Source organism: Amblyomma americanum, chromosome 1 (genome assembly GCF_052857255.1).
Source record: "Amblyomma americanum isolate KBUSLIRL-KWMA chromosome 1, ASM5285725v1, whole genome shotgun sequence".
NCBI lineage: Eukaryota > Metazoa > Arthropoda > Arachnida > Ixodida > Ixodidae > Amblyomma > Amblyomma americanum.
Window position 1 is genome coordinate 174,881,656 of NC_135497.1, and position 72,089 is coordinate 174,953,744.

Below are 72,089 nucleotides of genomic sequence, written 5' to 3' on the forward strand. Positions count from 1 at the left end.
AGGGCCTTGAGCTTGGCAGATTGGTTCCTCACGGCTCCGTTAAAATCAGCAAGGCCACAAACTGGAGTGTTCGCAGTAACAAAAGTCTACAGACAGTGGAGTGTTATAGAATAGTATACATGCTTATAAACAGCATCTACTGCGTATACGTAGAAGGCCCTGATAGGCGAAATGCGGGCGCTATGCAGAAATGATATGACTACTTTGCCTGTTAGCGACATGCTCCTGCCCGTCATATGCGCCTGTAATTCAACAGTGATGAGACAGACGCCCACTGGAATGAAAGAACAGGTGGCCTCTTTAATGAATGGCGAAATGATGCAAATCAGTACTGGAAGCTCCGCTGCGTCTGTATGTCGTCGAGTATCTGCCTCAGCTGGTCGTCTTCGAACCGGCCCTCGAGGCTGGGTACCAGGGCGCGGGACTCCTCCGGGTTGTCGGGGCAAAGGTTGGCCAGCTGAGCCAGCTCGAAGCGGTGCAGTTTCTTCTGAGCCAGCAGCTGTCGCACCGCGCTGATGGTCTCGCGGTTCTTGAAGCGGCTGAATCGCTGGCAGTAGCCCAGCGTCTTCATGAATACCTGGGACAAAAAAAAAAATGTACGCAAGCTTCAGTGAGTATTACGTCTCTCACACGGGGGTTCGGTTAGATAACATGCTCTGCTTCTTTTAAATAGATACCTTGCAGCCGCAAGCGTACGGCACACCATGCTTGGGCCATTTCAGTTTCGAATGATGGCCGCAGTTTTTTGTGGGGCTAAGATAAAGACCTCGAGGCCAAACAGAGGCAAGGTAGTGTCAACATGTTTGATCTGCACAGGTGTACTAAATGCTGGCTTGTTTTAAAGTCATCTAAGAAGCATCGCAGCTGGTCCCTTCAGAGAAAAGCCTCCGCCTTTTCGCCCTCCACAGGAAGAAATGGAACCGATATAAGCCTCTGCCCAACACTAAAGCCCCTCCACAGCGTTTTCTGTCGACCAGGTTCAACAGCAATAGAGGAGCTTTCCCAACAATGATCGAGTGTATTCACACCGAAGCCGACCCAGGCCACGTGACCAATGATGTCGCATTCTTAACAGTGTCTGCTTTATGCACCCCTCATATGGCCCAGCTGCACTGAGACAATGCTCTTTGGAAAGCAGATGAACGTGGGAGAATTAATGTGATGCCGTTTACTCTGAGCAGTCATTCACAAAGCCATCGCCATGAAAGAAAACACAAAGAAACAGTGCTGATCTGCGTCTCACTAGCAGCATCATACGCGTCGTGGCGGGGCTACAAGGTCAGTTGAAATAAAAGACTTTTAGCACAGCGTGCAAACCACCACCTCTACTGCTTACCGCTGCGGCACGCCATCAGTATGCATGATGTGCAGGTTGACTTGAGGTCGACAGATGGCACCATGTGCTGGCCAACAAAGCTCGTTTAGCCAGCAGCGGACACAAATTTCGTGTCAGGATCAGTCAACGCATTCTCACTGGCGGCGCGTGGCATACGGTAATGGCGGCGGTATGCATTATTGCTGATTGGTTCCTGTTAGCGGCGGACCTTCCAATGCGCGGCAAGCGCGCGTAGCGGAAAAAGCGCAGTTGTCCGGCAACCCTGGGCGAGCAGGAGGCTAGCAACCTTGGGTAGGAAGACGGTAGACGCAAGATGGACGCTGGACCGTATGCACCCATGTAATCGCTCTAAACTTAACCTTGTTAATAAACAGTTTGAAAAAGTAATAAGGCATCCTGCCATTAATTCGTGCCCCAAAATAAAGATAGCCTACATTCCTGATGCGGCAGCCATGCGCAGCTTCCCAACACTTATCTCGCGCCCCCAGGACAATGTGTGCATGCGCAGTAAGCGGTAGCAATGCGGTACAGTTGCGAGTAAAAAAACATTAGCACACATGACGGAACACCGGAGCGCCCGAATGACAACGCGTGCCGCTGAGGGTGACGAAGAGGCTGATAACGAGAGTGCCGGGCCGTTCCCATTCTACAGTATTAAGGGGGGTTCAGCGGACTGTCATGGCCCAGCAAAATTTATTTTTCTCTCTAACCCCCTCTCTCTTTTTTTTTAGCGCAGCCTTGCTCCCGCAGGCAACTGGTGAAGGATAGGATAGTTGTTTTTTTTTTTCTTGTTTGGCGGTTATTTTTGCGAGCAGCCTCAGCCCCACTGCGCTTGGTAACTGCTTGAACAGCTCTGCATCCAGGAGCTGCCGTGGCCTCCCAAGGGAGCAGATTTTAATATCTTTGAAAATATATGGGGATTAATGAAAAAGCGGCTACCTAAAAGGCAGCTGCACGAGTCATCGCCAGATATCATTTGGGTGGTGGTTCAAGAGGAATGGAGAAGGCTCCAGGCTCTTCCTGACCTTGCAAGCAGCTGTTTGACTCCTTCCCTGAGCACCTTCAAAGCGTTGTGAGGGTCGGTATGGCCTGTGTACGCCATTAGTGCAACAACGTGTTTGCCCTCGCATCACGGCAGCGAGCTGGCTATCCTCCTTACTTCTTTTCCTGAATTGATGGATAGTGCTCCTGTTAATATTGTTACTACTCTTTCCCAACAAAGTGACTTGTATGAACTAGTTGCATCGGGAAAATAAACTATCTGTTTTTCGAGCTTGTGTAATACTGGCTAAAAGCAGAGCTATCATATATTGTTCCCGCGAGTTCCTTTTGACAAACCATCACGGACATAAAAAAACAGTAATAAAAAAGAAGCCACCTTTGCTCATGATAACCGAGCCAAAAAAAAAAAATGCCGCATGTACAGCCACGTAGGGTCGGCACTTCGACGCTCGGACGGTGGCACGCTTCATAAAGTTTACTTCCTACCGTCCCTCCTATGCTGCAAATATGGAAACGGCCTGATAGGCAGGTCTGCAAACCGCAGCGCCGCGTGGTGAGATATACAAATTCTGATCACCAGTGATTTGTGCTAATATCTTTTACTTGCGACTGTACATGCAATGCTGAATAATAGGTACCATTAAGTACCAAAAGTTTGCAGATGAAAGTTGCTATACCGACAGGCAAAAATATAAAAATACATGGCCTATTACGCAGTGCGCCACCACACACAGGCACAGTGGTTGACACTGTCGACAGACTTGTGCACAGGCCCCTCTGAACACACAAAAAAAATGACCAGAAAAAATGAAATGAGTGCTCTGGACAACAGTGATGTAGCTTGCAATTTCTTCACAGGCGTAGTATATAGAGGTGAAAAAAGTGCAGGCCTCGGCGAGCACTGATGAAAACAGTGGAAGAAAATGAAAGTGTCATTTTGCAACTCCACCAACTGGAGTTCCTGAAAGGTCCATGACACCCAATTTCTGAATATAAGCTACTTATTGCACTTTATTCCCCATACGTCAAATTACAATTCTTTGAAATCTGAGTTCATTTGACGTGGTATAAGTTTTAAAACTAATTTTTTCGTTCCTTTTGCGAAAAGCTTCCTGCCCTGGCAGCTTTTGATTGCTGACGTCAGGGGGGCACACTCGCCCTGTAACACTTGGCTGCAACTTTTCGCTATGTTGAGGTGCTTGCCGGCATGGACGGCAGCCGCTCGAGAAGATTTTTTTTTAGTTTAGCGAAATAAAAGCAATTTTCCTTTCTTTCTGGAAGCTTTTAGTGTAATATGCGAGCTTACAGTGATCCTTCAAAAAAGTGGAGATGTCCGTGGTGGCCTTGAGATTGTTGAAGAAGCACAAATCGCTGGGCACATGCTGTATTATGAAATCATACACCGAGAACTACTACACTGATGTGTACAAATACAGGCTGTTGTTTAGCAACCAAGTGCTCCCGAAAATGCCTCTGCTAATGTGCGGCTCGAACAGCGTCGCGGTGGTTTTGCTTTGTTGCTTTTTCAAGTCATAATGCAGTGCCATATTTTGCAGCGCTGCATAGGGCATATTTCTGTTGGTGGCATGTGGATGACCAAGTTGGCTTGTGTTTGTAATCACCATAAAAATAAAAGTTCCCCAAATGGCACAATGAATTAGATCTGATTTACAGGGCCAATTTTAACATTATTAATTCATAGCAGACCACATAGGTCTGAATGCGTGACCAAAATTAAAAGATGCTCTGCTGTGTGCCCCCATTCTGTTCTGCAAGATCTTTGTGGACTTCTGTACACAGCTTACGACTTGACACAACCTACTGATCCTCAAGTGTAACCTCTGTGCTCAAAGAACATGCTAATGCGCTTGTGTCGTGTATGTGTGTGTTGTCTTCTTGTGCCGCTTTTAGCGCATTCCTTCGCATAATGCTAGCCCTGCAGATGCCATCGGGCTTCACATACTAACTGAAGCATGTCAACAGGATTCGTCTCCCACAGCGACGTTTGTGTCTCACACCAGATAATAGGTCCCTAAGACAACGTGTCTCTGACTGAGAAACTCATGAAAAGAGGCCTATCACTCAAGTGAAGTGGCAGGCTGGCACTCGCAAGGATCTAAATTAAAAGAACACTGAAGACAACTTGGGCCAATTTTCGCTCTTGGTTAAAACCAACAGCGACTGCTTTTAGCTATTTTGAGCTTTGTTTGACAGCAGACACATAGGTCGTTCAGAAAATTGGATTTAAAAATGAAACATTTCCCCCCTCACCATTTAGTTCAAACACGTGACATCAAGGCCAAAAAGAACTCTGTGACCACCATTTTGAACTGAATAATGATGTAGCCACCTTGCCTCTGGGATCCGCACCCAAGAAACTGTGGGCCTATGCAGGCAAGCGTAGGAGCGGCATCCTGCTACAGGATGTGAGACAATCCCGTTGTCCAGCAAATCTGATCATGACCCCTGCGCCAAGTAAAGTGTGGCAGAGGGGATTTTTTCCAGCACCCTTCTTCACACCTTTTAGGGAAGCAGGGCGCACTGCCACCTCCCCACCTCCCTATGTGCAGCATCTTTTGGGCCACCAGCAGCCCTCATTTTCAGCAATAAGTTTTGAACCACAGCTGGGGAGTACAGGGTTGCCACACAGGAGCCTCCTGCCCGCTGTTTGAGAGCAAACAGTGTCCACAGTTCTTGCACCCAAGCCACAAATATAAATTTAATGCCATTAAGCGCTTATTGCCTCAAGTTTAAACCCCATGTATGTGGTGCCACACACCCAATTTTAATGGCATTAGGCTTACTGCCATTCGCTACCTACCGAGTTCGCCAAAACTCAAGTTGCTTGAGCAATGCTAGACTCATCCCCAACCCACACGGAGAAAAGCATGCAACTTTCTATCCAGCGACAAATGGTGCATTCATATCTTTCAGTGAGCTCAGGCCCTTCTACTGCATTATCGATGTGAAAGACGCCATTTTTTCCAGCACTTCTGACGGATACTCTCGGCTTGTGTGCTTGCACGCAAGTTTGTGGCTACCTTTTCGACTTGTCAAGAAAGAAGAGCGGCATTTTCAACAAAACAATGTTTATACTACATTTGAACAGTGTCCTAGATATTGTGCTCATCAGCACTGCCTTGTTGGCATTATTGTCATCAAGATGTATGCATAATGACATTAAATCTGGATATGTAGCACCAACTCTGAAAATAATGGCATTAACACACTTAAGGACTTTTGCACTTACTGTCATTTTTTCTGTGTGTGTGGCACGGGTATTAGGCTTCAGCGTAGATCTTAGGCGTTAGCAAAAGACAGGCAGCACCAGGTTGACAGCTTTTGCCGAGTTTAGTGCGTCAGTCACACAGCACAGCATAATCACTTGGCAATTTTTTTTTTTCCCCAAGAAGAAGGGCTCAATTCCTTCGTGTTTTTGTTCACAGAACTGACCATGATACAATGCACAGCTTGCAGCGTGTCGACAATGGTTTAAAAGCTGATCTCTTTAGACTGAAAATACTCAAAACTAAAGGGGTTGCTGCTCATTTCTCTAAAATTCAGGCAGTAGGAATGCAGCCGTGGTAACCACAGGAACACAGACTGAGTTGGCGTGTTCTGGACCACAACACCTTTTGTGGTCTGGTGCAGATGATCTTTTTTGTAGGCACAATTGGCTTTAATTCAAGTGCTCCCATGAGGGTTTACACAGCACCCCAAGACAAAGCACTGCAATTCACAATACATGCTTCATGAACACACAATAAGTGCCACTATCTGATATAGGTATTTAGTGACTGAAAATTATCTTACGTCAACAAATACGGCTGGAACCCAGTTTTATGAAGTGGGAATTCCAAAGCATTCATAATACCAGGAAACATGAAAGTGTTTCAAGCAAACCTCAAATTTATTTTGCAGCAAATTAGTCAGTTATTTCATTTTGCACATGATTTACAAGCAAAGGCATTTCACAGTCATTTTAGTACTTTGCTAGAGTAATGACAGACCCCTCTGCTTCCTTCCGAGACCTGGCATACTGCCTCAGGTTGCAACCAGGGCACATGACTGTTAGCCTCAGTAAGACCAAGGTCTGCATGCGTGAGCATTACGTATGTGGCCCCGTAAGTCGCGTAGGTGTCTGTCGTGCAAACTAAACTATATTTGCAGCACTTGCTCTCCCCTATTCTTAGAGTTTCCTTTGGGAGGGCTTTGCAAAGTTGAGTTTGGTGGTTAACCTCAATTTGTAAAATGATATTGCAGGCACAAAGACCACAATGACTCACTGACTGGGAATGAGAATTTGCTGGTAAGATCACTAAATTCATAACTGCGCCTGAAATGTGCACAAAATAGTTGGGTTACATTCGTATCTACAGCACAGATGAGGGCAACAGAAAGGTGAGGAACACTGGCGCTACTCGAAAGCATTTAATAGGGGAAGAAACATACACCTTATGTACACACATAACTAACTGCACAGGTGCACCTGTACTAGGCATCCAGGAATGTGCTAGAAATAAAAGAATGGAAATGTTGCTCAGGCAGTCTGCTCCTGCTTTTTTTGTATACAATAATTCTATGGCCTTGCAAGCTGTTTATAGTTTGCTTCTGCCCAAAATCGACACGCCATAGAAATATAATTCACATTTAGTGCAAGTCCTGCAGTGCTCAGCAACATGTTCACTATCACTCTTAGCTATGTTCGTGCGTACTCCCAAGTTGTTCCCATCCTTTTGTGCCAGAGATATGAATGTATCTGCCCAACTGTTCATGTTTTTGACGATAAGTAAGGTAATGCGCTTCTACATAATTTTCTTCAGGTCACGTTTTGCTACCTACCTTTGAAACCACCTGGGTGATCACTACAGACTTCGTTAGAATGATCAACCCTACTACATAAGCATACGAAGTGTGCCTGAATGTTTTTCAGCCTGAGCATTTCGTTTTGTGTTGAGCCGATTCCTTGATTTTCAATTTTCAACGGTTCACCCTAACACAGCTGTGGATACATTTTCAGTTGTGAAAACATAGTGGTTTGCTCCCTGACTGCAAACATTTCTATTCGTTGTGTACGAGCTTCGTATTTGTGTCCATACATTTCTTTTTACAACACGTTGCTCCTTAACAATGCTTCTCCGATTCGCATGACACAACATTCTAATCGTTTCTTGGCTTCTGAAACTGCGGCATTCATGTCGCTTCTACTTCCACCACCACCAGTTGCTCATTCCATTGCAGTTCACCCCAGCGGCACGGCCTTCCTCTGCACTGTGGTGTCTGCGGAAGCCATGTGTGCACCTTACAATTCTGGAGATATCAAAGAAATTGGCCCTACTGGCTCCGGCCCTTAGAGAGTTGACAGTCTTCCTGCTCCACGCTGAGTATAGTGACCACACTCATGTATATACAGATGGCTCAATCTCAACCCTTAGTTCAGCTTGTGCCGTGGTCATTCCTGCGCAGCAGGCCAGTATTAACCAACTAATTTTGCATCAGACAATCTGCACCGGGTCAGAATTGACTGCGCAGCTGTGCAGTATATCAGTGCACAAACATCCTATAAACGGGACGTGTTCAGCGATTTGAAAGCTGCCCTACAATGTCTCAATTCCGCTTTATGCCATGGTGACCACGAGCAACTCGTAACGGAGATGCGACATCTACAGCAAGGCACTGAAAGAAGGTCATGACATTATCTTCTAGTGGCTACCAGGACACAGTGGCATTTTCGGAAAGAACGCAGCTGATGCTGCAGCTCCACAGCAGTGCCAACATTGTCCAGATACCACTGACAAGAGCCGATGCAGCCGAGTGCTTGGTCAAAATGAGACATTAGTGTTACGGTCTACACCTCGAAACTTGGCATGGAGTTTGCACTGCGTCGACCCATTACTTCAATTCAGCCCACCACCCGGCCTCTCCTGCTGCGATGCTAAGCTGTCGTATCACCTGTGGCTGGGAGTGGCGTTTACAAATGCTTACTCCCATGTAATTGCAATGGCAGAAGCTCCTGCGTGTGAGAACTGCGGGTGTGATGAGACAATTGAGCACCTACTTTGTGACTGGCCTCAGTTTGAGCATGAACGTGCCCTCCTGGCTGCAATGCTCCGCCGCTTGCGTTCTCGTCCTCTCACAGAAGCCAAGTTTCTGGGTCCTTGGACTAAATATTCACAGCAGAGAACAGCTGTAGAGGCACTTTTGAAGTTCTTGAAAGACTCTGGATTGAGCTTAATATTTGTGTACCCTGTTAGTAATGGCCAACAGACATGTGCAAATGTAATCTCCCTTTCCTCTCTCCCCTTTTCATGTCTCCCTCCATTCCCCTTCTCACGTGTAGGCTAGCATACTGAGCATCCCCTAGTTGGATGGTTGGCTGGCCTCAAATAAAGCTGGCATATACCCACTACAGGGGAGTGGCCAAGACACTAGCGGTTAATTGCTGGAAACAGGAACGTTTTGTTTGATGGGCAAAGGAGTAGTAATAGTATTTAGGCTGACAGACTGGAAGACACAAAGATAGGGGTCCTGTTCACATTCAGATCGAAGACGGGACAATGGTTTAATGTACATAATCGTATACAACGCCTGTAATGTTTCAATTTCGTACTGACAGAAAGCGGGATGACAAAAAAAAAATTTAGAATGGGATTTGCTGCGTTTCTTGAAGGAAATTTTGCACAGCAGAGTGCACACTCCTGTTGCTTCGTCCAAGCAAAGAAGCGCCAATGGAAGGAACGCCCGCAGAGGACACAGGCAAACCCAACTGGTGAAACGGAATTTGCAAAAGGCGCCTCCTCAAAGAAGAGAAGTGGCGGCAGAACAGCAGGAAGTGACCTATTGTCTCAAATTCGGCACAAAAAGGGCACAGTGGGGAAACCGCCAGGCCAAATCTGTGAAGGCAGAAATTTAGCACAGGAACCCGGCAACGCAAACGCGTGAAAAAGACGTCTAGCCTGCGCGAATGCCAGTCTTTGCTACTCCAAGGATGCAGAAGATGCTGATACTCGGGGTTGCAAGAGCCGAGGCAGCAAATTCCTGAAATGATGTGTAGCTGCGAAACCTCACCGCAGCTGTATATGCACAGGTTGGCAGGACAGCAATAACTTGGCTGCAGAGAGAGGCCCTAGCTAAAGAATCTGCAACCTCACTTGATTGAAACCCATGTGCCCCGGTAGCCAAAGCAACCTTACCGAATTTAGATGGAGCGGGATCAGGAACTTAAAGAGGCGTAATGCCCGAGACCCAGTGGGTGAGGACAATGAAGAGCAAATGGATAGAGAGTCTGTAATAACCACGACCTGGGAAACGGTACTTTCTAATTTTCGTAAGGCTAAGATTACTGCTAATAATTCAGCCAGATAAACTGGAGTGAAGTCAGGAAGACGGAGAGAAAAAGACCAACCCAGTGAAGGTGAGAAAATTCCCACACGTGCCTTTTCGCGATCTTGCGAGGCAACGGTAGCAATAAGAATACGAAAGGGAAAGGACCTTAGGTGGTCCTGCAACAAACCCTGAAGGAGAGGAAAGGGTTGCAGCTTTGCAACAAGCACTGAGCTTCGAAACACACGCCAATGCTACATGCTTCCAAATGACCCGGCACGTCACCTTTGGCTTAATTTAGTTGTCTGGTCCCCTTCCTACAAGAGTCGCATCCGTTCAACAGAGTGCGCAAGTGAAAAGGCCACAACGAACGGTCATCGGCGCTCGCAAGCTGTCGCATTAGGGCCAACTCCGCTTACTGTGCCCCGCCGCGGTGGCTCAGTGGTTAGGGCGCTCGACTACTGATCCGGAGTTCCCGGGTTCGAACCCGACCGCGGCGGCTGCGTTTTTATGGAGGAAAAATGCTAAGGCGCCCGTGTGCTGTGCGATGTCAGTGCACGTTAAAGATCCCCAGGTGGTCGAAATTATTCCGGAGCCCTCCACTACGGACCTATTTGTTCCTCTCTTCTTTCACTCCCTCCTTTATCCCTTCCCTTACGGTGCGGTTCAGGTGTCCAACAATATATGAGACAGATACTGCGCCATTTTCCTTTCCACCAAAAACCAATTAATATTATTATTAACTCCGCTTACTGTGGCGAAGTTGCTTTATGGAGCACGTTCGGTTACACTGAAGCCAGAGCAGCCCGTTATCAACACAAAAAACCTGGCAGACACCACTGAAAACGTCACAGGGCGACAAAGTGTGTTGCGGCCGGACACTACGCACCGTGGGCGAGGCACAGTGCGGGGCGAGGCCTGCCTGGCGTTGCATATGTCTCCTCGCCCAACGTCGCCTCTCCTCCTCCTTTACATCGTTTCACTTGCCCCTTCGGCAGACGAGTGAAACGATGTAACGGAGCAAGTGAAACGATGTAAAGGAGGAGGAGAAGTGATGTTGGGCGAGGAGACATATGCAACGCTAGGCAGGCCTCGACAATACCAGTTGTTGGGCGAGTTGGTGCTGACGATGATCAATAACAGCGCGACAGATGGGACAAAGAAGAGGAGACACAACACACAGCACTGACTCACAACTAAAACGTTTATTGGCTGCCAGCCAGTATAAATACTGGCCTGGTGGCCGGGAAAAGAATACAAGCACGCTTGACTTGCGTGATATCAAACATCGCCAGTTCATCAGGCACGTGTCAACATACAAGAGTCATCAGTGCAAAATATCGCCCCTACAGCAGGCACGAGTTTTCATTCACAATCAAGGTAGTGGGTTTCCTTATCCGACAAGGCTACAGAGGGAGTGCTGATACGCTGATCTGAAGTCCTAACTATCAGGTGGGCTTCCATTATTTCCCTAGTTAGCGAGTCGCGGTTCTTACCTAATACAGAGCATTCCTTGTAAAGGGGAAAACAAGTTTTTGAGTCGTCGTTGTCTTCCTCGTCATCGTCATCTTCGTTGTCTTTGCAGTTTCTGCAATGTTTTGCTACGTGGCCTGTGATAGCGACACGAGAGACATTATATTGGTGCTCCTTTAATCTTTCGTTAACACATCGGCCAGTTTGGCCGATGTAACATTTGCCACATGACAGAGGTAGAGAGTAGATGACCCCTTCCCGGCAAGGCACGAATTGTTTCGCGTGCCTTATCAAGCAGCTGCGTGGTTCCCTTCCTACTGAATTTACTTTTGTGACCAGGCTAGACAGTCGCTTAGGCGCCGAGAAGACAACTTCGACACCAGCATGTTTCCCAATTCTTTTCAAGTTATGCGAGACTTGGTGCAGATACAGTACTACGGCAATTTTTCTTTTCTTTTCCTCCTGTCTCGCTTCACCTATCTTATCCAGTCCGACCTTTTTCTTCAGTTTTTCCGCAACAGAACCCAAAACGTCTGCATGGTAGCCAGCCTTTGACAGGCGGTTAAGTTGGTTGCAGAAGCTGCGCTCCAACCTGTGCGCACAAGATTTCATTACAGCGTTGTAAACCACAGAAAAAGCGATCGCTCTCTTCACCAGCTTTGAATGAGCTGATGAAAAAGGCAAGATTGGCTTTGCACCACGGGGCTCAAAAGCCCAACAAACATGAGATGGAGTGAAATGAAGCGAAAGATCTAAAAACCTAATAAAATCATTCGATGGTACTTCGTGTGTTAAAATCAATGGATTAAGGCATTCTGAGAATACCGATAACACGTCACGCACTTGCTGCTCGAAATCGAGGTTGTCACAGTCTAAAAACACGAAGTAGTCGTCCACAAATCTAAAAATACGACAAACACTGGACCTGTCAAAACGCTCTTTCAACATTCTGTCGCGTGCAGCTAGAAACACATCGCTGAGAAAGGGTGCTAAACACGAACCAATACAAATTCCCTCTTTTTGAATAAAAACCTCGCCTTCCCATTCGGCAAACGTCGAGACAAGATAGAGTGAAAGCAATTCGAGGAAGCCGCCAGTGGAAATTCCGCACTCATTTTGAAACGCTATAGCACCATGTTGGTCAATGAGGTCACTTACAGATGACAGAATTTCTGCTTGAGGCAAGGTGTAATAAAGATCCTTTACATCGACTGAAAAACCACGGAGCTTCTTATTGTAGTTGCATTTCAAGAATTCAATCATATCGTCCGAGCGATTTATTCTAAAAGGATCATCAATCGACAAAACATTCAGTTTCTGCTGCAGGAATTTCGCTACATGCTGCTGCCATGTTCCAATTTCGGAGACTATTACGCGGAACGGCCATTCAGGCTTATGGGTTTTCGCTGTGAAGAACACTTCCAACAAGGATTTAGAACTGCTGTTGATCTTACTTGACAGCGCATTTAATTTCAAATTATTGACGAGTTTTTTTGCCCTGCTCTTGACTTTGGCAATTGACACATCATTGCGCTTTTCAAACACAGCAAGAACAGCTTCTGATGCTTTGTTGGGCTTTTGAGCCCCGTGGTGCAAAGTCAATCTTGCCTTTTTCATCAGCTCATTCAAAGCTGGTGAAGAGAGCGATCGCTTTTTCTGTGCTTTACAACGCTGTAATGAAATCTTGTGCGCACAGGTTGGAGCGCAGCTTCTGCAACCAACTTAACCGCCTGTCAAAGGCTGGCTACCATGCAGACGTTTTGGGTTCTGTTGTGGAAAAACTGAAGAAAAAGGTCGGACTGGATAAGATAGGTGAAGCGAGACAGGAGGAAAAGAAAAGAAAGATTGCCGTAGCACTGTATCTGCACCAAGTCTCGAAAAGAATTGGGAAACATGCTGGTGTCGAAGTTGTCTTCTCGGCGCCTAAGCGACTGTCTAGCCTGGTCACAAAAGTAAATTCAGTAGGAAGGGAACCACGCAGCTGCTTGATAAGGCACGCGAAACAATTCGTGCCTTGCCGGGAAGGGGTCATCTACTCTCTACCTCTGTCATGTGGCAAATGTTACATCGGCCAAACTGGCCGATGTGTTAACGAAAGATTAAAGGAGCACCAATATAATGTCTCTCGTGTCGCTATCACAGGCCACGTAGCAAAACATTGCAGAAACTGCAAAGACAACGAAGATGACGATGACGAGGAAGACAACGACGACTCAAAAACTTGTTTTCCCCTTTACAAGGAATGCTCTGTATTAGGTAAGAACCGCGACTCGCTAACTAGGGAAATAATGGAAGCCCACCTGATAGCTAGGACTTCAGATCAGTGTATCAGCACTCCCTCTGTAGCCTTGTCGGATAAGGAAACCCGCTACCTTGATTGTGAATGAAAACTCGTGCCTGCTGTAGGGGTGATATTTTGCACTGATGACTCTTGTATGTTGACACGTGCCTGATGAACTGGCGATGTTTGATATCACGCAAGTCAAGCGTGCTTGTATTCTTTTCCCGGCCACCAGGCCAGTATTTATACTGGCTGGCAGCCAATAAACGTTTTAGTTGTGAGTCAGCGCTGTGTGTTGTGTCTCCTCTTCTTTGTCCCGTATGTCGCGCTGTTATGGATCATCATAGGCAGGCCTCGCCCCGCACTGTCACCGGCAACTGCGTCGACGACAGAAAACGAAAAGCAGCACCCGCGCACGGCCTGACCTCGGAGAGTTCCTGCTCTTCTTCGGCGCTCTCGTTCTGCTGCTTGCGGTGCTCCAGTAGCATGTGCACCTCACTGATGAGCAGTGTCTCGGCGTTCTCGAACTCCTTGGGGAACTGCAGCTCCGACGCGTCCTCCTCTACCTGGTCGAGCACGGGAGCCGCTGCCGCGGGGACGTTAGCCATCGCTGCACGCACGGCCCGCACTAAACAACTAATCACGCACAGATACACGCAGCAGGAGACGCCGACAGACGATGGTAAACACTTGACGAAGGCGGTAAACGATCGCACGTCAGCAACTCCGCCAATTCCGTAGTTTGACTAGTGTCGTGAACGCGCCAGCGGAGTGGAAATAATTTGCAATGGCGGCTCACAGATGGCGATGCAGCTAGCAGGTGTGGCTTGAGACATCGCCCGATTTAAAGGGTTCAGCCGTATTCATCTATCCGTGTTGTGCGCGCGCTCGGCAGCAATGCCGGGAAACTCATTTCGCTGCGCGCATCTCGCTGTAACGGCTGCGATATTCGTCTGGCCAAAGCACAAAATATAATACGAGTGTCCATATGTTCTGCGGTGCATGCGGCGTAGGTCAGCAGCGATATTCTCAGCAAACCACTTTCGAAGCTACTGCTTCAGGTGGGCACAGACTGATTGAAGCCGCGAGCACTTATATTTTTGCTTGTTTATGCTTTGGTTGACCCATTTTCGCGGGAAAAGGAACAAGGAAAAGCTGCGCAACAAGACACTGACGAAGGGAAATGAACGAGCACAACACGACATACGTATAGAAACAAGAAAGGCCCGTCATCCAAGAGATTGAGCGCGTCTTGTATGTACATATAACGACCGAGCGAAATTACGGCCTCACGTGTGGAAGGCACCATTCACGGATGGTCGTTACAGCCCCGAATACATTAATGTAATCGCATAAATAAGGGAACAGAACACATTAACGCAATGTTTATTTACAGGAACATTTCACTGATGCAGTTAATTCACTGGCATCGCCTCAGTTTGAGCAGTTTTAATTTTGTTTCTCGCGATTGGACGCCTTATCTTTGCTCATTGCCTTAGTAAAAAAATGCAACCTCGTCAATACATAACACTTAATCACATCCCTTGTAAGAGCGCGGGAGTGCTCGTTGCAGCCGACTTCTTGGAGTTCATGCCCTTGTAGAAAATGTAAAAACGACATCATGCTCCCAGCATGCAGCGCGTTTCTGCTGAAAAAGGCAGTGAATGCATTTTCTAGCTCAGTTACTAGCACTTCAATGCGCTTTGAAGCGTACACCAAACCTCCATGGTCAGCCTATAGCTGCCCCGTCAGTGGGGCATTCTCATTTTTATCAACCTGTAGGGGCAAAATAGCCAAGGCAGATGCACATGCGGGGCATGGGAATATTTTCAGTGATTTCCTGACAACGTAGCCTCGACATTAAAAAAATGAGTCGGCTGTTGCTTTTCTTTTCTACACAGCCTTTATGGTCAAACATGCTGTCCTGCTCTTGCAGCACTGCTGAAGCATGTGCGAGGTTTCCCTCGTCCAGAGATCATCAATTAGGCTTGCTATCTGTGCCGCCTTTTCTCTCCTTGCATCACAGGGCTGCAGAAGAGAACTCACAACCTCAGCTGGTGAATTTCTGTTCCTTAATTGGCGGCTTTGCCAAATTGTAGAAGGCAAGGTTATTTACTATAAGCAAAAACTGCTCTGGAGAGGGGTGGTCATTGCAGCCGAATTATTGTCTTACAATTCCAAATAAATTCTCCAATTTGTCTTGGCTCAAATTGGCTGTCAGGAGATAATTGTATTTTAGTGATGACGTCACATAATTCACAAGTGACAGTGTGCTTTTCAGCGTCACACGATCGAAGTCCGAGGGCAGTACGTCCCTGCAATGAGAAATCCACCACCGTGCTGAGCGGCATACCGTTCCCATTCATTCAAGGTTAGAAATTCTTCTAGAAAGCTTGCACTTGCTGACTCTGGGCGAAGCCCTTTGGAGAGCACCCTTGATGTCATGACAGATATCAAGCGTTCCATGAGCTTCACAAATCGTTCTGTTGGCTCAGTTGTACGGAAAATTTTGTCTAGCTTATCCTTGTAAAAAAAAAAAAAAGTCCTTTCATAACCTCATCACTGAACAGCTGGAAGGCAAGGCAGACACGCATTTTGTCAAATGCATTCGGCTGCAAATGGGATATCAATGTAAGCGCGTCTTTGTCAAACTTCCACGCTTCTTTGATAACGTCGACGTATGCATTACCACCTAGGATCTGCATTCCTTATACATTTTACGATGTTAGGAAAATCAGAAATGAAATTAAGGTTCCTTGTTTTGTCCACGGGATATGTTGAACCTTGCACTTGATTTCCTGGGCTGATGCTGGAAACATGGAAATGCGCTTCGATTAACACAATAAACAATATCGTGGGCACAATGCAGGCACAGATTAGCGAAGCGGAAGCGCACCAGAAAGACGCGCTTTCACTCGACGAGCGACACGAGGAGCTGCGGCGGCGGCATCGGCTTCTCTGCTCGCCTGCCGCGAACAGCGCCATCTACGCTAGCATCGAAACAGGCTTCGGTGCGGCAGCTGGCGAGGGCGCCTGCTCACGACACTAGCACTAGTGAAAACTTCAGGCAGCGGCCATTTTCCTCAACTGTTTGCTACACAAGTGGAGATATGAAGCCTAAACTTTGAAGAAAGTAGGGTGTTGGGCAGTGTTGAGGTAATTGCGGCACAGTAGTGTAAACGGTGTAAACCACTGACCTAGTGGAGATAAGTGGTGTAAAGGTTTAAACGTCAGGTTTAGAAGATTATGTAAGTTTACTGGTTTACTTCGTTTACTGATGTCACTGTTTTGTTCAGCCGTGCGCACGAAATGCAAGCATCTGTCTCATGTGCTTAAATTGAAATTTTTAAGAGCAAGTAAACTGTGCCGGCTTTTCCCCAAGACGAAAGCAAACAAAAAATGCACAAAGAAGTATTAATTTACTGCTTTTATTTTTTGCTAACACAAAACACAACTATAAAAGAAAGTCAGGACCGGCGAACAGAATTCCTCCACGAGAAAAAGTAGTCCGTTGTTAAAACTTTTCTTGTCACCTAAAAAATAAGCTAACCACAAGAAAAAAGTTATAAGTTCTAGAATTTTGATGCCTGGTTTGTTTAATAAATTCAAATATTAAAAAGCTGATTTTGTTCACTTTTGTGACTGGCTAGTGGAGTAATACAGTACGCCGCGGACCATGGCCCAGTGTTAACAACTGTTGTTTTTTTTAGTTGTGTCCTACTATACTACTATAAATATAACGAGGGTAGAGATGTAGCCTCAGTCAGCTAGCCAATAATAATAATTGGTTTTTGGGGAAAGGAAATGGCGCAGTATCTGTCTCATAACGTTGGACACCTGAACCGCGCCGTAAGGGAAGGGATAAGGAGGGAGTGAAAGAAGAAAGGAAGAATGAGGTGCCGTAGTGGAGGGCTCCGGAATAATTTCGACCACCTGGGGATCTTTAACGTGCACTGACATCGCACAGTACACGGGCGCCTTAGCATTTTTCCTCCATAAAAACGCAGCCGCCGCGGTCGGGTTCGAACCCGGGAACTCCGGATCAGTAGTCGAGCGCCCTAACCACTGAGCCACCGCGGCGGGGAACGTTTCGGTATTTGGAACAGTAGCACCGTAAACTCGCTGCAGCAACAATTCGTCTCCGTCTATCCGGAACTGCAATTTCAATTCAAGAAAGTTCGACCGTAATAATCTTGGGCTTGACAATACACGAGTCAGGAACAGGAACTGCTTGGCTTTCTCGGGCTAAAAGCAAGCAATTCAGGCGTTGGGTTTCGATTAGACGCATTGCTCCTAAAACAGCTAGGCGGAGTCCGCTCTCATGTTGCACGAGAGTTGGTGCAGCCGGTTGTGCAAACCGCGCCTCGTTTACCAAGCCCAATTCCAGCATTTGTCGAGCTAGGGCTCAATGGGATCGCCTTGAAGCTGTTAATCGAGAGGCAATGAGGGTCATATCACTTGCCTACCCCGGGCATCACCCCGATCGTGGCGCTCTAAGAACATGCGCAGCTGAATAGCAACGACTCGATGCTCGTCGTCTTCAGTCTAACCTTACACACACAATGTGTGCACTCAGGGCATATGATTCATCGCACTCCATTCTGCAGCCGCCCCCGCTGCAGTGCCCCCGCTGCGAAACAACGGCAGTTTACTGTCCTTGCAAGCCTGCGCTGAAGAAAACGCCCAGGTTTCGCCTTTCAGATAGGGACCCCCGGAAAAAGGGGGCGGCCGCCCCCCTAGCATTTTTCCAAAGGGGCAGCGCCCGCCCACCCCGCCCTGTGCACCCCGCCCTGTGCACCCCCCTCCAATCAATTGCTTGCGCTTGCATCATATTTCTGACAACTGAAACACTTCAATTCTAGGACTCTTTTAATGCAAAGCACAGTGGAGCTGAACTACTTGGCTTCGTATCCAGTTGTAAAGCATTTCGTAATATGTAACCTAAACCGGCCATGTCCCACCAGAAGTCGACTGTCTGACCCGTGTACATGATCATGATTACCAGAATTTAAGCAAACTATTCACAAACTTTTTTAAGCAATTGATCATGCACTCCTCGTGCGAACATCTATAAAGCTGCCCATTTCAGTTCGTTTTATATTGCCGTGAATCTATTGCACCGTTTGATCGTTCGCATTCAAAACCGCCGGCACACGGCTTTATCATTTTGTTTTGTAATGCTAGATGCAACCAGACTTATCTCCATTGATCGTGGCCACGTGCAAATGCTTCCACATTTTTCCAGATTGTTGCAGTTGCTTTTGGTTCTTTATCTCGAATTTTCCTTGCCAGCTTTAAATTGAGCGCGGCCTAGAACATTGAAAAATAAAATAATAATAATAATAATATAAATTCATTCTGTAAATGAGCATTAAATAAATAATGAACAAAATAAACTCGAAGTCTTGCCCCCCCCCCCCCCCCCCCCCTCATAAAAAAGTTCCGGAGTCCCTGCGAGTCTCAGGACCTTGCAGGCCTTTCTACCCAGCTGTTACTGCTTCTTAATTCCTTCTGTGCGGAGATGCATGCTTGCGGTTCGAGAGGCATTTTGCTCTGTGGCCGCCGTTCCTATGCTGCCTACGGCCCGCATTGCCATTCGCACCGACGCCCTTCATATATGTCACACGCCTAGCTACTACGACGCGTCAGTCGCACCCCAGAAATTTGCCATGACATTCATTGTCCTAGAGGCACGCATCCCGCAGCAAATCCGTATTGAGTGGGTCCGCGCGACCTTTTGAGCGCACAAAGCCGCGCAGATTCTGTGACCCGCCTTTCGACTCCAACCTCGTCTTTGCCTCGAGTCCTCACTCTGTATGACACCACCTCCTTTTAACAAGAAAGGAACACCTCCGGCGCCGCACACGTGCTCTAATCCCTACGCGTGCGGTAACCCTCCCCGTGGTCTTACCGTGCTAATTAAGGTGGCTGTATAGAGTATAGCCACCCTACCCGTGCAGAGGTTGCGCTTCGGAGGATACGGGTCGGGGTTGCCCTAACTCCAGCCGTGACACGCAAGTGGCCGCAATTCCAAGATTAATATCGCTGCCCCGAGTGTCCAGTCGGCAAGATCAGAAATTTAATAGAGAGGCGGTTATTCACCACCTGCTGTGGGTTTGCCCGGCGCTGAAGCCGACGAGAATTCGGCATGGCGGCAGTGGGTCTCTCACCGAACAATCCGGATTCATATATCGCTTGGAACGGGGTCCATATCATCGCGTTCACTTCTTGATTTCATCAAATCAGCCCAACTTTTTTCATTTATTTAAGTGTCTTACTCATCTCTCACTTCATAGTTTTTATGCCCTGAGCAATAAAAATCGCTTAAAAAAAATGGCTAGCGATGCTAGCAATAGTTTTTTTTTCTCTCCTTGGTTAGCGGACTGAGGCTCGCGGGCTCACCCTCAGCACTTTGTTTTCTTCCTGCCATCTCTGCTCCTCTGGTAGCCACCTTACCTTGGGTAATCGAGGCGCAAGCGATTGGGTGAGTCACGTGACAGGTGTAGCATTCATCTCTCTTGTGGTACAATAAACACGAGTTGGCGTGTTGGCGCGAGAGTTAAAGAGCGCGTTCACGCTGCGCAAAAAGTTTTTTTCCTCCCTCATAGCGCTATTTGTAGCTTGTGTTATGCACTGATACTAACGCATTTGGTTCAAAACGAAGTCATTCTGCGATGGGGCCTGCATCAGACGCACCGTTTGCTTTCTGCCTTCTCTTAATTCCCCGGAGTCACACGTCGGAACTTTGCAAGCGGGCCGCACCGGCCGCGGACTTCGTTGGACAGAACTCACTTTTTCCTGCTCGTTGTTCAACATCCTTGATGCCCCGTTCTCACTCTCGGTAGAGAAGCGTATTTTCAGGTTAGTGAGCGCTTGTTGTTACGCGAGGACATTTCACTTCGTGTCTGTGCGTCCAAGTCCCGTTTTCGAGTCCCGTCTGCCAAGTGTCAAGCCTCGTCTTCCCGAGGTAAGTATGCAGTCAACTGCGGCGGCCTGGTTTAATCCTGCGAGCTTCTTTGTATTTTTTGGCATAGCCATTTCGAATGGTCACCAACTCCACGATCTGGCGAACCGCGTGCTTTCGTTCGTGTCTGCCTGACGTGAGCGCAATTAACCCGGATCCGACATGGCCGCATCCCGGCTTCTCCGGTGGGTTCAAAGGCTCGAAGTGCACCTTCTCATCGATTCGGGGCTTGAAATCATCCACCAAGAAGTAGCTGGCGTTCCGTGAGTCGTGCTCGATACGCAGAATGGAACTCTACGCATAGCGTGCTGCCAGGCGCCACCTCCGTGCCTTTCGAGTGGACTCTCGTCAGTGGGCATGTATTTGTTTTGGCGGCGTGGGACAGACTCGCGGTATCACATTGCGCCAGTTTGATTGAATTTTTTCGGGCCATTTCGGTAACACACAAATTGTCACTGGCCGTGATAAAAGGGTTGCCGCGTTTCGAGTGAAACTTAACTGGTGTGGCTTTCGGCTACCCCGCAGCGAAATGGTTTGACGCTAGTTAACGCGCTGAAAATTTTTTTCTTTCCAGTTCTGTGAGGACTGCTGTGCAACTCGGTGCCTTGGCCCATGCCCATTACTGCTGTGCCATCAGTGTATCACGTACAGAGGTGAGCAAGTGTCACTATCTGTCTAGAACGTGAGTCAGAACCAGAGAGGTGCACGTCTCCCAGAACAAGATTTAATGAAACAATGAGCATCAACTACAAAACTAAATAATAAAAAAGGGGTTTACATCACATAGAGAAGCATGCACGAATCAGAATTTCCACACGCAGGTGGTGTTAAGGAAAATGCCAAATTGTTCTAATTAGCGTCTTTGGAGTCAATGTAGCAATCAAAAGGAGAATAGTAACAGTCCAATCGGTACTCAAGGTGGATGGTGGTGAGGAATGTCGCTGGAGGAGACCTCGCCGGGGCCTGCGGAGCGTAGCCGAAGGAGCGTCTCGACGGTCCGGATCGTTGCCGGGGTGATCCGGCCTAGGAAGGCAGCCTCAGTGTGTGTTTCATACACCGGCGTCAAAACTCGAGTCCTTTGTCTCCCCTCGGGGCGGCCACACGGAGGGGACGCCGTTGCATACTGTCCTCCTTGCCTCGCGGGGTGCGTTGCGCCCATGTTTCTTCACGGCCGTGGATTCACATGCACTTGCGGTCCCTGGAGCTGTGCACCCACACCGTCTGCTTTTCTTCTGTCTCCACGTAAACGATTATTGCTTCCGCACAGACGCACGCACTTTGCACCGTCTGCTTCGCTCCCTCCCAGCGTCTGTCGGCTTCGTCCGTTGCGTGCTGTGGTTTCTTTAGTCCGTTTCATTTCTTGCTGCGGCGTCTTGCACTCACTCGTGACAAGTACGCCCTCCATTTAAGAGTTTTCCCATGAGCTAAACTGCTCACTCGCGTAATATGCACGAACATGCACACACAAAAGTCACAGGAAACCGCACTGTTCATACAGTATACACACAAAGCATAGCAAAGCACGTACACACATGAATATTTTTTTTCTGCGGGTACACAAGCATGCCACACACGCTTGAAGCCAACGTTAGTTTCAGCCTGGTAAGGAAGTCTGCACCCAAATTTTCTCTCCCTTTTATGTATTCAATATGGAACTCGTACTCCTGGAGTGTTAGACTCCATCTCATCAATCTTCCGTTCGAACCATTTGGTTCTTGTCAGGCACTGTAGGGGCTCGTGATCTGTTTGCACCCTAAAATGCGTTCCATACAAGTACAAATGAAGCTTGTTTATTGCCCACACAAGTGTTAAACACTCCTTTTCTACAATCGAGTAGTTTTGTTCGCATGAGCTAAGCTTCTTGCTAGCATAGGCCACAGGGTGAAGTATGCCATCTTCCTCCTGCATCAGCACCGCGCCCAGAGCTGCCGCTGATGCGTCTGTGCCTAAAACAAATTCCTTATTGACATTAGGGGCCAGCAAGACGAGCGGTTGCGCCATGCTTTCTTTCAGTTTACTGAATGCTTCCTGGTGTTGGTCATTCCAGTTTACTGTATTAGGTGCCCATTTCTTTGTCGCCCCTGCCAGTGGGAGAGCCATGTCTGCATAATGCGGAATGAATTCCCTGTAGAATCCAGTCAACCCCAAAAAGGACTGCACCTGTTTCTTGGTGGTCGGCCTTGGTGCCGCCTGTATTTTTTCTACAATATCGGGCTTTGTCGCTATCCGCCCCATCCCTATCTCGTGTCCGAGAAAGGACACGGATTCAAATCCGACCTCGCACTTTGTGGGCTTCACAGTCAGGTTTGCCTCACGAAGTCTCTCAAACAGGGTTTCAAGTGCCATCAAATGTTCCTCCCAAGTGTCTGTGGCAACCAGAATGTCGTCTATGTAGTGGTGCACATGGTGAAGACCACCCAGTACTGTCTCATTAGCTTTGTGAACGTGGCCGCTGCAGTCTTCAGGCCAAATGGCATGAATCGAAACTGAAATAGGCCGCTAGCACATGAGAAGGCTGTTTTTTTCTTTGGAACTTTCCTCCATAGGTATCTGCAATACCCTTTTGCGAGGTCGAACTTCGAGAAATATTTCTTTTGCGCGACGCTCGCAAACACCACATCGATTCTTGGAATGGTCTCGTTATCAGGGATTAAGACGCTGTTGAGCCGTCTGAAGTCGGCACACAGTCGATTGGAGCCATCTGTCTTCTTGACGACTATGAGGGGTGAGTTATAGGCAGACTCCGTGCGCTCAATTATGCCCAGTGTAAGTCTCAGAAAACAGTGTCGTATCGCTCGAAAAGACGCTTGAGTTGCGCCGTCTTTTCTGCATCTAGGGCGGAGTTAAGCACCACATTCTTTGGTCCCGATGTCTTTCTTGAATTGAAAGTGGGCACGTCCCCTGCATCCGGCTCTTCACTGGCGACCGTGCAGGCGATCATCTGGTCGGCATTAGGACTCCTCTCTTCATATCTCTTGAGCATATTTATGTGGAAGATCTTTTTCTTTCCGTTCGCTAGCAGCTCGTAGCCTACTTCATTCTTCCTTCCTGTTACTGGAAATGGACCCTTCCACTGCATAGTGAGCTTGTTCTTGTCACTGGGCAGCAGAATCAAGGCCCTTTCTCCTGGCTTCAGCTGTCAATTCACCAACTTTTGGTTATAAAATTTCTTGTACTTCTCTTTGGCAGCATCAAGGTTGCGGTGTGCAATCTCGCAAGTTTCGTCCAACCTCTCTCTCAGTTCCAGCACGTAAGTGTACGTGGTCTTCTGGTCGGTTTCCAATTTGTTATTTGACCAAAGCTCTCGAAGGACGGTAAGTGGTCCTCTGACGGCTCTACCGTACAGCACTTCAAATGGCAAGAAGCCCAAACTTGACTGCGGGACTTCGCGATATGCAAATAGCAGTGCTGGGAGGTAACGATCCCGATCAGCAGGCCTTTCTTGGCACATTTTTTTCATCATGTGCTTGATTGTCCCGTTGAAGCGTTCAGCCAACATTACACATAGGGTGGCATGGGGTTGTCAGCAGCTGCTTCACTGACATGAGTTGAATAACTTCTTTCATCAGGTCTGATGTGAAATTTGATCCCCGGTCTGTGAGCATTTCTTTCGGCACTCCGTATCGCGAGAATATCTCTAGGAGCGCTTCTGCGACTTCAGTTGTGTCAATAGTTTTGAGCGCAATGGCATCTGGGTGGGTACCTTGTCGCCATGTCTATCAATGTGATGACATAGAGATTTCCCTTCTTCGAGGACCGGGTTATAGGTCCAATGATATCGGCTGTCACTCTGGAATGGCATTTCAACGGTAGGCATAGTTCAAGTGGTGCTTTCCCGTCTTTTCCTTTTGGTATCGTCCTTTGGCATGTGTCGCATGTTTTGACATGTCGCTTCACGTCGCTTTGGACGCCTGGCCTGTAGAGTTCCTCATTTATTCTGTTGACCGTGTTCTTCGCACCTTGGTGGCCAGCCATTATCGAATCATGGCCTAGACACATGACAGCTGGTTGAAATTCTTTGGGTAGCACTAGCTGCAGGACTCCTCTTACTGAGCTGAAGGTACATTTCCTGTACAACAGGCCGTCTCGAATAAAAAACTGAAATGTCGTTCGGCATTTCTTTTTTTTTAGAATTTCCTCAACCTTCTTGAAACAATCCGTCAGTGATGCGTCGTTTCTCTGCTTCTGCGCTAGACTCTCGAGAGTCACCTTCAGGAGCTCCGCTGCAGGTACCTTCAGTTTGGATGTCTTTCCCTGCGCTGCTTTTCCTGCTCTGGTCTGTATGGCTGACAAAATCATCGGTGTTTCGTACCTTTTTCCTTCCGCGGTCTTAAACAGTTGTTGCCTTCGCGCGAAACTACGTTCACGTGGGTCTTTACAAGTGTTTCCGCTTCAGTTCTCTCCTCCGGGCCTGAGCCATGTTCCATACTGGGCTTCCAATCGACATCGGTATCGTCTACCTTTCTTACGCCCGTGATATTTCCCAGTACCAAGTCATACAGGGGCTCATCTAGGCGTTTTGCCACGACCGGTCTCGAATAGTACGGGGTAGAAATACAAATCATTGCCTCTGGAAGGTAGCGAACCGTGCTGTCAACCAGTAAGACTGACGCCAGCCGACCAGTAATCTCCTTCTCAGCAAGATGGTGCGCTGTCCATGAATTTCACTCTCGACTACAGGCATCGACAGCACGCTGACAGCTGCGTGCTTGGCTGTTTGACTTTCCGTCATCTCACGTTCGGCCTTTGTGTCCGTCTTTCGGGTATCCTGTGTGCTTATGTCAGCTTCTCTGAGATGAACGATACACATGGCCTTCTCTTGCGTCCGAAATCGGCATTCCTCTGTTCGGTGGCCTCTTTTGCTGCAGTTTTGCAGATTAACTGTGCCTGCCCTCTGCTCCCTCCAAACCTACAGTCTGCGGCATGGTGTCCAATACAGTTGCACAAGAAACACCTCAGGAGCTGCTTAAATGTGCCACTTTGCACTCCTCGCTTCCTCCAAACCTACAGTCCGCGGCATGGTGTCCAACACAGTTGCACAAGAAACACCTCAGGGCTGCCTAAATGTGCCACTTTGCACTCCTCGCTTTACCGCGTCTGCATCGGAACTTCTGCCGCCGTCTTCTTTAACCTTGCCTAGGTTTCTATGGCCTTGAGCCTCCAGGAACTGATCTGCATAGTCTGTAAATTCTTTTACTGGCTTCAACTTCCTCTCTTCTAGGAATACGGCCAACCTTGGGTGACAGCAGGACAAAAACTGCGCTCCCACCATGAGGTCTTTTTCCCCTTTGTACGATTTTTCTACCTCGGCCATTTCCAGCCATCATTCGAAGTAGTTCGACAATCTTGATGCGAACTGCTTAGCTGTTTCTGCATCATTCGGTTTGCCACCTTGAAACCTTTCATGGAAACCTTCTGCGGTTAAGCGGAACCTTTGTAGAAGCGTTTTCTTCACCTTATCGTAGTCTGTCGACTCCGATGCGGGCATTCTCCCGAAAACTGTTAAGGCCTCACCCACCAGACAAGGGCTTAAAGCTATTGCCCACTCGCTCTTATCCCATATTTGTCCTACTGCTATTCTCTCAAAGTGATGCAAGTAGGCATCCAAATCGTCACGTTTATCGTCAAAAGAAGCCATCAGCTTCCTTGGACACACAGCTGTTGGCCGTGGAGCCGTAGCACTCGACGCAAATCCTGTCGCCTCTGGTACGGCTTCAACACTAGTGTTAGCAAGACGCAACTTCAGCTCAAGCACTTCTTTCTCCTGTGCCATTCTGTTTTCTTCTAATTCTGCCATCCGCTTAGCTCTCTCTTCAGCTTCAAGGGCCTCCTTTTGCACAGACTCCCTTTCCTCTTTGTATCTCGCTTTCTCTTCATACAGAGACATCGTTTCCTCTTTCGTGAACCTGAGCATTTCGGCTCTCAACATAAGCTTGTGGAGGTCCATCTCTCTGGTTTTTGCACAAACACAAGCGTGTTGACATTAACGTTAAGACAGAATGACGAATGTGGATCCTGGCAGGCTCGCCATTAATTTTGTCACTATCTGTCTAGAACGTGAGTCATAACCAGAGAGCATCTCCCAAAACAAGATTTAATGAAACAATGAACATCAACTACAAAACTAAATAATAGGTCTCCTCGATTTGGCTGCACTTTCCGCACTAGTTCGCAAAAGTGCCGTGCCAGTGTAGTGCCAGTTCTTGCGGCGCGAGTGTAGCCCGACACTAGTGCTGTCGGTGCAGCGGCCAAATCGTGTGCAGAAGTGCAGAAACTCGTCTGCTGCGGCCATGTACGTGTTGGTGTTTGTCGCGTGTTTTCACATATGCGCGAGATTGTGCTAGCTGCATTGGACGCTGTGTATTTGCTCCAAGTGGCACATCTCGTGGAGCGGCTATGAACTTTGTTAATTCCAAAAGTGGTGAAGAATTTGACACCGTTCATTCCGTTGCGTTGTTTAAAGGGGCGCATGCCGGTCGACCGTCACTGATTCAACGGGTACTTCGAAGAGGCAACAATTAATTAGACAGGTTATTCAGATTACCGCTCGAGACGATCTTTTACAGTCCATACGCGTGATTCAGGCTGCTTCCGTCCTATCGAAAAGTGACTACGGTTGTCCGCCAAGAGTTGCCGGATCTATATTTGAACTCAATCGCGTTCACTTTCGGCGGACGGTGACGGCGACGTGACTGTCAGAGGCTAAGTGGCAGCCGAAGGTGTGGGCTGACGGCGACCTCAAGCCCAGTCGCGGTCGTAAGCAGAGGTACTGATGTCGCAGCGAGCCACAAACGTTGCGATCGCCCACGTATAATAAAACATCTCACAATCTGCCTCTTATGGAAGCGCTCCATCGTGCTGCGTCTATAATAATAATTGCACACAAAAGAGAAATGGTGTAAGCAACGTGCGAGGCTGGACAGAAAGATGCGAACCCATACGCAGTACGTACTTCCGTATGTGCGCCATGCCAACCTGTCGCTTACGCGCGTACACAGACTCGCGCACACGCGCGCGCGTACACACACGTATACGCGCACTGTCATTTCAGCTGTTTGGTGAGGGCGCGGCGCAGATGACGCGTCTTTCACGGGTACGCGGCCGTCTCAAACATGGTCTCAACGCCGCTCACAAAACAAGCGGCCGCGGAGCCGTCTGCTACGGAGCGCGCCAAGCACCTTGCACTACTTGCACGAGAAGAGAACTCGCCGGGAGGCTAGTGCAGCAGTGCAGAAGAACTCGTGCAGCACGAGGCCAAATCGAGTGCCGAAGTGCAGGTGGCACTAGCTGCACTGTCAAATCGAGTGCGAGAGTGCCGCACTCCCTGAACTGGTGCAGAAAGTGCAGCCAAATCGAGGAGACCTAATAAAAAAGGGGGTTTACATCACATAGAGAACCATGCACGAATCAGAATTTCCACGTGCAGGTGGTGTTAAGAAGAACGCTAAATTGTTCTAATTAGAGTCTTTGGAGTCAATGTAGCAATCAGAAGGAGAGTAATAACAGTTCAATCGGTACTCAAGGTGGATGAGGCATGTCGCTAGAGGAGACCTCGCCGGGGCCTGCGGAGCGTAGCCGAAGGAGCGTCTTGACAATCCGGATCGTTGCCGGGGTGCGTCGGCCTAGGAGGGCAGCCTCAGTGTGCGTTTCCTACACCGGCATCAAAACTTGAGTTCCTTTGTCTCCCCTTTGGGCGGCTGCACGGAGGGGACGCCGTTGCATACCGTCCTTGTCCCGCGGGTACGTTGCACCAATCTATCTTCATGGCCGTGGATTCACACGCACCTGCGGTCCCCGGAGCTGTGCGCCCACGCCGTCTGCTTTTCTTCCGTCTCCACTAAACGATTATTGCTTCCACGCAGACGCGCGCACTTTGCACCGTCTGCTTCGCTCCCTCCCAGTGTCTATGTCGGTTTCGTCCTGCTGCGTGTCGTGGTTTTTTTAGTCGTTTCATTTCTTGCCGCGGCGTCTCGCACTCACTCGTGACAGCAAGCGCCGGGCCCCTTGCATAGAAGGTGTGCAAAGATCTCTCATCATTTGCCCCACAGCACAGTCTCAAGTCTGTGCATGCTTGCTTACCCTGCGAGCTTGAGCGTGACAGCCAATACTCGCTGGAAGCCCGTGCGCCATGTCGCCTCTTTTGTGTTGTTGTTGGGCCCGCCAGGCACCTACACTTCAGAGGACTATGTTGGCTGTTCAGCTGCAACAGATATTGTCCAGTACCTTTAGATATGCCTCTTCTGCACCCTGATTCCGCAGTGCCTTCATGGCAGATTACTCATGCATGCATGAGTCTTGTTGTCAAGGACGATACATGTAAGCAGGAATTGCGTTAGAAGAAAGGTGTTGACATCCTACGAAGGCTAATAGATGGTAGTTGCTGCACTTGGGCATTGACCAGTGCCTTTGGCTGCTGAACCTGCTTGTTCCTTTGTCCATTTGCGTTCTTCATGTTGGTCAGTGGACATAGTCCCCCTGGCTGCTGTCGTGGCTTCAGGAGCCTGTCATCAGCTGCTTTATTTAGCTTGCTCAGCTTCCCTCATCTCCTGATGTGCCATAGTGCTTGCCTGCTCTTCTTCAGCCTTAAGGGCATGTTTATCCGCCATCTCGCATTATTGTGGGGCTACAAAGACTGCAGTTAGTGACATGGTGAGCCTTTTTAGTGTGAAAGCACTGATACGCTCACCAACACCGACCAAGGATCTTGTCACCATATGTATGTGTATACGATCTTGTGCCGTTAGAACCCGAGCTTACCAGAGTTACCCGGGTAGTAGCTCGGGCAAGTTTGGAGGAGCTTCGTGGCAGCTGTGTAAGAGGCAGTTTGAGAAGAGCAACGTAGGTCGTACAATCCCTGCTGGTGGCTGTGATAGAAACAGCCGCTTGCCAGTACAGTGGCGCATCTCTTAACCGCTGCGCCACTGCTCTGGTAGTGGTACGAGGAGTCGCTGCCATCTATGAATGTTAAGTAGAGAATGACCAATTCTGCATATTTGGGCATTAACCATCTAGAGATATCACATCATACCCTTAAGGTGGAGTTAAGTGCCCCCTCTTTGCACGGGCTGTAATTATTGGCTCAGGCCCTGTACCCTCTACTGCTATCTGCCCGAGCCTGGTCTGATTTCTGTAATACATGCCTGGGCCAGGCCCGAGCCCAAGGAAACTCTCACCTGCCCGGCCTGGCCCAACAATTGGGCGGGCCTAGGTCGGCCCTGAAACAACACAAAAACTTTAAGCACGCTACAGGAGCATCAAAAGGCCTCCTCGATTTGGCTGCACTTTCTGCACTAGTTCACAAGTGCCGTGCCAGTGCAGTGCCAGTTCTTGGAGTGGCAGTGCAGCCAGACACTAGTGCTCCCGATGGAGCAGCTAAATCGAGTGAAAAAGTGTAGAAATGTCCGTCTCCTGCGTTGTTTGACATATGCATGGGGTTGTGCTAGTTGTATTGAACGCTGTGCATCTGTTCCAAGTGGCACATCTTGTGGAGCAGCTATGAAATTTGTTATTCCAAAAGTGATAAATGTCTCCTTTTTATTGCATTTTTTGCCTTTTTTTTGCATTGTGCAAAATGGCGTGGATCAATCATCGCGGAGTACTTTGAAGAGGCAACAAACTTTGAATTCAATAGGTTATTCAGACTTCCGCTCGAGACGACCTTTGAGTTTATATGCGAGATTCAGGCTATTGCTGTTCTATCCGAAAAGCGACTTCGGTTGTCCGCAAATTACAGAACGAAAGAGTTACCTAATAACTTGCGCTTATTTGAACTCAACAACTCGCTTTCACTGTTGACTGGCAGGCATAGGCATGGGCTGAAAGCGGCCTCGCAGCGAGTCATCACAAACGTTGCGATCACCCACTTATCAAAAACATCTCGCCATCTGCCTCTTATGGAAACACTCCATCATTGTGCATGTAATAATATTTGTACACAAAAAAGAAATGGTGCAAAATAAGTGCGAGGTTGGACAGAAAGTAGAGATCTGATCATGTACTCAGTGCTCCTGTCAGCCAGTCGCCTATGCGCGCACACATGTATGCGCACAGTCATTTCAGCTGTTCGGTGAGGGCACTGCGCAGATGCTGCGTCTATCACGGGTACGTGGCCGTTTCAGCCATGGTCTGAATGCTCCTCACTATAATAAGCACGGCCGCGGAGCCGTCTGCTACAAAGCGTGCCAAGCACCTTGCACTTCTTGCACGAAAAGAGAACTTGCCGGGAGGCTAGTGCAGAAGTGCAGAACTCGAGCAGCATGAAGTCAAATCGAGTACCGAAGTGCAGGTGGCGCTAGCTGCACTGTCAAATTGAGTGCGCGAGTGTCACCTCCTGAACTGGCGCAAAAAGTGCAGCCAAATCGAGGATACCTAATGTTATAAATTTCAGTGAACAGTAGTTTGTCGTTGTTAGAATAGAGGTCATAAAGTCTCTAGTTTCTCCTTCTGGTTGAGTTGGTACTTTATCTTTTTTTGCCCAGAAGAAAGTACAGTGCCTTGAATGCCACACACACATCAATTTGCTGGATAATCAACTGAAGCCTGTTTTCTGCCTCTTGGTCTCTGGTTTCATTTTTGAAAGCTTATATCAAACAGCCTATTGCAGTCGGTCCGCCACCGACACGCAAGAAGCCACGCAAGACCACAAGACAGCGAGGTGTCTGCTTGTGTCTGTTAAAACAGCTGCTTCTCCCATTATCGCTTGTCTCTTACCATCCAGCAAAAACAAAATGCAGGAACATCAACTGGGCTCGGATATATATAATACGCAATGAATATGTCAACTTCTACAGGCCCCATATTTCTGAGTGTTAATGTGGTTGTATCTTGGACAGTTACCGCATTTACTCGAATCTAGGCCTGCCTCGATTCTAAGCTGACACCCGAAAGTTGAAGGCCAAATAAAGAAAAAAACGCGCAGCCTCCTGTGTGGCCCTGGAAACTCGGGGGTGTGCCACCGCTGAACAGAACTAATACTACGGTTATCAGGAAATACTAGGCTCGTTAATATCGAGCGCGGAATATTACAGAGTCAAAGCGCCCGCAGGGAGGGTGGGTGGACAGATAAGTGCGATGCATTCAGAGCTGAAAATCTAGCACCAAAACAGCAAAAGTAGCCTCACGGTTCTTGTTCGACTCAAGCTAGATCCAAATGATTAAAGCAAAATGTTCCTTCATTTTGTCTGCAGATGCCTTACTAATGCTTCATGCATAACTTGAGCAGGGTATGTTGCTCGGCAAGTTGGTTTGACATTCTATACACTGTAGCACTGGCAGACGACTGATGAAGGACAAGACACACAGCGCACTGTGTGTCTCGTCCTCCCTTTGTCCGTCATCTGCCAGCGCTACAGTGTTAAGAATTCATCATGCATAACAGTTTCGCAAATCGAAGAAAGGGGCAAGCAAAAGTGCTGTGTTGATAAGACTTTCAGTAGTTCAGAACTTGAGAGCTTTGCAAACAGTGGTGTGCCCGAATTTTGTTTTCTGCATTGTTTTCATTTTTTTGCATGCTCAGCATATCGCATGACATTACCGAAATTAATAGATTTTAACCCTAGAAATAGTTGGTAAGGCTCTAATTGTCTTGACCTGCTGTTTGTCAAACCCACTAGAACAAAAGAAGCGAGTGCTCAGTGAAAGCACCCGTTCCCTACATAAGCACGAACCTGTCTCAGGCCCATCAGTATACAGGCCCGAGCCTGACCCAGGCCTGGCGAAAAATTGCTGCACCTGGCCTGGCCCGGGCTTTCATGTAAGGCCGTGCAGTGCTTTAGAATGAACATGTGCTTTCGCACGTCCAATCGGTTTAAATTAGTATAGACACCTAATTTTGGATGCATGTTTTCTTCTCTACAACGATGCAGAAGACTCTACTATGCATGAATCAGCATATGGCATTCGCCTACGACCGCTAAATAATTCATAATAGAATTTTTCTGTCATGCTGCTTTGGTTTCGGTTTTATCAGCCAAACGATGGCTGTGACTTCAAAGTGGTTTTATGCCACGTGAAGCATGTAAAAATCGATATATAGTCGCTGCTTCATAATTTTAATTCACTACAGTGCTGAAGCCAGTCTTCCTCAAGAGCCAGAATGACGAAGAATGTAGAAGCAGCATTTATATTGCAGTTTTTTCATGCCTCAGGTGACCTATAATCACACTTTGACGTCACAGTCCTCGTTTGGCCGTTGAAACCGAAACTGAAACAGCACGAGAAAGAAATTCGATTATAAATTATTTAGCGGCCATAAGGGAATACCAGGTGGTAATCCATGCATAATAATGCCTTACACATCATTACAAACAAGAAAACACGCACCCAAAAGTTAGGTGTCTACACTCCTTTAACTACGGTAAACACCTACCATTTTTTTTTATCTCTAGACTGATTCAGCCTCATTTCGCAGCTATGTTGCTAAACATTTGGAAGCTCAGAACTCATGGATGAGAAAGGATGAAAATGGTGATTTAAAGGACATAGTGTGAGAGGCAGTGGCAATGGTCGTGTGGTCTAAGACACCAGCAAACAAAGCTGTTCTGTTTGTGCATCACCGGTTCGAATTTCACTTGGACAGTTGAATGGTAATGTTCTTTTCTGCCGGATGCCATTTGGGTGAAAGATTTCAGAAAGGTTCGGCCTCAGGTTCTCGAGTTTCTAAACAGTAGCCGCTTCATTTACTGACTTCAGTGTGTCACGCTTATAATGGAAAAAAGAATGTGGTGTAGTAACTTGCCATAGCCTGCAGTCTTGCATTGAAGAGGTTAATATGCAGTGTTCTGCAGCTTTGTTGTTGTAGGTTTGAAAAATTTTCCCGCCTCAACCGCTGGCTCATTTGCGGTGAAACTGTGCATATACCTTAAGTATTGCGGTAACTGTTGTCTCGTAGCGAGTTTGACTGTTGTATTTATTTGGCTCAGCCATGCAAACCACCCGTAATCGTCTGTGCTGAAATCGAACTGAAAGCCAGAAATGCTGGGTTGCCTCCGATGCGTGGTGGTGGTGCCATCAAATGGCTTGTGCATGCAAATGCTCCCCTCTGTGCCTTTTGCCTCGGGGCACTTTTGTCTGTAGACAATAGATGGTGCCATTACTGCCCTTCGGCAAAAACCCGGCGTTTGCTGCTTTTGCTTCCTTGATCTCGTCGCAGGCGATTTTGGCGTTGCATCGTGCTCGGCCGAACCACGCAAGCATTATTGCCAAACTCTGTACAAGACAAAGGTTGCCTCAATACATTAGCTTTGTATGCGATTTCACAGCAAATGAGCCCACCAGCTGAGACGGAAAAATTTTTTCAAAGCTACTATGATAATCTTGCAGAACACTGTATGGTCAGCTGGCATGTGCTATAGTGAGTAGCCTGATTAGAGTCTTTTTCTTTAAATAAACGGCCATTTTTGTACAGCCTGTTGTGAAGCCACATAGCAGTTTATTTCACATAAAGCGCCAACTCCAAGGGCACTTCCTGGGCGTACGCATCCGGTGTTGGTGCTCTTGGCGTACGTTGGAGCTGCCTGTGCATGCGTATGGCAGGAGGCGACAGTGAACCTGTCCATGCTAGATATCTGCTTTAGCCTTCGTGCAAAGCACCAGAAACTGCTCGTCATACATCTCATTGTATTGTATTGTATTTTATTGGGTTTTATGGTGCATAAGCAACTTAGGCTATCATGCGCCAAACACATGGTATAATTTATTTAAAAAATTGGATGTCCTCAGTGAAAGTCCTTGTCCGGACAAGGACTCCGAGGAGCCCATCAAATCGAATGCAGACCTCAGCCTTCTTCTTAGGACTGAGAAAATGGATGAGGTGCGTCATAAAATGCACGAAAGCACGGGGTAAAAATTTTTAGAATTAATAGTTCTGCGATATTTGATATCATATTTTGTTTAAGATGGCCTCGTCTTTCAGAAAATTAAAAACAGATGAAGTTCTTACAAGTGGATTATCTCCTAAAAGTAAATTGGGGTGGAAGGGAATGCGTTCATCGTAAAATAAAGTAAAATATTTTTTCCTTAGCCGTTCAAGTTGTGTGCACGAGAATAAAATGTGATTAACTGTCAGCTCATCTCCACATTTCTCACATAAGGGTTTGTCTTGTTTTGTCAGTAGAAAGCTGTGTGTTAGGTGTGTGCGTGTCCGATGCGCAGGCGGCATAAAATTATTTCTATAAAACGTTCCTGATGCTTGCATGATCTCCATTCTCCCAGAATAGGTTTTACTAAAAGTAGTTTGTTATTTTCTTCACTATTCCATGTACACTGCCATTTTTCTGTAAGTTTATTTTTTACTAACTTCATGCAATCTGCATAGGGTATATTTACAGTCTGGACTTCCTTATGGTGAGCTTGAGCAGCGCACGTGTCAGCTCTCTCGTTGCCACGAATTCTGAGATGGCTTGGTATCCAACAGAGCTTAATTTCATGTCCTTGTGTTTCAGCAGTTATTATGTCATGTATTATATTTCCAATTAAAGGTTTCCTTACGTTTCTGGCTTTCAGTGCTATGATTGCACTCAGCGAGTCCGTGTAGATAATTCTGTTTTGAATGTTCTTTTCGACTATTTTTGATACAGCCACCGAAATGGCATAACATTCAGCTGAGAAAATTTACGCGCACTGAAGTAACCGAACTACCGTTTCCCATTTGTCTTGCACTACAGCACTTCCGACGTAAAGTGATGTTTTAGAACTGTCTGTATAAAATGCTGTGTATTCTTTGTACTTTTCCTCTAGTGCCAAAAATTCTTGTAGTATGTGTTCACGTGGAGTTTGCTTTTTCTGAAATTGTGTCTTTGTGTAGTCCCCTACAGCGGGAAAGGTGTACCAAGGTGGCAGTGGTTTGGGTCTCTGGGTGACATCAGGTAGTGTGTCTAAAATACCCAATTCCTGGCAAATTTCTTCAAAACGGAGGATAAGGGGTCTCGTCACATTCGGTTTGTTACTAAAAAGCTGCTTAGACGGGCACTTCGTAACTATGGAGTAGCAGAGATGTTTTGGTAGTGAACGGGTTTTTAGGGCGTATGCACATGTGAGCATGGCTCTTCTATCTGCGAGGGCTGGTTCATTACATTCGACATATAGGCTGTCTATTGGTGATGTCCTGTATGCCCCACTTGCAAGGCGCAAACCTGAATTATGTACTGGATCTAATTGCTTAAGGTAGGATGGTCGAGCTTAGTTGTACACTATACACCCATAATCTAGGCAAGAGCGAACTATGCTGCGGTAGATGTGCAAAAGGCAGGTTCTATCAGACCCCCAGCATTTATGTGAAGGCACCTTTAAGATATTTAATGATCGAGAAGTTTTCTTCTTCAGGTCCTTTATGTGGGGCAAGAAGGTCAGTTTTTTTGTCAAACGTTATGCCCAGAAATTTGTGTTCACTTTTTATCGGTAATTCGGTTTCGTTCAGGTGTAGTCTAGGATCTGTCTGTAGGCCACGTTTGAGTGCGAAAAGAATGGCCACTGTTTTCTGTGGGGAGAACCGGAAACCATTTCGGTCGGCCCATGTTGAAAGTTTATTTATTATTTACTGCACTTGTCTTTCACATGTTGATATGTTTGAGGACGTGCAAGCTATCTGCAGATCATCGACATAGATCGAATACATAACAGACCTAGAAATTATTTTGCTAATAGAATTCATTTTAACAACAAAGAGGGTTGTGCTTAATACACTTCCTTGAGGCACTCCATTTTCCTGAATGAAAATTCTCGAGAGGGTTGAACCGAGGCGTACATTGAATGAGCGGTTTGACAGGAAATCTTTTAGGCAGTTCAACATCCTGCCACGAATGCCAAGTTCAGCCAAGTCGTGAAGAATTCCGTACCTCCAGGTTGTGTCATATGCTTTCTCTAAATCGAAAAAAACAGCAAGACATTGTTTGTGTATGAAGGCCTTACGGACAGTATTTTCAAGGCGAACTAGGTGGTCTGTTGTGGAGCATGCCTTTTTGAAACTGCACTGATGGACATCGAGAAGCTCACGGGCTTCTAGCACGAAGGTTAATATTCACGATACTTTCAAATGATTTTGCAAGGCAGCTGGTGAGGGCTATGGGCCTATAACTACTGGGAGAGGTTGGTAGTTTTTCGGGTTTTAAAAATGGAATGATGATTTCGGGTAGTTTACCTGACACCCAAACCTTAATAAAAAAAACTTAAAAGTGCTTCTACGGCAGGTTCGGAGAGGTGGGACAGCATTTGATAGTGTATTCCATCTGGGCCCGGTGCTGTCTGTTTACCAGCGGACAAAACTGTGCTGATTTCTTGAACTGTAAATAAATTATGATATGGTTCATTTGTATATCCACTTGTAGGGAGTCTTTGTTTCTCGGCTGTGTTTTTGTACCTTAGAAATGATTCTGTGTAGTGTGATGAGCTGGTAACTACCGAAAAATATTCACCTAAAATGTCTGCCTGTTCTTCGATGTTTGTCTGTATACCAGGAGCTGTTAAAAGGGGAAGTGTGAATGGGGAGTATTTACCATCTAGCTTTCGTACCTTCTCCCACATTTCTTTTGATGTGGTTGAGCTATTTATTGATGTCACGTAACTTTGCCAAGAAGTTTTTTCGGCACTACGGCGGATATATCGGGCTTCTGCCCTTGTCCTTTTAAAGTTTGAGATTTTTATGCGTGGGGTACCTCCGAAAGTTCCCCATGTTTTGTTCTGTTTCTTTTTTGCTAGTCTACATTCTTTTGTATACCAGGTTTTGTGGTTTTGTTTCGCCACTCCAGAAGATTGAGGTATAGCCAGGCGCGCAGCGGAGATAATGCAGTTTGTGATAATTTAATTGAGTTCATCTATACTTGAGTTATTTTGATCTTTTTTTTCTAAGGTGGCATTTTCTTGAAACAGTGCCCAGTTGGCCAAATGGAGTTTCCAACGTCGTGGTTTTGTAGGAATGATTTGCGGAGATGATGTTAGGCTTATAAGAACGGGTAGATGATCGCTACCATACGGGTTGTCCAAGACATCCCATTTAAGAGCAGTAAAATCAGAAGGCGATTTAAGAGAAATATATGCAGCTCCGTTTTCCGGAGCTTGGAGAACAGTATGTGTGTTTGCCCCTGTTGAGCAGGCTTGTATTATTGCACAGAATAAAATCTTCTAAAATACGGCCTCTAGTGTCCGTTTGTTCGCTTCCCCACAAATTGGAGTGAGCATTAAAATCGCCGACTAACAGATATAGCTCTGGTAATTGTTTTAAAAGGTCTTCTAAGTCATGGAGTGTTACTGTCAGGTGTGGTTGGAGGTATACGGAACATACTGTAATTGTTTTAAAATGTACTACAGATACTTCAATGGCTTCAAATGTAGTTTGAAGCTTCACTTCACGAGTGGCCATGTTACTTTGGACGACTATGGCGGTACCTCCAGAGAGCCTATTTGGTTGCTCTCGGTCGTGGCGAAAGACTTTATATTTACTTAAAATATTTTTGTTTTGATCCCAAGTTTGTCTCCTGGAGACACAAAACAACCGAGGAATATAAAGCAAAAATATCTGTTATGTCACTGTAGTTTTTTAGTATGCCTCGACAGTTCCAGTGAATTAGGAACGCCATATCTAATAACTTTTGGTGATATATTTAAAAAACTTATGCTCCCGGTTTTGTGGGGCCTGTTATTGGAGTTTTTGCTCCCTTTTTGTGTTCAAGGGAGTTCTGCCACAGCTGCTTAGGTGGCGAGCTACTGCTTATATCCATCGCCTCATGCGAGGCGATCGATTTCCGCGGAGAACCCGCGGGGGTACTGATTTGTGGCTTGTCCCTATGGGGGGGAAGCCGTGCGGCCTACCGGCTCAGGGGCCAGCGAGCCTTTCTTTTGAGATGACAGGGCAGCCTTGGCTGCACTTGTCAAAGATGTGGATGGCCCTGCCTGGGCAGTGGCCTGAAGTTCGGGTGGTGTATCACCACTCCCGCCAACTTTGGTTGTGCCAGAGGCCGCCGTCAGGTGCACCTATGGAATGTCAATGGTGCCGACACCGGAGTGCCGTTCGAGTGGGGGACGGGGCAGGCACACATCAACGATGGTGTACTGTGTGCCCACTGTCACCAGGTGCCGCTTGGCCCCCTGGCGCACGGCGTCAACATATGACCTGGCTGTCTCTTCCTTAACTTTTTCCTTGCCTCAGGGTAAGATATATTTTCTCGTACTTTCAGATTGGTGATTTGTTTTTCTTTCTTGAAGACTTCACAGGTTCGCGAGTAGGCTGCGTGTGGACGTTTGCAATTCGCACATTTTGTTTCAGTTGCTTGGCAGTTGTCTGTTTCATGTTCGGTTTCGGCACATTTGCCACAGGTCTCCTTGCCTCTGCATGTCTTGCTGCCATGGCCATACCTTTGGCATTTGAAACATCTCCTAGGGTTAGGAATGTACGAGCGCACTGGGCACCTGATGAATGCAACTCGGACTGACTCGGGCAAACGAGTGCTGCCGAATGTTAGAACGATGTGAGGTGTTTTTTCTTCTCCGTTACGCCTTATTGTGATGCGGCGGAGGGACGTCACGTTTTGGTCACGCAGATTCTCGAGGAGCTCTTTTTCATCCTCTGTCATTACTAAGCGCTCAGAAATTACTCCCTGAACGCTGTTCAGGCTTCTGTGGGGTGTTACAGTAATGTCAAGATCGGCAAGTTTCTCTTGTTTGAGTAATGCATCACTCTGCTTTTTGGATTTCACTTGTACAAGAAGACCTCCTGAGGATAGTTTTTTTGCTTCATATTCCTCGCCTATGTTAGCCACTAGCCACTTTTGTATTACAAACACTGATAGTGCTGCCACTGGAGCGTTTTGCTCAACAGCGTGGACTATCAGGAACTGTGGGAAATTTTCAGTAGATTTTGCAGTTGGAACTGCGATTTCTTCGGTGCGGTACCTTTTCCGGTTCCGATCGTTTTTTTTGAGGGGGGGAAATTGAGAATCCATGCGGCATGTATGGATTAAGGGTTCCTATTCTGTCACTTGTGCTTCACCCTTATAGACACAAGAAGGTCCCGGAGCCCCCCACCTGGTATACAGATGGGGAGCCCGTCGGCCGGGGCTTGACCATGGCCCGTGACCGCCACCGTTAATGGTTTCGGCCCTTCACCTTAAAACCTATCGCCACGGTGCGGATGACAGCTTCGGTATGGGAGCTAAGGTCCGTGGTGGCACCAAGCACCATCACCTTGAGACTCAAGGTGACCTTGCGGGACATCTCTTTGGCATACCTCAGGCCAACATAGACCAGTGAGAGGACACTGTTCTCAAGACAGCCGATGCGGCCCTTCGCGTTGTCACACAATTCACTTGCCGTTTTTTTTTTGCCGGCCAAGGCTGTTCATGCCCATCATCTAGGAAAATAAAATAAGCAATGAATGCCTGACCACCGCTGTTGAGAGATAGCCATTGCTCTGGCGTGCCAGCCAAAAATGTCACAAAAATAAGCTAGTACTTTGGCGAAAGTGGCATCGGATGTAGTGCCAGGACTCCCAAGCCAAGGTAAGCCGATACATTGATCATGATGAGCACTGTTTAAATGAAATGTGCTCAAAAACTCTTCCGTTTCAATTGTGTAGAGAGTTCTGACCTCATTAGAAATGATGGAAATCACTTCAAGATAAGTTTCAATGAACTAACCAAGCAGCGCCGGATGCGAAGAAGGGCCAGACACCGAAGTTGTGTGGCAGTGTTTTGAATTGCTGCACTTGTTGAAGGACACAATAATCAGCAGACTGTAAGTTCACTGATAATTTTGGTTCCCATAACGAGCTGGTCTGGAAAACGATGCGTGTAGTGCGTAGTGTTTTGCCATTGCGGCGATCGAAACTTGCATGAAGGAAGCACGGTCCGACGAGAGGCACTTGCATGGCATTTGTAGAGGCGTGCGCTGGCATGCTTAGAATGCTTGAGCTGTTATGGGCAGCATCAAATCTTGATGCAAACTTTAAAGGCAGGTATTGCGTTTTACAGAGCAATTATTGTGTGCAGATTTCTGTACAATGAAATTTGGAAATTGTTCAGAACGGATATAAATCTTTGCTTACTCAACGCCACATGTACTGTATGTATAGGCGCAGCCAAAAGTAAACGGAGCACACTATTGCCTTCTAACATTTTTCACTCGCTTCCTAATTGAGACTGGTAACTGTGGCATGTGTAGGCTAGTAGTAGACGATAGTTTTTCTCATGAACAAATAACGTCTCCTGATGTCCTATAGGAAAGGCGAGATTGCAGTTAGAACGGAATGGAGTGCTCCGTTTACTTATGTCCGCGCCTGTACACGAACATAAGTTTTTTTGTTTGCATCATCTATTTAAGAATGTACTTCACAATTAACTCAGAACCAGAGTACGAATAAGACACGATTTTTTTTCTCGTTGCTCCTGAAGACAGTTTAGGTGAACTTCATCACCACACTTGACAGTTTAAGAAGGCCGACCTCTCAATAAGCTTGGGCCTCCACGGCGGGTGCGGTGTATACTGGCAAAACAGAGGGTGGTGCGGAGAGGAAGCAGTAGGAGTCATTAAGAAAGAGAAGTTGTTGAAAGAGCTCAACAGTGTAAGGAAAGGAAAGAAAACGAATGGGCACAGCAACGGTGACTGCGGCCGCTGTGGCTCGCCGTTTGGAGGCTTAAACTACACTCTGTGTTATATTCGTGGTACATTGTATTCGTTTAAATATGGTACTTCTTTCACAGCACCCACATTTCTTAATTTTTATTTGTGTGTGAGTTGAACACATTCTTCTGCCCTGAGCAACTTGAATTTTTATTTCTATGGAAGCGTTGATTATGCATGGCTACAAACATAAACGTGGTCAACACTCATATGAAAAGTACAAGGGCAACATTAAAACCATAGCAGGATACAATTGTTAAAAAAAAGAAGTTGCTAATGCCAGGCCACGGTCTGCCGTGTCGTGTATTACTCAGCTAGACAGTCACAACAGTAAACTAAATCAGCTTTTTAATGTGACTTTATTGAACAAGCCAGGTGTCAAAATTTTAGAGCTGATAATTATTTTCTTGTGATTAGCTTCTTGTTTAGGTAACGAGAAAAGTTTTAACAATAGAATAATTTTTTGTCATGAAGGAATTCCAGCTGCATTCGATTCAGCTGTGGTTCACTGCACCGCCAGCACCGATTCATGGTGCACTGCACCAAAGCCCTCGATTCCCAGCGCCCTCTGCACCGCCGTCTGCGATTGATTTGGGTACAGCCGTGGTGCCGCTTTGGTGCAAAGAACCGCAGCACCAGCCTCCAAGGAGGTGCAAAAAGGAAGTGCACGTACAGACGGATTTCAGCAGACGACGTGCAGACGACGCATGTTAGCTCGTAAATATTGAACATGAATTGAAGGACGTTTTCGCTGTCGTCGACGGGTTCGATGTTATTCTGCGAGAAAATGGCGCTGAAACCTATGCGACAGCAGGCAACAAATTTCTGTTTTGTGCTGTAGCTGCCATGTTAATTGTGACAGGCCGTCCGTCCATGTGCGTGCGAGTTCACACGAAACTTACGGCGCAATGACGGTGTGTGGGCTGTTGGCAAACTGCGGGCAGGGCGAATCCGAGTGTGTTTTGCTACAACCGGTGCCGGTACCTGTGCCTGCTGCGTTAAGCATGCAGGCAGATGCTGCTGATTCGATGCTGCATGCCGAACGTTCTTCGAACGTCTCTCTTGAGTGTCAGAAAAGCCTTGTGAATCTGTAATTGAGATAGCTTGCGACCACGCTTTTATAGCACTTCGGAATTCGACTGCTGTCGGTCCAAGCAAGTGAGTTGCGTCATGACAGCACAGAGTCGGTTTCCTCGTATTCACTATGGGAAGAGTAGAACTACTCCATAACAAGAACAGTGCGATGTCACTGTCGTCGACTATGGCCATCTCCATGGCCGACTGAAGTCTCGTAAGGCACGGAAGCGACCGCACACAAAAAATACACGTGAGAACTCAACACCTCCACGGCCAGCAGACGACAAAAACCTGCCTGTACACGCTCGATTGAAAATTGTTGCACATATGAGGTGTGCCACTGCTGACGCGCTGCACCTGCACCACGGAACTGGTTCTGCACCGCACTGGCACCAGCGGCACTTTTTCAGAATTGGTGCCGCGAACCAGCACTGAATCGAATGAAGCTTCTGTGCGGCGATACTCAGTCATGTCCGATAAACGGCTTAAAATTCTGCTGGTAGGGGAGGAGCACGGCGTTGTCGCACAGCAGTCTTTAGGTTCCAATCCCTATTCCCAATCTTAGTATCTTCAACCGATAGTCCTGCAAACTCGGTAAGCTCTGTGTGCAATAAGTTTGTGGTTGCTTTTTTTTTTTCACACACACATGCACACACACATGGTGAGAAAAAGAGAGCGTACAATGGTAGGGTTTCATTGACAGCTGTCTTTTTTTTTAAGTGCAACGGACTCACTTTTAACGGAAGCTCAAGTGACAAGGAAAATATGTTCTGTTTATCAAGAGTTCTGTTTACAGAGAGAATGAGCAGAATGGCACATTATGAGTGCTAACTTGATATAAAAGGAAGGCACAAATTTTCCAATTATGCAGTCACTCTTCCACTTGTGAAATAGTAGAAATAGCCACTGCAAACTGTGCGAAATATTTTATATGTTTTGTTTTAGCTCTATCGGCGATTTTTTCTGAATGGCGTCACCTATACTCGAGAGGTTGCCCATGAACAGTTTTGAACTTTGCGCTCGCTGAAAGCTCATAAGCATTTGCACTACCGTTTCTGCCTGTACTGGAAAAGGGAAGCCAGCGAAAAACCGAAAAGGGAAATCATATACAGTGGTGAGAATGCTGTGCCAATTGCGCTAACCTGTGCCATTTAATGTAACCTGCCACATGCTGCTACAATTCGGTGGTTTTTGATGAAATTGCGCCAGTGCTATGCCAAAATGCCATTCCAGCAACCGAGAACTGTGGCAGATTTGAGGTGGTACAGGTAACCGCTGAAAATGCACAGCCGTGAGTCTGGTTTCTTCTCTCAATGTAAGACTAGAAAGATGAACTGTTGAGTCCAGATCAGCCCTATCTCACTTGTTAGCCCTTTACCGCCTAGTGTTAGTACACGGCATGCATATGTTTTTGCATATCTGCCTCAGCGACGCTGCCAGCATTGTCCGAAACAAATGCAGCGAGTGTATGTGCAAAAAAAAAAGGTGCTTTTCAATAGCTTTATGTAGTGCTTGCGCAGGACCATCTCCTGTCCCGTAGGGTAAATGTTTGCCCACGAGTAAGGTTTCACACGTGTTACAGCTGCTACCTCTATTTCACTAACCTAATTCATGCTGGCTGCAACCCCGGACCAGCACGAATTTTTCTTCAACTGCGAGGTTTTTGTGAAATCTGTTTGGCTTTACTTTGTAGCTGCATGGCTGTGCTTGGGTGGACGCTAATGAATTATTACTTTGTTCTGTTTGCACAGTAGAATGTGGTTTGCCAGTAGGATAGAGAATGGTACCTGCTTTCAGTGACCTGCTCATTAATTACTGTTTCACGGCTGTCGGTTTGGCTGTTATGCTTTGATTTATTACAGGGTAGTTGGTGTTCAAAACAAAGCTGTATAACCGGAGATATAGGCACACACCTTCAGCTTCACTCACCTATACACTCCAAATAGTCTTCTAAGTGGAGTACTATCATAATAATGGAACAGCATACAGTAGAAAACAGAAACAATGAATTTTACTGTAAAATATGTTGTGATTCCTGCAAGTAAACGACAGTGCGTCATATCAGTTTGAGTTGCTTTGTATATGATTAATAATGTAATTTAAAATAATTCCTTAGCATATTCTAATTGCACTTACAGAGTTTGAAATATATTCGCATTGCATTTGAAACACCCGTACAGAATACAATCTTTCATAAAGTGTACTTGCAAGACATTTGGCCTTCCTTCATGGCGGAAAGAGAGAAAAAAAGAACGAAAAGGCAGGCTGGTTAACCAGCTGATGCCGAGTAGGCTACCCTGCACGTGGGGAGTGGAACATAGGGGAAAAAATGGGAAGAAAGAGCAGCAGCGAAGTGAGTTTTGCACGTGTCCATCGACCACTGTGACAAGGGGACAAAGGGCACACACTTAAAGCTTAACGTTTATGGTTGGGAACTCAACCCTGAGTCCTTTAAGAACATCAGCAGCGCCTTCACCGCTGTCCTTTGTGATGAAGGACCAAGGCCCCAGAATCGTGTTTTCTGTAAGAGGACGAGAGTCGAAGCGGTGGAATGCAGCAGCCAGGAAGGCACGCTCTCGCTCAAAACGAGGGCAGTCATAGAGTAGGTGCCAGATCGTTTCATCACAACCACACTGCTCACACGCTGGAGAGTCTGCCATTGCGATGAGATGGGAATAGGCATTTGTGAAAGCCACTCTCAGACACAGGCGGCACAACAGCATTGTATCACAGCAGGGGATGTCGAATGGTATTTGAAGTTGAAGTAAGGAGTGCAAGTTGAAGTGGTGCAAGCGGGGTGTCCAGCCTCCAGAGGTAGACCACGATTCTACAGTTGCGTTTCGGGCGAGCAGTTGAAGGTGCCTTGATGTGTCAGCTCTTGTTAGTGGTATGCGGACAGTGTTGATTGTATCGTGAGCTGATCGAGCAGCATCGTCAGCTAAGGCGTTGCCAACAATGCCACTATGGCCTGGTACCCACTGGAAAATGGTTTTGTGACCCTCTTTTATTGCCTGGTGGTGCAGATGTCGTACCTCCGCTGCAAGTTGCTCATGGTCAGTATGGCTCAAGGCAGATTGAAGACATTGTAGGGCAGTTTTAGAATCGCAGAAAACAGCCCATTTTTGAAGTTTGTGGAGAGATGTACTTTACCGCTGCAAGAAGTGTGGCCAATTCTGCTCCAGTAGAGGTAGTCCTATGCGAAATTATTTGGTTAGTTTTGGCCTGTCGCGTAGGAACGACCACGGCGCAAACATAACTAGCAGAGGTTATTGGGCCATCCGTATAGACGTGAGCACGGTTCCAATATTCAAAGTGTAGCATGGACAGTGTCAGTTGCTTAAGGACTCGCGTTGGTAAATTTGATTTCTTCGCTGTCCCCGGAATAGCAAGGTGCACAATCTTCATGGGAAGTGAAGTAGAGTGTTCTTCATATTACTTCATGGTAGAAAAATAATATCAAGAACACTCTAATTCACTCTCTGCAATGTGTGTACCCCCCAAAAAAATTTAATGGAGGCTTCAGGTTTTTTTCATATTGCTTGCCCATTCATTAATTGAAGAGTTTAATGTGAAGGTTTTTTTTGAGTGAAGTGTATGTACTGCATGTGGCAATTTCCATGTCCAGCTAGTGAACATGGTAGATTTTGGATACTACTCTTGCAAAGAGTCAAGCCAGAATCGAGGACAGTGTAGTGAGCTGTGGAAATAAGAGAGATAGCAGCATTCGTGATGAAGTTGTGGAGAAAAATTCAAGGCTGTTCAAGGACTTAAAGGCCCCACCACTGTTTTTGCAAGGACACGTGAACTCGGTGGCTTAAGAGAGTGGCATTTTCCACACATCACAAGTGTACCTTTTATTGCACAAGAAACTCCTACCAGCGAAAGAGCTTAAGCCAAGTTGTTTTTTGGTGTAGGCTTCCTTTCAAGCTCAACAGTGATGCTGAGAGTCTTGGGCATTTTGTTAGCAATCATCTTCAGACTTTTGGACTTTATTGCCAATGTGACGCCATTGCTAACTACTGTTTTAGCAGCATTAGCTCCTGCCGAGGCATTATAAATCAGTAAAGGCTGCTTTAAACTTTCTTCTTTTTCTCCCAAAATACTCAATATCTTCACTGAGAAATACTTTTTACCCATCTGTTGCACTGCACTTCCACAGCAACTTTCTAATTTCTACTGAATCCCTGCTCCATGCCCATGCCTGAAAGGTGTAACATTAAGAGACAGGAAGAGAATACAGTGGCTCAAGGAACAAACGAGAGTTAATGTTATTCCATTTCAAATCAAGAAGACATGAACATGGGCAGAGTATGTTATGGGAAGGCAAGATAACCAGCAGTCCGTTACGCCAGCAGAATGGATTCCAAGAGAAAGAAAGCACAGCGGGGGCAGGGTTTTAGAACAATATACGTTTCACAACAATATGTTGGCATTGTACAAGAAAAAGGCGCAGAAAAAAAGCAATACATCAGAAAATATGCACAAATAAAACAGTAGAGGATGCTACAGTATGTTCAGGTGTTATTGTCCTAACGGATGGACGGAATAGAGGTCATGAGATGTATAGAAAACGTTCTTGCAAGCAATTACTTGCAGCATCAACTTTATGTGGTATATATCATATTCACTCACATAATCCAGACTTTTTTTTTTCAGAAAGCCGAGAAATTTGAGGAGTGTATTCACATGCAGTAAATACAGTTCATGTTCGTTCTTATAACATAACATATGCAGGGCATCAGGCAACTACAAGTCACGAAAAGCAAGCCAGCCAGCCAGGGTCAAGTTGTGAGCGGGAGCCCAGCAGTCAATCCCAAGCCAATGCAATGCCAAAGCCCAGCGTAGTGCTGAACTTAGCAGTGAAACTATTGAGAATGGTGAACTTTTACAGTTCGAGGAGTGTAGGTTAGATGACCCATGCTTAATGCTGTCAGTGGTTCATGCATCTTCGGCACTCCAAGGCTTGCGGCCATCTGCTGCTCAGTTGCGACAAGTAGTGCCTGCACGGGGCAAAGGACGTAAAAGAAAGGCAGGCTGGGCAGACAATGCACTAGCAGCCCACATTGGCAAGCTTACCAAGGCCTTTAAGACATGCAGAGAATACGACGAGTATGATCTTTTTGGACTGTCGTTGGCTAAAATGATAAAAAGAGTACCGAAGGCCTCTCAAATTGAGCTACAGATTAAGCTTCTGCAAGTATTCCAGGAATACAATGTTTAATAAACGTGTGTCCATTTTTTTTTCCCAACACGTAAGTAATTCTTGTTGAAACATTACCTTGGCTATTGCCTGGCAAACATATGACATTCAGAATTATAGATAACTTCTGTGCCCCTAGAAAAGTCAATTGTCTTTATTGCATGCAGCAGAAAAAGACAGTGCTCATCCTTACTCAAGAACATTGTGAATGAAAAGGCATGGATCTATTTGGCAATCTCCACATGGTCTTGCAGGAACTCTGTGTTGACGGAGAGCAGCTGCCCATGTGAGCAGTGCGATGAAGATGCGCACATACATTCCAGGCCGTCGAGATCATTGGTGTCCTCAACTGGCCACTATAACTGTGCTTTTTAGCATATAACGTTGATTTCCTCCTTTTTTTTTATAAGACTCGACATAGGCACAATTAGGTTACTTTCCTCAAGAGGAAGCATGTTGTATGGTAATCCTCTTCTTCCCTGTCTGTTTTGTACAGAGAATTTATTTCTCCTCTTTAACAATGCATGCATCCAAACTTGACTGGCTTTATGCTCTTCTGCACTCATCACAAAATTGGTGCTATGCTGATGCATTTGTCCTACTTCATTTCATGCTAGTGTTATAAGTAGAGTGTATATAATATTTAAGTGTCTAGGAATTATTGTTATAACTGGGTTTGCAAAAAAATAAGAGACAAGATGAGGGTTAAAGCATTTTAATCTTGCATATAGTTCCCTAGTGCAAGGAAAAGCCACATGCCGTCAGCTTAAAGCCGGCAGACATTTTTGTTGTGAGCATCTCGTTGGTCGACATGGGGCGAGAATTGGAGGGCTCTCATCATCTCTTTGTATCATTAAGTGCAGTTAACACAATTCAAAGGGTGGGAAGGTCTCGCGCAAAGTGAAATGAGTTAACGTGCAGTCTGCCGTGGATGCTAGTGTCTTTTTCAGAATCTAGCGCATCTTTTTATGTTGGCTGACAGTAGTCAATTGTTATAACCACTACCATGGCAAGAAAACTTTGTAGTAGACTGATAGCTTGTTGTAGGGAACAGTGCCAGGGCTGTTCATTGTTATAGCTGAAATACTGTTGAGGATGGTGCTACTGCTCCACCACTTGTCTGAAGGCTGCGTGCTTCAAAATGCCTGGCTGTTGCCATTGGCAGTAGACTTCACCAGCTGCACTGCAAATGCAAGCAGCAAACAAGTCCCTGGCTGCAGCAGTATCAGTGTGGTGGTTTATTACGTGGGCTGAAGTGTGCAGAAAATAGTCTGGCTCTGAACTGTCCCCGAACGACCCTTGAATGCCTTGCCGCCAATGTCCCACCACAACATTCCCAAACACGTCCTCTCTTCTGTACATTTGCGCCCGAGGATTTCTGACCGTCCGGAAATTGTGCAAGACAAAGGCGGTGTTGACAACATAGATGACATTCTCAGGGCGCAGGTGGATTCTTCGCAACAGTATGCGCCACCTTGCCGCAGTAATGCCAAAGGCATTATCAGCACATCATCTGAAAAAGAAATGCAGGCATAACCATAGGGATCTGAAAAGCATGCTTATGGCATGTTCAACAAATATATTTTGAAATACATGCAGGTGGAGGGATACAGAAAAATGTTAAAAGTATGATATGATGTTGAAGTATTAATAAAATTTTTGCCTTTGAACTTCCCATTTTTTGTACTGATGCTTTGGTCCTGTGTCGATGAAGACTACTGAAAAAGCTTCAGTTTGAACTCTGGATAAAGCAAACAGATTTAGAAAATAGACGTTTTTCTGCCACCTTATTTCAGTTTTATCAATTTATACTGTGCTCTGCTCAGTCTGTAATTGAGGACTCTCTTCTTGTCATCAAGGTGCCTTGATGGGTAGGGGTGCATGAAGTCTTGTCAGTTGGATGGGTTCATCACCCACAGAAGCATTTGGCGCTATAACTGCTGACCCAGGAAGTGTCCCAAGCTTGGGAATATTGAGGCTTCCACTGTGGAGGTTGCGGCTAAAGTCTGCTTTTGAATGTTCCACCATCATTGAACCGGCCTTCACCGCGTACATCTACCAAGACATATTTGCAGCAGCTATCATCAGTAGCCATCAGCACTGCTGAGTATGTGCCGTGAAATGAAAAGCATAGCACATACTGAATTAAAAATATAGCACATAAAGCTGCATAAATTTGAACTGCTCAATGTTCTAATGGCCAAGGTGTGACTATATTATATAGCATGGTAGCTTCACATGTCCAATTTAACTTCAGAGTAATAAGGGAAACTGTCACTGATGTAAATCATGCAATCAGAAGACAGCGATTGGTACACTGCAACAAGAGTCGGTGACTGGTGCAGCTGCAAGTTTTACGGTGCTAAGACCAACAAATGAAACACAAGAGAAGACATCTTAAACTAGAACAGCAAAAAGAGAAGGTGTTACCTAACGTTAGCTCAATTTATTTTTTGCTTCCATAAGGTGATAGCCGTTACATCAGTGTTACTGCACCCTGCCAAGAATCTTCCCAGCAGCTAACGTCTTTTTGCCGTGTTCACTTGATAGTTATCTTGTTCCTGTTAAATAAGCTGCTACTGGCACATTATACACTCACTTAAATTTACATTGTGTAAGGATTGGCAAGCTGGCCATCTTGAACTGTGTTTGCTCCCAAAATCCCAAAGCTGCCTTTAATCTCTTAGTTCAGTGTAGCCAAAAAAAGTTCACACAGTAACTTGTATATTGCCTATATAGGGCAGTCATGTTATATGCGCTTCGAAGCGAGACTACTCTCAATGAGGTGCAAGCTTTCGTGATAAACACCAGTGGTAATATTTTGTCTGTGGCGTTATTTTTAAATTTATTTATTGTTTATTTCTACCCTCAGGGCAGAAACATTACAGAGGGGGAGTGGGTTGAGTACAAAAACGCAAATATGCACAGCAAAAACAAACATACAAGAAACGTGTAAGTACAAGTGAGGTCCACATTATAAAGAGTAATACTCGTGTAAACAGGAATTCGTGTTACAAAATATAGCATAACAAGCAGTAAATTCGAGGAATTTCGGAATTTATATTGGTGTATCATTATTAACAGCCATAAGGGGGGCAGATTTTATATAATATTAAAGGTGTATAAACATCTAATTTTGCTGGCATGTTTTCTTCTCTGTAATGATGTGGAAGACACTACTACGCATGAATAACCATGTGATATTCGCCTACGACCTCTAAATAATTTATAATCGAATTTTTTCCGTCATGCTGTTTCGGTTTCAACGGCCGAACAAAGGCTGTGACGTCGGAGTGCTTTTGCGTAACGTGAGGCATTGAAAAACGTCCATATAATCACTGCTTCATCGTTTTAATTTACTGCAGTCCTGAAGCCATTCTTCCTCAAGAGCTGGAATGACAACGAATGGGGAAGCAGCGATTATATTGCAGTTTTTTCATGTCTCACGTGACCTGTGAGTACACGTTGACGTCGCAGCCCTCATTCAGTTGTTGAAACCGAAACAGCACGAGAAAGAAATGCGATTATAAATTATTTAGTGGTTGTAGAAGAATACGAGGTGGTAATCCGTGTATAAAAATGCCTTACGCATCCTTACAAACAAGAAAATACGCACCCAAAATTTAGGTGTCTATACTCCTTTAAGGAATGCTTGCATGCACTATATTGTATACGGCAGAATAAAATGATAAAAGATAGATTAATTGTTGCAATGGGAGGGAGAAGGCGATTTGTCATGATGTGTGGGCTGTGAATGAATCGGAGAATGTTTTAGTATTGCATGGAATGATGCAAACTTTTTGAATATGGTCTGTGTGTGATGACACATATGCAGGTGGAGTGAGCAACTCGTCGTGTGAATTATCATGGTAAAAGATTTTATGGAAGAGGTATAACAGTGCGACTTTCGACATGATGTGAGAGGAAACAGGTTGAGGTTAGATTTTATTGTAGATACACTGGCAGTGTGATGATAATTAGAAAGGGTGAAACGAGCAGCATTGTTTTGAATAATTTCTAGATGGTTAATGAGCTCAGTTGTGCCTGGGTCCCATATTGACGATGTGCACTCAAGTTGCGAGTGAACTATTGTTTTGTAAAAGAGAAGCTTGGTGGTAACGGGGGCTGAGTGAAAGTGCCGTTTTAAGTAGCTTAGCATGAGATTAGCTTTGTTGAGGATAAATTCGACATGAGTTTTCCAGCTAAGGTTAGAATTAATATGAATGCCCAGGTACCTGTATGATGCAACAGATTCGAGAGCGACGTTATTAAGATAATATGTAGGTAAGCTGCTGGAAGACCTTGACACATGCAAGAATTTGCATTTGTTAACGTTTAGTGTCATTTGCCATGATTGGTACCAAGAGAAAATATTTCTAATATCGGTTTAGATTGTGTGAATGTTGTCGTAGGTTTTTATTTCGCGGAAAAGGACACAATCATCAGCAAATAAGTGAATTGATGAAGGTACACGATTAGGTAAATCATGAATAAATATTAAAAAAAGTAATGGCCCTAGGACGGCACCCTGTGGAACACCGGAAAGAACGGGATGTAAACGTGAGTTGGTACCATTAGCTGCTACGAACTGCTGACGACCTATTAGAAAGTACTCGAGCCGTATCATGCGCAGTTTTAGTAGCAAAGCGAAAACAGGTGACAAATCTTATCAAAAGCCTTGGCTAAGTCTAAAAAAATACAATCTGCAATGGAATGATGATCAAGAATAGCATGCAGTCTATAAGCAAACAGGACAAGTTGTTTTGCACGAGTATGACTTACGAAACCCATGCTGTACCTTATTAAAAAAGTTTGATTCTAAGAATTTAACTATATGTGAAAAAAAAAAAAACATGTTTGAGAATCTTAGAGGGGATGCTGGTGATTGAAATGGTCATAGTAATGAGGTGAATGCTTGTTTCCAGGTGTTAGAATCACCTTCCCTATCTTCCAGTCTGTCGATATCGTACTATTTTCTAAGGATTGTTCAAACACTTTTGATAGAATAATACATGAACAAACATTAGCGCTTTTTAAAAACCTTGAGTTGATGCAGTCGATGCTGGCAGCTCAAAATGATTTAAAACTGTCAATAATTTTCGCGACTTCATCTGGGTTGACCATAACAGGGTACATTAGTAAATAATAATGGGCGCTACAATCTGGCAAGTCGTTTGAGACGGCTTTGGTGAAATAACTAGAGAAAACCACTTAATACTGATGGAACACTCATTATCAGCAATAGGCATACCATTAGAGCTGCACAATTTTGGAGCTGTCTTTCGACCAGAACGACTTTGGCATCTGTGCTCCGGCAGTGGTCGCGAAGAGCGCGATCATTCGTTTTCCGAAAAGGAAGTGCAGCTGTTCATATTCCGCACAGTGGGTGCCTCCCGCACAGTTTCCAATAATTTTCGTGCTCTTTGAGGCGGTTCCGGCAAGTGGTGGCGTGCGCGCGGCCACTACCGAGTCTCGGCTGTCGTTGCTGCTGATGCCGAGGAACTGAAGGGGTTGAGTGGGCCGAGCAGCGCGACCAAGTGCACAGCGTTTCATAACTTATGCAGAAAACATTGTGAGTGGGGCTGAGGGCGCTGCGAGCAAACTCTGTGTTAATGGGGCACTGAACCATGTTAATTCTGAGGGCATGGTGAATTTAGAATTAAGATAGATTGGAGCAGTTTTACGTTTACCAGCCCATGGTGGATTGCAGCTCTCATGGTCTGCGGTGACCCAAATTATGTTACCGCGTTGATCGGACTGCGCGTTGGGAGAATTTTCGCCCGTCATGAGTGTCGTCGCGGCGATGTATAGTTCGATGGTAGCGCCACTAATGTTTTCGGTTTTGCGGGAAAGCCTGAGCCATGCTGCAGTTTGACCCACTCTTTCATTTCTATGACCCAGGAATACAGCCGACAAATAAACACCACACAGGAAGAAAGGACGTACATGAGGCTGACTGTCAACTCGAATTGTCAATTGTCAACTCAATTTGTCGGCTGTATTTCTGCTCATGTTCCACCAACTAGGTCAGAAACAAAATCTTCTTTCATTTCTAGTCGGCTGCAGCCCCGCATCTCGATTGGCTTTCGGCGATACTGAACTACAGGCGGCAGAGAGAGTGATGTCCGCTGCTGACAGTCTTCGCTGTGGAGTTCGAGTAGTGTAGTAGCCTCATTTGTTCTGTTTGAAAAGTGCGTGCTTCGTGCACGTGCCGTTGTGCTTTCTTTCTGTTCACGTGTTCTTTGAGGTCGCAACCCATGCCTGGACAGCGGAGATGGGCAACGTGAGTGTTTTGTTCATTTCAATGGTAGTACAATTTTTGGCGTTGGTGCGATTGAAAGCTTGCGAGGGCGAGCCAACAAAGATGGTTCTTTATCGCGCGCTCATGGGAGGCATGGTGGGGGAAAGCATACAGGCTTCTGTCACGGGCATTGCAACAGGCGGGTAGCGTAGTAGTGCTAAGGGATGTTATCTTCGCGTGCACTGTGATCGCATTGAAGCGAGAGGTAGCACATAGGGGAATGCGCTGTTTACAAATTATTTCGACCGACAAAACTACTACCGTATGTACTCGTGTAAGAGCCGTAGTTTTTCTCCCCAGTTCTAACCATAATTTTCCTTGGTTCTAACCATAACCCCGGTTCTAAGCCATAATGTTTTGTCCTTTCTGGTGTGAACGCCGAGCACACCAGGCGGGTGCACCAGCGCTGCGGCGTCGTGTTCGCGGTTCCAGGCGGAGTCCGGTGCGCGGGAGGACGTGTCTGTGGTCGCGCGGAGTGTCATAGGCCGTTATTGTTTATTAGCTTCAAATTGCTCAAATTGCTCGTCTCTTTGCTTCAAATTGCTCGAAAATGAAATTTAGTTTGCTTGAAGAAGCTCCAGAGTGCAATATTGTCTGCGCCAACTGCTCCAATATGCAAATTTGCCTGAGCTATATTGATCCAAAACAAGATTTTACTTGCTCCAAAAATGGCTCCAAAACGACTTTGTGCAGTCCCACCCCTGTATCTGGTAAAGTCTTTGCAAGAAACGGTTTTAATGGGAAAGCGTTACTTGGCTATGTCGGCGAGTGCGTGTCCGCAAAATGTGTCGGCAGCTGTTGTGCCGTTTTCAGAATAGTTAGGATCAAACGAATGATTGTAATTGATAGAGGATAGTGTGCTTGTGATGTGCGACAAAATTTAGTGTCGATAGGATGATTGGTTAATTAGAGCCAAAAATGTCGAAAAGCCCTTGAAATAGCGCAGGTGTCCATATAGTGAGTGTATGGGAACACAACCGTGGACGGCAAAATAGTTGAAAAACAGGAAAAGGAGTGGAAATAAAGTTTGAAATGGATTGAAATGAAAATGTGTTTGGTGAGTGATAATTAATCAAAAAGTTTGCTTGGCATGGAGTAATTAATTAGAAGCAAAAGTTGGCCAGCTGAATAGGCTGGACAGGAATATAGTAGGTGGATGGGAAAGCAGTGTTGCGCCAAATTTGAAAAACCAAAATGTGTGATTGAGGTAAAAAGAGGATGTAATGAAAGTTAATATGATTAATTAAGAAAAAAACTGATACGATCATTGTGTATGCGGTGGCGGCGAACCAATGCGGCTGCCTTGGTAAAACATGGTTTCGCATTCCTCCACATAAGCAGACTTGAGTGCCCTCAGAATTTTAAGGCGAAAGCCTTTATAGGCTCATGACTCGCCAGCGGGGATGTTCGGAGAAAGTGTGGCACTATAGTTGTCAGTCAAACATGGTTGAGGTGTCCAAGACTTCCAGATCTAAGGCTACTGTGTCCTTTCCTCAAAAACCTTTCCTTTCCTCAAAACGCATGCTTTCACATTCCTCCATGTAAGCAGACAAGTGTCCTCACAGTTAAACATTAGTTAATTAGTAATACTAGCAGTTCGTATAGCATGTCATAACTGGGAACTCAGTGTACGATAATGCATTGCGCATGCGCAATGTGCCTAGCAGACAATGCACCTGCGCTTCAGCCTTCTGCGCATCAGTATGACGTTTTTGAGTGGCGCCACCATCGTTCGAGAGGAGCGCTCCCCAGGCAAACTTGCCAGACGCCTCCTGAACGGCAATTTGGAAGGATGCCACCTAAACGCTCTCCTGTGTCTCCAGCAATGAAGCGTGTGCGCACTAATGAACATCAGTGAAAGTGTTGTGAAGCGAGCAGTTGTGTAGTCTTTAATCAACATCTTCACCACACATCAGCTACACAAGGAGCAACACCGCTCTGAAGGCTTTCGCCTCACCGCACTTTAGGTCAACAAAGTGCCCCCCTGAATTTTTTTTACGCTTTTTTAACAGCTGCAATATAAGCATGATTTGCAAACCGATATGATGACCAGCAAAATTGGCTATGTGAGGTTTCAGCTAGTCGATATAAATGTTTCTTTCGGTTAAGTTAGTGTCTGATGAATGAGTTTTACCATGGTGCCTTTGGATTGTACGAGATAGTTCGGATTGGAATAAAAACGGTTGGTGAGCTCTGTAACCTTATTCTCGAGTAATGTCCAGTTAGTTTCAACGGAGTATAGCTCGAAGCCATTTAAGAGCTCTGTTAGGAAGCAACCTAACTCGATGTTGATTTGGTTAAAATCTGCGCGACAATAGTTGCGCAAGGTTTTAGTCTTATTTATTGTTTTCTGTTTGGGTACGGTAATAGAAAAGTTCAGTTCAAGGTGATTGCTCAGTCCTGGTAAGTATGTTATTTCTGAACATGATCCAGGGCTCGAGCAGAGAACTAGGTTTAGTATATTAGCGGTAGTGTCTGCTATTTGAGTAGGCTGAGCGACAATTTGAGTGAGGTTAAAGCACAAACATAAGTCTGTGAATTCTTTGCAAATAGAGGAACTCGAAGTGATCACGGAAATAGGCTTGCTACGTCCCCATATGAACAATTGTCTCAGTAGTAATCTACTTAATGAGTGCAATTACCTTCTAATTGTAGTACTTGTGGCCAGAATTGGGAGGGCAGACGATAGCTACATGCTTCCCACCAACGACTCCGAAGCAGTTGGGAAACTGCCATTGATTGGCACAATCATCCGCAATTTGTTGCCACTCCGCCTCTTTCGGTGTCTGGAAGCAGTTAACAGCTTTGTTGTAATGTGGACAGTAACAGTCTTGCAAGACAAGTCACATGACAGAAAGCCAAAACACTCGAATGACGCGTGGAATGCAATTAGAAAAAAATTCCCCTGGTGACGGGCTTTTTCGTCTCAGGTGTGCAGCCTAACAAACATGACAACAAATATTATGAGCATTTTACTTTAATCACCCTCTTTTAATCGTGTTTCTTTTGAAGTATAAACTTAGCTACATGTTTTGTGGCCCACTGGTACAGGGTCGTCCACTCTTAGTTAGAATGTCGCTGTGTGCTGCCGGCACTCCGCGGGGCGCCTCTGGCGGCCGCCATAGAAACTATTGCGCAGGAGTAGTGAGAGCCGCAGGCGAGGCTTCGCGTGTCATCTGTTACAGTGCGCTTTTGTATTGCGGTGAAGTGGGCTTCAAGTTTGCACTGCGTCCGTAGAACGCCGATCGGAGAAACGTTTCTGACTCAACAAAAGACTGCGGAGAAGCCTGTCAACCGATGTTATCCCGTTGCAGCAACCGTAGCAGTCTTTGATCTGCATGCCTGGTGAAGTTGAAACCTACAAATAAGAACACTGGGGGGAAAATGCGCGCCACATAATAATCAAAGCTTTATACTACTCCTGCAGCACTATGGTCCGCAAATATCTTAAAGCTTTGGCGTCTTGCTGAGTAGCTGGTAATAAATGTTAGCATACGATTGCTGTTGTCTGCTGAAATCGCGGTGCAACGAAAATTAATCAGAGCGGAATAATACTAGTCGAGGTGGAGCTACATTTTCAGTCTCCTATTTTAGCTTCGCACAGGTAGACGGCCAGGTAGACTTATCAGCATTTCAAAGCAGTCCCTAAGGTTTACGAGAACCTCAGTCTTCATCTTTGCATGGCTTTAAGTAGTCTATAAGCGGGTAATTATTACAGTTCACAAGTCGCCGTAGCAAAAAATGCCGTACTGTGTTCCCGCTAAGTTCAAAGTGTGGCTTGCGTATCGAAGCAGAACCTCTTGAATTGGGTATGTGGACAATTTACCCAGCCGCATTTCAATCTACCTGTAACATTCTCATCTAGGCTTTCGGATGAGCGTTAAAAGCTTGACCTTTTCTCCGGTGTACCGTGACACTGCAACTTCCAGGTCGCGAAAATTCTATGACGAGGTTTACTTATAGACGTAAATGGTCAGGTCACGTGCCGTCTGTTGTCGAGTGCAACTGCTTTCGCGAGTCATTCGGTGATTAAGACTACAAGAACATGGCCTTATCACAACTGCGACCCCGCTTCCGCTCGTCTATGCCGAGAGCACAGATGCATCTGGCCACTTCAATATTTTCTGCTTGTGGGCCATACTAAACTGAAATATCGAGAGTGCGGGATGAAGAAAGACTTGTAGATTTCTGTGTCAGAGAATGCTCAGCGCGATGAATACTCACAGGTGTGTACTACTGCAGCTACGACTACTCTGCAACGACTCTTCGACTTTACTCGACAGCTCTTCCGCAACATTTTAAAACTTCGACCCTATTGTATGGGCAACTAATAATCAACATTGGTAAACGAGTGCTCCCATCTGGTGAGATCTCAGGGTACCGGAATATCGACGGTGAATAGGCATGAGAAATAACGGAGATATTGCCTAAGCCTAATATGAACACTGTAGCAAGGTACCCGCACAATTATAAAAACAAAAAAGAGGAAAAGAAAAATACCAATGTTTTACTTCGCATATGTGCACAGGGAGTAACAAAATAAGAAGCTTAGAACATAAAAAAGAAGCGAGTTCACGAATACAGTTCTCTTGTAAACTCAAGAAAAAAAGGAATGGCAAAAAATAAACAGAAATAAGGCAGTCCGGAAGTGACGGTCAAGCGAGGTGCGCAACCTTGCTGCCTGTCTCAACGCAAGCGCAGCTCAAGGCCATACTCTTGGTGGCCTAGTAGCGCGTAACATCGCCGCCGGCATCTACGACAGCTCTCATCCTGCCAGGAAGGGAGTTGTAGAGCGAAGTGCAGAGGTCAACATTGGCCCTTAATGCTTTCCAACGCTCTTGGACTGCTGTTCACAATTGGTCTGCCGACAAACCATGCATGTTTTGAGCCGACAACGCAACTTTAATGTTCCCCCACAGGTTCTCGATGATGTTGAGGTCTGGCGGTAGTGGAGGCCAATCCATCACGACAATTCCTCGGTTCTGCAAATACGAGGCAACCCTCTTAAATGTGTGTATTGGGGAGCGTTCGTGTTGAAGAACAAAGTCCATGTCAGGGAACGGGCCGTCTACCAGAAATGGCAAAGCCACATCGTCCAGTATAGAGCAGTTGCCCTCCGATGTGAGTCGCCCAGTTATTTGTACTAGAGGTCCAAGACCATCCTTCGTAACGGCGCCCCATACAGTCACAGAGGTCTTTCCACTTGCGGCAACTCGTATGAATTCCGGCATATACCTGCAAAAAATATGGAGCGCAGGTACTATATTTTTGTTTGCTTTGTTGCCGTGAAGAAAACACTGCCTTCTAGTTTCGTAGAAGAAGTAATTGTCTTTTGTTACAACGCACTTGTTTGATGTAATAACATGTAAATTTCATATATGCACACATTTGCTATGATAATTATACACCAGCCATTCGAAACCGAATTTCAAAGAAGGGATACTTCTGAAGGCATGCTATGTATAAGTTTTATTGAGTTTGCCAACGGAACTTGTATTCCTACAAGCCAAGCTAATTACCACAAGCAATTGAAAAAAATAATGGCTTGGCTGCTTTTTTAGCGATACCGTCTTTGCGTCAATCGCCTGCGCTGTCAAGTGGCTGAGAAACAATGAAAATATTGAGAATGACGTGCATTTATAGTGATTTTATTGAAAGCATCATTAGCAAGCTTCGCAAATGCCAATTCTGAATGCTGCTTACACGCTTTAGCCTGCATGTATGCATTTTTGACCTGTAGTTTAGCGTGAGCACCTTAAGCGTGAAAAAGGAGTGCTGTCCAAGCAGTCCACAATGCAACGCTGTTTTTTTACGCTGTTCGCGATCAACGCTTATTGATAAAACACGGGTCAAAATCGGAACGGGTTGCACTCAACTGTATTCAAGCTTTTTTTTACTGGCTTTAGATGCATACATCTAGGCCGGACACATTGATCAGTTTTTGCCTGATGTTAAAAAAAAATGAGCTGCTGCGCATTTGAAAAGTATAGTATAGCGGCTACTAGCTCTCTGTCTTCTTGACCTGTTGTCACTCTGCGATGAGGCTGCCGAGGGGCATCCTGAAGCCTGCCGTCATTCCGGTATGCATTAATTATTCTATTCACTGTGTGAATTGCACGATTGGTTTCTGCTGCAATTTGTTTCTGCGAGTAGCCCCTCAGACTTAAATCAACAATTAACCGCCTTTCGTCCTCTGGCACTCTCAACATTTCGGTTTAGTGTGGCCCACAAGCAGAAAACATTGAAGTGACCAGACACATCTGATGCCAAAGCTTTAAGATATTTGTGGATCGTAGTGCTGCAGCAGTAGTATAAAGCTTTGAATATTACGTGGCTCGCATTTTCTCCTCAGTGTTTTTTATTTGTAGGTTTCAACTTCACCAGGCACGCAGAAGACTGCTGCGGTTGCTGCAACGCGATAACAGCGGCTGATAGGCTTCTCTGCAGTCTTTTGTTTAGTCAGAAACGTTTCTCCGATCAGCGTTCTGCGGACGCAGTGAAAACTTGAAGCCCACTTCACCGCAATACAAAGCCCACTGTAGCAGACGACGCGTGAAGCCTCGCCTGCGGCTCTCACTGCTCCTGCGCAATAGTTTCTACGGCCGGCAGCACGGAGCGACATTCTAAGAGTGGACGACCCTGTAAATTACATCTACTTGTTCCTTGTAGTTAAAAATGTTGCATATTTTATCTGCATATTAAATGGTAGCAATGGAACCAACAATAAGATACAATTAATATAATGATAAAGCAAGGCAGTGATACAATTTCGGCTTTGCTGGCTGTAAGCTGGCAGAATATGAAAACTGCTAACGAGGGTATGAGTACCACCACCTGTTGCAAAGCCTCTATGAAGCTTGCAGCAAAGCTGCTACAAAGCTGCAACACTGCACAGTGCATCTGACAGACCGCCAATGTCGTCTTTCATAGCAGAGTGACACACATCAATGAAATCGTGCAGAATTTGTGTTACCATATAGCACTTAAACGAAATGCAGTGGGTGATAAATTTTCAGCAGCCATGTTTCAGCTCAGCTGCATGAAGTGGTATTTCAATAGTTTCCAGATGGCCCGACACACTGCATGTATACACCACATTACTGTTTCAATGCCTACGTGTTAGGCAGGTGCCACGTTGAATATGTCTTGCCCTGAAGCTAGGCAGCTACAAGGCAGACAATCAATCCATGAAGAAACTTCACCTTGCATCTGTGTTTTTTTTGTGTTTGAGTATTGTCAGTGCTGCAGTTTCATGAATAGCTTTGGTGCAGACATGGCAGGCCAAGAATTTTCACAGTATGAAACTTGTAGGTTCTCGTAATGCAAAATTACTGGTGCAACTCATTGATGCACTAAAGTATTTTTACCACCATGACACGGTCATGCAAAGCTATTCAGTATAGTACCACCGTCAGCACGCTTAACACGAACGCTCGATTGCGCTTCCTGCGCTGATATTGCAGCCCCTCAGCGCTGCGCGCTGAGCACGAGACCATGCTGCTGTGTTTGCGGCGGTTGGAGCAAGCTCGTGCCCTGATTCCACCCTAGTATTGTCTCAGACCCAGCGGCCGACGCCCAGCGGCGCCAATGTCAGTGGAAGACGCGCGCTCGAGCGTTCGTGTTAAGCGTGCTGACGGCAGTATCTCCCCAAAAGGAAGCACTGATACGACCAGTGGGTAACATGAGTTACCTAAATTTCTGGAAAAAAGGAGGTTAACCAGAAGAACAATCGGTTTGCTACCATACCAAAAAAAGGGAAGCACTTATTAGGTGCTTTGGAAGAATAGTTTAAGAAAACAAACACAGCACCGGCAGTCAACAGATCATCTGCATTCTTGGACGTGCTTTGTGCAACGGTAACTTGTATCGAAAAGGAGCACATGTATCCACTCACTGCCTGCTGGCGACAGCACATGCACTCCACTCCAGCAGTGCCCTTATGCCTCTCATCAATAAACCAAGGGGCAATGCAGTGAGGGCATATATGCAAATTGGTTTCACCACTTCTCACATACCAGGTGGCACATGTTGAAAGATGCCACTTCGTGTATGCTCATGTAATCGCTACAAAATTCAGTCATATTTTATAAAAAAAACGCATTAATCAACCAAACTTAGTGCCAAATTGCAACTAGGATATTTCAAGCTACTGAGTTTCTAGCACTCCGCCCAGACGGAACAACAATTTCTCTTGAATTATATCCAGTATTTCATAGCGCTGCATTCGTGTACATGTGAGCCTCGATTTTTTTGGAAGCAACGCAGGGGCTAAAATGACCCTTGAAGTTTTGATCATACAGGCACAAATACATACCATTACAAAATCTGCGATGGTACATTGCTACTTAGTTTTGTTATAACTATGACATCTGAAATGTTTCAGTTTGTTGCCAGAGGACTCAAGTGGCTGTTGCTTTATTCTGTCAACATAGTGGCTCACATTTTGTGTGTGTTCGGTGTTTCGTCCTGAAAAAAAAGTAACATAGCTACTGCTGCTATACTTCACTCTGCAGGCACCAGTGTGCAGTATCACAATAAGTACCAGTATTTGCTATATGTGGTTGTTTGATTAAGTAGAATATGTTTCCTATGATATTACAAGTAATTTGTGATTTGTAGGGTTCTATGTTCCAAAGCATCTGGTGATATGAGCGGCGCCATAGTGAAGGGTTCCTGTTGGGAAATGAGCAATCTATTTGGGCACAAATTATTTTTTTTGATACCTGGACGGAACTGCACCGCTAGTTGTTTTGTCTGGAGTACTCTAGTGACAGGCCTTAAGATAAGCTCCAAAGTTGCCGACACATGTACTGTCTTTACATGAATATAATGTGGGAGGGGTGGGGATAGTTTGCGACCTGACAGAAACGAAAAAAAAAGATTGCAGTTATAATGGAATCACAGTTTATTCAAGCCAATTATAATACAGCCTAGGCGTCGAGGGCCCGGAAAAAAAGTGGAAGCAGTACGCAAAACTACTGAAGCAACAGATACGGGTTGGTGTTATTTCAGAGACAACACTTCATACATGTGCATGACGTCGGCCACAGGAAAGTTTCCAAATGGCGAGCGACAACGGTCATCGTCACCGGCGTTCCATTGTTGCTATGCCCGTTTGTTCCTTCCTTTCCCTATTCTGCTGAACTCTTTCAGTGCCTTCGTTTTCTCAATGACTCTCAATCGTTTTCTTTCCACACCACCATCTATTTTACCAGTGCACATGCACCCTCTGACGAACCGAAGTTGGCTCCTCCCATCATCTGGCAGGTGTGATGGTGAAGCTTGCTTAACCTATCTCGAACAGTTAGGAAAAAAAATTTGTCATAATCATGCTTGGTTCTGAATAAAGCGCTGAGTGCATTCTGAAATAGATTAAATAAGGGAAAAAACTCCCATTATAGTAGTGTATATGTGGTCCCTATGAGGTCTGTTCAGGTGGCTCAGTACTCTGCCTTCTTTTCATTAGTATGGCCATGAAAAAGAATCAGGACAAATTACGTCAGCCTCAATTAGAGGGGAGAAACAGCGCAATGAAACACGGACACACGAAGAACGGACACACACGAGCGCTGACTCTGTGTTTCTCCCCTAAATGCATTACCAACTAGTCCGGAACCTTGCTCTTCACAATTAGAGGTCGATAACACGAGAATTTCAGCCCCGTGATTTCTCCGTCTCCAGGCAAGACTCTTAAGCAAGTAGTATATACAGGGGATCACCATGAGCTCCAGTTCTACAGTTGCACAGCTGTTCACCTGAATGTCTTTCTGGTTTATTAATTTAGGTCTTGGTTGCGCGCCATAAACACAGTCTGAACCCACTGCCGCAGCATCCTCTGGTGGTTCCACTCGTGTCTCCTCCCCAGTATGAATAGAGCCACTGCTCTTATCAGAAGCAGTAAAACTTTCCTTCTTGTGCATACTGCTGGCATGATTAGAGATGCACAGAGATGAGCAGCACCTACGGGGTGCCATCCCATAGGGGTGTGGCTGCCCCCCCCCCCCCCCCCCCCCCCCCCCCAATCATCTAAGGGCGGTGCCAAGTCTGCCTTGTACCTTTGTTCCGTCAGTGCATCGTTAAGGCCGTGCAGGTCTTCTGGCCATACTGGTGGCCGAGGGCCTGTGGTGTTCCGTTCCAGAACAGTTTACTTGCTGGGTCACTTTGAGGCAGTCTTTTCAGGGTTTTTTTTCGTAGTTAACAAAGGACAGATGTGTCGTATATTTTCTATGTTTTAGAGAGAATCAAAATTCCTTCGGAAGAGCGTTGTTACATTGACACCTCAGCAGCACAGGGGAAGTCGTGAGTAGGTGTGACTCATATGTCTCTGTCGTTAAAAATCCCCAAGGGGATGTTGCGTCTATCTTCAGTTCCTCTATGTACATTGGAAATGTGACTTCAAGCCACTCAGTGTGATCGTTGTTGGGGTTGTCATAGTGCCTGACATCAGGAAAGCGTTGTACATGTTGCACTGTGTTACTGATGTCGTGCAAAATAAACCACTGGTACATGTTTCTCATGAAGCTTATTGTAGGTCCTGCATAAGCAAAAGACGGAGGGAAGCTGTGGCCCGCTTGCTCCCTTCAGAAATGAGTGCTGAAGTAACAACAGAGGATAACACTTCCACTGCCCTTCTGACATTCATCTTCTCTATGTTGTTTGGGTACACATGCTTCCTGCTAAGATTCCGCACTGGCTTGACAAGCCATGTTTTCTGCATTTCATAGAGTTTTTTTAGGTACATAGAGGATACCTCACCAGCCTTGCCGAGGTCTCGTGAAAGAAACTGTGGCTGAATATTCTTCATAATGTGGCAATACTCAAAACTTGGAAAAAGCAGCCTTTCGGGGTTGCAAGGGTGGTGAATTCTGTATGTCAAAAACGCACCACAAAGCTCGTTCATGGGCACTACGCATTGAGTTTGATTGTCTGTGACAAGGCATGTTGTCCTGAACCCAATCTCAAATTTTTTCATGACATAAACAAGCAACGTCAACAGCTGGGACCCATTCAGACCTCTTGTAAAAAACTATGAAACTGAATTCTGTACGATATGCACCCGTTGATGACAAAGCAAAGCAAGGAGTTTGCCAGCAGAACTTCACTTTCTGATTCATTGACTATATATGCCCATGTCAACTTGGCCAACAAAGCAGTCTTTTTGCTTGTTGTATTGAAGCTTTATCCACATCTCATCAACTATCAGTGGGCAAGTTCTCGACTGGGGTGCATCAAGCTTTTCTTCAGCTTTCAGCTTGGCTTGCACTAGACTTTTGACAACCGTCTGTTCAGAACTGCTCCCAATGTAGTTCCGAAGAGTGCTTTTGCTTGGTAGTTGTATCATATCCCTCCTTGTGTGCTCAGAGGCCTTTGTAGACAAATGGCGCAGTATGACGCAGTGACGTACCACGTCTTTAGTTCGTGCTGGTTTCTTCCGCCTGAAGTTAGCAATTTGGTCCTATAAAGACAGCCGAAATATGCTTTTTTTGCTTGTTGGCGGATGTACTCCAGGTTACTAAAATGGCAATCATTTTTAATTCTCTCAAGCTCTTCTTTGTAGTGGTCAGCTGTATGTCGAAGCCGTTCTACCTGCCTTTTCAGGTCCCTTTCTTCGCGCTTCCATTTCGCTCTGTCGCAAGCAGCCTGGAAACTCTTACATCTTACCTGTGTTGCTTGGTGTGAAACCCTTGCATCAGTGCAGACTGGAGCCTCTTCTAATCCTCTTTCCATCTCAACCATGACCTGCTCTTCTTCTTCTGGAAAAGAATGAGTTTCATCAAATGTTGGCAATGGGCTGACCACTTGACAGTTGTCGTCTAGCATTTCTTCAGCATCGATGTTGCTCTGGTACCTTATTCGTTTTCTTGCTGGCTCATTTTCTTTATCCTGAGTTCGCAGAAGAGACTCTTAGTGATGCTTTCTGTAGCCCTCTCTTTCAATGGAAGTGGTCTCATGTAGGAAGGGTATTCGAGAAACAAGGAGGGCACAACACCTTTCTTGAGGCGCCACCGTTTGCCTTCTGCAAAGTCCGTCTCCTTGAAGTGCAGGCTGTACACTTTAGTATAGTTCGAGGTGATGTTTGGCACCCAGTCATCTCTGTAAGGCACCAATCAGTGGCTTAACAACGTGCTTCAATGCGACAATCTCATGTTAAAAAATGAGCTCCGTGCGACCACATGAATTGAGGTAGATCACTAAAACTAATTTTCTTTTAAAGAGCTCTTAGCCTCAGTGAATGCAATCACTTTAGACTAAAGCAGTATACACGCAGGTCTATTGCACATAAGCCACAATGCGGGCAAAATCACGGAATCAAAATCACTGAGTCTGGATCTGCGGCCCAGACCAAGGGGTCAGACCCTTCCTCAGGGCCGTGGCTAACCGTCTGCTCATTACAGAAAAATCGGCGCCGGTATCCACGAGTGCGGTAACGTCGTGGTTGTCGGCGGATACGGGAATTTTGGCGGAAACCAGTCGGCCGATCGCAGTGCGTCGTCGAGGTCGTCGCATCAGGTCGTCGTCGGTCGGAGCGTCGCGGCGAATTGTCGGGTGGAGGCTCTTTACTCAGTCCAGTAACGGCGGCCTTACCCCCGGAGGACGCCGTCTTCAGTTTTCCCGACGTGGGGACATACAGGCCGGGTGAAGAGAACCGCCTTGGGGATGGCGATCGGGACTGGCGTCGCTGCGAGGTTGAGGACTGCACGTTATCAGCCAGGTACTACTCGATATCCCGTGGTCGTTCACCGCAGCACGGCTGAGGTGCGTCAGGTGAAAACCCCCTTAAAGCCATTCTGCGGTAGGGGCAGTGGCGGAGGATGCGGCCGAGCTCTCCGCAGTGGTAACAGAGCGGCCGATTGCTTGGCGTACGCCACACGTGCGGTTTGCTCATGGGGGGCCTGGACTCCTGCGGCACGGAGGGTACTGTTGCGATTGGGTACTGCAGAGGTGGCACAGGAGCGAGGGGGAAAAGGCTTGCATCGCTGGCCCGGCACTTCGTAGCGCGTCGCTGTACGTCATAACGGAGGGCGCCGGGTGTGGAGCAGGGGGTGGCTGCACAACTCGGATTTCTTCACGTACCACGTCCGTTACGGCATCGACGCTGGCCTGTGGGGCTTCAAAGCGAAGTTTCGTCAGTTCCTTGTGCACAAGGCTTCTTACAAGCTCCCGAAGCCCCTTGGCGGGCAGCGACGTATGCGTGTACTGGAAAGCAGCTGCTACAGTAGCGTGACGTCCGTAGTGTACGCCCCGTTCCTGCAGAGAGCGCTAGATACCCGTTGCCTCTTTGGTGAAGTCGTCCACTGTTCTTGGCGGGTCACGGTACAGTCCGGCAAACAGCTGCTCTTTTACGCTGCGCATTAAGTGTCATACCTTGGCTTAGGGCATAGCAGGGTCAGCCCGATTGAACAGTCGTGTCATGTCCTCTATGAACATCGCGACATTCTCGTTCGGCTGCTGTGATCTCGAGTGCAGGGCGATTTCAGCTTTCTCTTTTCTTTCTCTGCTGGTAAATGTTGCTAGCAGCTCTCGACGAAAAGCCTCCCAGGTGGTAAAGGAAGCTTCGTGGTTCTCAAACCAAGTTTTGCCGGAGTCCTGCAGCGCAAAGTGGATGTTGCGCAATTTGTGCTCGCCGTCCCACTCATTGAAATCCGCCTCTCGGTCAAAGCTGGCCAACCAGTCTTTGAAGTCCTCGAACCTGTCTGCATGGAACGATGGCGGCGACCGAGGTGTGTGAAGGACGAAAGGCGGGGCATTTCCGGAATGTTGAGTCGTCTGTCTAGCCACGGTGGATGTCATGGCCTTTACCGGTGCTGTCAGTTGCCCGAACTCCAGTTGTAGGCCTCGTTGACTGCGGCTCGCTTTGTGGACGGGTGTTGAGTCCACGCATGAAGAACAGGCGTCAAGAGTGTCCTCGTAGTCTGTACATGGGACGCTACCCAGCTGCTCCACCAGATATGTCATCGATAAACTGTCGAAGCACAGAGACCAGGTGTCTGGGCGAGAAAGACAGCAGGGCGCTCGGGCAAGGAAGGTGACAATCCTCTAGTCCCTCGAATGCGCAAGGCATGGCAAGTTCCAGCTAAAACAGTTCGGCCGCAGTATGGCGCCGCTGGATGGATTGGTACTTTGGCAATATATCCTGTGTCATCTATGCTTTCACATTTGCCGTGCATTTCATTGACATTATGTGTGTCCGTTTAAAGTTCTGGGTTGGGCACCCTTTCCGACAACCGGTGGGACACTGGTTGCTTCCGTCTGAGATTACACACAGCAAACAGTTAAACAAAGTGTACTGATTTTGCCGCGTAGTAGACATGTCGATTTAGTGTAAAGGTGCGGTTTGGACACAGCTGGTAAAAAGGGCTGTTGTATTCGTTGTATGGATGTTCATTGTAGGCAGGTTTAAGTGTAATAATGTTTGGATTCCCATGGCAAAGTGTGCCTAACTCCTGAATGAGCTGACTAATGATTCATGAAGTGATGCCTTGGTCTCAGTTTGCAGGCAGGGAACAGGAAACATTGATATTCAGTACACTTTTCAATAAAGGCCTTCAGTATGAGACTTGCACAGGCGTTACTACGGGCGCCAACAGTTTGCAATTTATAGCACAACTCGTGTGAATCCAACGTGTCTCACATGGAAGTGCTGTGATTGAGTTGATACCTTGCAGGAGATTCCGCCCGATCCCATGCTGACTTCCACTAGATCACAAAGGGCAAGCACACACAGTGCACCTCCGCCACATCAGCTTCGCATTGAGTTTCATTGTTTTTTTACTGTGCACACGCTGCCGCATTTATACCTTTTTCAACTACTCTAGTGCCTAAGCACACAGGCAGCAGCCTGCAATTGTATGACCTGCAATTGCGTAAACAATGAGCAGTATACTTCATGGTCACAATTCACGTGTCCAGGTAATTATACGTTATCAGACCATTCAGAGAAACGCTCGTGATGGTGACCAAGAAATGACCCTTTTAATGTTCCGTCGCGCAATATATACAGCCAGAACGGTCACATGACTTAAGTGAGAACTGGGTGAGGGAAAGGAAGGCATAGCGCATATCTCAGCGCGTATCAGTGGGACGGCCATGCGCTCAGTGCTTATCACGATGACTGTCACATCTTCCCCTGTTTTACAAACACTGTGTGCCCACAAAGAAACACAAAATACACTTCAGCATTCAGTCATTGATATCAAGTCTTCTCAGCGTTGGTACGATGCGCCTATATCGCGTCGTTCTTTGCACTGGTGTTGAAGTTGCATTTTCAGGTACGTTCGTTTGGCTGTTGGATGACTGCTCCTGCACGATGGTCTTGCCAAGCGAACCAGAACCAGTTCGTGTCATCACGTCGTTGGTTCTTGTTTCTGTAAGCTGGCTGCTTTGTTGACGCTGGTCGACCGGTGCGGTGCTGATTTCTTCGTCAGGGAGCAGCACCAGATGACGTCTGTTTCAGCGTATGGCTCCCCGTTCAGTCTGGACCCAGTAAGACCTTGGTGTCGAAGATGGACGAAGGACTTTGCCTCGGGCGCACCTGTCTCGCACCCACGCCTGGTTACCTGCAGACAAACTGGGAAGAGGTCTAGCAGCATGACGTCTGTCAAAATACAGCTTTTGTTTCTGTTGGCACTTTTCGTCTCCTTCCAAGAAGCGCCGACTACTCGAGGCTTTAGCGCGGATGGCATGCATGGCACTCTCGAGCGTAAGCGACGGCTCATTAGCAGTTGTGCTGGACTATAGCCGGTTGGCCGCGGGGAATTTTTATAGTTCAGCAAGGCAATGTAGGGTTCTTGCGCTTTCTTCAGCAGCCTTTTGAGAGTCCCTACCATGCGCTTATCTTCCCCGTTAGCCCGCGGGTAACGAGGGCTTGTAACATGCTTGAAGCCGTAGAATCTTGCAAACTCAATGAAAGCAAATGAGATGAACTGTGGACCATTGTCCGATATCACCGTTTTCAGGATCCCGTGCCTGGCGAAGATACTTTTCAGATGCTGGATGACCACCTCTGACGATGTTTCTCGATCCAGCAGGGCCAGCTCAGGATACCTGGAGTGATAATCGGCAACAGCAAGATAGACAGGTGCTTTCATCTCGAATAAATCCACTCCGACTTTTTCCCATGGAAGCTCCGTTGTTTCACAGGGGATCATCGGTTCAAAAAATTGGGTGCGTTCTTGTGCACAGGTTGGGCAGTTGGCTACGATTCTTGCTATTTCCTGGCTTATGTCTGGCCACCAGACCGATCCTTTAGCATTTGCGCGACAGCGGATGACGCCCTGATGACCGTCATGGACTCGTTGCAGTATTTCTTTCCGCAGCGCTCGTGGAATTACTAGTGTGGAGTCCTTCAGAAGTAGCTTCTTGCACACCGTGATGTTGCCTCGATATTCCCAAAACTGTTTTAGAACTTGTGGTACCCAGTCCTTTTCAGGCTAACCGTGCGCGCACTCTTCGAGCAAAGAGGCGCGCTCTGGATCCTTTGCCTGCTCTGAGCGTATGCAGTCTAGTATGTTACGTGAGAGCGCATATCGGACAACTCCATCCACGTATGCCGAGACGTCAGCTTCAGACAGTTCTCTGATGGCTAGTCCCATGTTCATCCCTCTAGCCCGAGAAAGAGTGTCCGCCGTAGCGACGCTTTTACCCGGGACGTGTGTAAGCGTGAACGAGTATTTCTTGAGACGCACCTTGAACCTTTGAATTCCTGGTGGAAGAGAGTCGAGGGGATCACGACCTAGCAACGGAAGGAGGGGCTTGTGATTTGTCTCAAACATCAACGTGAGACCTCTCAGGAATTCGTCGAAGCGCTCCGCTGCCCAAGTCAAAGATAACGCTTCCTTCTTGATCTGCCAATACCTCTGCTCAGTTTTCGTGAGAGATCTGGAGGCATATGCTACAGGACGCCTTTCGCCTAAAAGCTGATCTTGGAGTAAAACTGAACCAAGTCCTTGCGAAGACGCATCCGCCGACACGATTGTCGGGTACCTGGGGTTGTACCTTGCTAGACATCTGTTCGAGCTGAGAGTAGCCTTGATCTTTTCAAAGGCGTCCTCTTGTTGGGTTTCCCCATGACCAATCGCTGTCTGTTGAGGATGCTGCATAGAAGCGCCGACATAGACGCAGCGTCAGGAAGGAACCTTGCGAGGTGGTTCATCATGCTTAGCAAGGAATGAACTTCAGCTACGTTTTCAGGTCGGGGCAACTCCTTGATAGCCCTAATCTTTTCAGGATCTGGGCGCACCCTGCTGCCGTCAAAGGTCATGCCAAGAAAGGTTACCTGCTTGACAGAAAAACATTTTTCTTTGTTGAGGGTCACGCCCATCTGTTGCAGCCGGTTGAGTACTTCACGAAGGCAGCTGTCGTGTTCCATTTTGTTTTTGCCGTATACCAAAATGTTGTCCATATAGTTCAGCACACCGTCTAGGCCTCCTAGGACTTGCGAGAATTTTATTTGGAAAATTTCTGGTGCGGATGTGATCCCGAACGGTAACCTACAGTAGCAGTACCGCCCATACGCCGTAATGAAAGTGGTCAACTTTTGACACTCTTTGGAAAGCCGTATTTAGTAGAATCCGGAATTCGCGTCCAGATTAGAGAAGACCTTAGCTTCCTGGAAGCTCCCCATGACTTGCTCCACCGTTGGCAGCTGATGGCGCTCCCGTCTTATGAAGTGGTTCAGTTGCATTAACTAAACGCCGATTCTTACTGCTCCAGACGGCTTCATTACGGGGACAATAGGCGCGCACCATTCTGTCCGCTCTTCAACCTTTTTTATCATTCCTTCTCGTTCTAGCCTGTCCAGGTCTTCCTTAACCCTTTCTTTCATGGGTATAGGAATCCGTCGGGGTGTAGACACCGCGTACGGGACTGCATTCGGCACAAGGAGTATCTTATGTTCCCCAGATATTCACCCTGTCCCTTGGAATAACTTAGGCTACCTGCTTACTATGACGTCAGCAGTCAGCAATTCATGTAGAAAGTGTACGATTCCTGGGGCTTTGATAGCTGGCAATCTCAACAAGGGCGTGTGCAAGTTGTGCATGACGTAAATAGTTTGTTGCGAACGGTTTTCTTTCCAAGCTATTTCAGCATCAAATTTTCCGATTGTACGGATGCTTGCATTGCTCGGCCCGATCAGATCACCTGCTTGATGCAGGGAACTTGGAAGGAACGGAAACTTTTCACCTACGATAGTCACTTCTGCTCCAGTATCTACTTTCATGCCAACTTCGTGGTCGTTTATCAGTTCTTTGACGAAGTGCGCAGACGCTCTGTTCTGTGATTGCTCGACCGTGCCAAGAAATTTCTTATCAGGTTCGGCAATGCCGTCGAGATTCCCGTCTGCCTGCTTTTTCGAAGTGGCCCAACTTTCGGCAGAACCTGCACCTTTCTTGTAGCGCTGGGCAACTGCTTCTCAGATGATACTGACCGGCACAGAAGCTGCAGCTCTTGTGATGATAAGCATTCTTCTGTACGCGTGAAAATGCTGTCCTTGCCCCGGCTTTCCTCGACTTTACTGCGCCGATA

At 46.5% G+C, this 72,089-nt stretch overlaps 1 protein-coding gene, 1 long non-coding RNA gene and 1 pseudogene across 2 annotated transcripts; 1 reads left to right on the top strand and 2 right to left on the bottom strand.

Moving 5' to 3' along the window:
• Window positions 1-275: 275 nt before the first annotated feature.
• LOC144114232 (DNA-directed RNA polymerase II subunit RPB4-like) lies at window positions 276-14,230 on the bottom strand. Its single transcript, XM_077647832.1, has 2 exons — window positions 13,841-14,230; window positions 276-577 (listed from the first exon to the last, which is right to left on the bottom strand). The coding sequence occupies exons 1-2, from the start codon at window positions 14,021-14,023 to the stop codon at window positions 326-328; spliced, it is 435 nt and encodes a 144-aa protein (XP_077503958.1). The 5' UTR covers window positions 14,024-14,230; the 3' UTR covers window positions 276-325.
• A 5,895-nt stretch (window positions 14,231-20,125) lies between these two features.
• On the top strand, window positions 20,126-47,651 carry LOC144093631 (uncharacterized). Its single transcript, XR_013306303.1, has 3 exons — window positions 20,126-20,382; window positions 20,954-21,032; window positions 46,798-47,651. It is a non-coding gene; the product is annotated as an uncharacterized LOC144093631 (long non-coding RNA).
• Window positions 47,652-71,571: 23,920 nt separating this feature from the next.
• LOC144093635 (uncharacterized) overlaps window positions 71,572-72,089 on the bottom strand; it is a 4,017-nt pseudogene continuing 3,499 nt past the window's right edge.

Bases quoted from the DNA above. Each gene is read 5' to 3' on its own strand.
- LOC144114232 (XM_077647832.1), bottom strand. From the start codon at position 14,023: ATGGCTAACGTCCCCGCGGCAGCGGCTCCCGTGCTCGACCAGGTAGAG. The intron at 578-13,840 runs GTCAGGCCGTGC...TTTTTGTCCCAG, and splicing joins AAGAGCAGGAACTCTCCGAG to GTATTCATGAAGACGCTGGG.